Consider the following 72089-nt stretch of genomic DNA (forward strand, 5'->3'; position numbering starts at 1 on the left):
CTTGGTAAGTTTGAGCCCAGAGTAGATGAAGGTATTCTTCTTGGTTACTCTTCCCGAAGTAAAGGATATAAATGTTATAATAAAAGACTTGGGAAAATTGTTGAAAGTGTTGATGTTGTAGTTGATGAAGCATGAAAAAATCCAAAACAGATAAAAATAGAAGATTATAACAATGAAGAAGATGGGGATTATTTTCCCACATCAAATCATAATGATATTGAAGAAGAAACCAATGAAGCACCAAAAGAAGAGATAACGATAGAAGAAAAGACTCCATCAGGTATGTTTAGAAAAATCATCCAGAAACTCAAATTTTATGGGAAAAAGAGGCAGGTGTACAGACAAGAAGAACTATTACAGAAACCTCAAGCTATCTAGCATTACTATCCACCACTGAACCTCAAAATGTAAATGAAGCATGCAAAGATGAATGTTGGGTCAAGGCCATGAATGAAGAACTTGAGCAAATTGAAAAGAATAATACTTAGGAATTAGTTCCTAGACCTCATGAAAAAAATATTATAGGAACTAAATGGATATTCAAAAACAAGCTAAATGAAAATGGAGAAGTTACTAGAAACAAGGCCAGACTTGTTTGTAAAGGGTATGCTCAACAAGAAGGTATAGATTTTGAAGAAACCTTTGCACCTATTGCTAGACTTGAAGCCATAAGGATGTTTATTGCTCTTTCTAGCTTTCAGAAATTCAAAGTATCCCAAATGGATGTGAAATCTACTTTCCTTATTGTTGATTTAGAAGAAGAAGTTTATATTGAACAACCAGAAGGATTCATTCTTCGAAATGATGTAAAACTTGTATGCTGACTCAAAAAGGCTCTCTATGGTCTGAAACAGGCTCCAAGGGCCTGGTATTACCGCCTTGAGAAATATCTACACCAAAAAGGTTGTACAAAAGGTTCAACAGATAGCAACCTATATATAAAGATTGAAACTGATAAATTGCTAATTATTGTTGTTTATGTTGATGATATCATTTTTGGTAGCAATGAAGAATCCATGAGTCAGAATTTTTCTTCAGTAATGCAACAAGAATTTGAAATGTCATTGCTTGGTGAACTTACCTATTTTCTTGGTCTACAAGTTCAACAAAATAAAGATGGAATTTTTATTTCACAATCCAAATATCTCAAACAGATCTTGAAAAGGTACATCATGGAATATTCTAAACCTGTATATACCTCAATGGTAATAAGATGCAGTCTCATCTCAAATGATGAATCAGAAGCAGTAAATCGACCAAATTATAGATCCATAATTGGAAGTCTGCTTTATCTAACAGGTACCCAACCTGACATCATGCATGTAGTAGGAATAGTTGGAAGATTCCAAGAAAATCCAAAGGAATCACACCTTTAGGCAGTCAAAAGAATTTTAAAATATCTTCAAGGAACTCAAAACCTTGGTTTATGGTATCCTAGAGATACGTATCTTACTCTTCATGCATATACAAATGTAGATTGGGAAGGAAGTGTTGATGACAGAAAAACACTACTGGTGGTGCATTCTATATGGGTTCCAGGTTAATATCTTGGTTCAGCAAGAAACAAAGTTCAATTGCTTTATCTATAGCTGAAGCAGACTATGTGGCTGTTGTATCTTGCTACACACAACTACTTTGGATGATGCAAACCTTGCAAGACATTTAGATCACATGTACTCCACCCATCTCCATTCTATGTGATAATACAAGTGCCATCAGTATTTCAAAGAATCCAGTCATGCACTCCCAGACCAAGCACATACCCATAAATACCATTTTCTACATGAACAAGTGCTTGAACAAAAGTTCAAATTGGAGTATGTTCTCTCCAAAGAATAGGTTGCTGATATATTCACTAAACCACTGCCCAGAGAAACATTGAATATCTCAAACAAAAGCTGGGAGTAGTTGCTGCATCATCCTGCTGTTAAATCCAACTTTTCAAATAAAGGTTCTTATACACGTGTTTTATGGAGTATATTCGCATACACATTCAGGTTTCTATGGGTCAAGGAGCGTATATCTTTTTCAAATAAGAAAAGCAGTGGGGCAGGCTCTGATATGGGTACTCTCACTGATATTGATGATTAATGTCTATCTATTTGCTTTGTTCATTAATTTTTTATTTGACTGACAAAGATGCCTTGATCATTGACCTATTAACAATGCACAGGCAACACAGGTTTAGGGGGAGCATTAGCCTTCACGTACATTCAACATTGTTGGCATTATGGTTGCTGAGTACAGCTATGTCTTCAGATATTTATACCATTTGTTGCTTAAGTCGTGTAAAAGTCTAGGGTGTGAGTCCTCTTAGACAAATGATGTAATTTGTATCCCCACTTTACATGGGATGGATGATGTAATATTTATTGTTTCTATCATGTATACACAATTAGTATATCCCCACTTGGTTGGGTGGATGAGTCAAATTTGGTATATCCCCAGGTTGGGAGATGGATGTATGTATGAGTCATTGGTGATATGAAGGTCATCCTCACATAGCTGTGTTATATATTCATCTTATTCTTTTAGGAAAAAAAAATTACAAACTCTTCTTGTGCTTAGGGGGAGCATGGATGATTTCAGTGCATCTTAGCATGTACAAAAGAGGAGCTCAATCAGAGAATTTAGCATGTACTTAAGGGAAGATTGAACAACATAATGTATGGCAAAGGGAGAAAATATCTTGGTCCACCCTTTGCCCTTGATGTCAAAGGGGGAGAGTGACTTGGTGTTGTTTTTTCCATCAAGTCCAAAGGGGGAGATTGTTGGCATTATGATACAGGTGTTGTCCTTGATGGCAACTCACTCAGATGAATGATCACAATGCAACAAGTTAACAACAAAGAATTACAGATCAGACTCCAAAGAATGAAGAAAGAGAGGTATACGCAAGTTCACCTTGTCCAAGCTGCGTATACACGCAGGTTTACTAAACAAAAGGAGCGTATACATACACACGCACTTTCACAGAAGGAAAAGCACGTATATCTTGGAAAACCATAAGTTTTTGGTCCAAGGTATTTCTTGGTCCAAGGTATTTGATTGGTCCAAGGTATTTGGTCCAAGGTATTGGTCCTAAGTAGTTTTGATCCATGGTATTGAAAAAGGCCTAAAACTATATAAGGAGGAGAAGATCATTAGACCAAAAGGTGTGGAAGGATTTGAATATCTTATGAAGTGTTGAATCATATATGCAAGTTAATGAGCTTCAGATGGTTTGCTTGATCTGATCTAAGGATGCACCTATAAGGCTGATGAAGGTTAATGGACCGGGATCATAAAGGCTTAAGAGTATTATCATTATGTGGTTTGATCTTGAACAGTCTAGATTTAATACTGACGCATATTTTATTTTGTAAATGTGATGATCTGGGTATGACTGAAGTCTAGAATAGTTGTGATGTTTAATTTATCATTTACAGATCTGTACGTAGGTTCGTTTTAGTAAAAGAGCATATACACGCTAGTTCATCACATCAAAGTAGCGTATACATCATAAATTTTAATTTGTAGATTTGTACATTGGTTCCCTTTGGTAAAAGTGCGTATACACGCTGGTTCGACACATGGAAGTAGTGTACACCTTATGAAGTGTGATGTTTAAAGTTTCAGCTGTTTATGTTTTTTGTTACAGAGTTATGGGTTCTGATTTGTGTTCTGGTGACTGTATTCTGGTGACACTGTTCTGAATGATCAGATTGATTGATTGTGATTTGCTTGAGTGATGATGGGTTGTCAAGTGATTGATTGATTTAGTTGTGGTTGATTCAGAAAGTGATGATTGTGTTTCAGTGATTGGTTGATGTAGATGTATTTGATGGTTATATTGAGTTATGATTTTCTGAGTTTCAATGTTATTGATGGGTCCAGTATGAAAATTGGATGAAACGTGGCCTTCAGATTGTGGTGTTGTGTTCCAGAAGTATCCAGCCTGAAAATTCATGAAACATGGTCCCTGGTGGAAGAGTGGAGTTTTCTGTAGGCTGGCACCTATGTACTAGTAAACATATTGGCTAGTACAAGAGTTAGGGGGTTGTAGCTCCCTTCTAGTAGTAATTAGAGAACAAGAGAAGGTTGTAGGCTTCTGAAGGTGGGTGCCTGCGTACTGGTACGAGTCTGCACCAGTACAAGATTGTAAATAGATTTTCCTATTATTAAAAAGAAGACAAAGATGACAACAAAAGATGGTTTTTACCCACATTGGGTTTCCACCTTATATCTTGGTGTTCATGTGTGTTGCTTATGTGTGATGTTTTATTCTGCTTTTACTATATTTTCTAATAAATCTCTGATATACTGGTTTAAGCTCAATACATGATAAATTGTCTAAATAAAAAGTTCTCTACATATACGGTGGTTGCTTTAAGTACAGTCGTGTGTACACACTAGTTCACTTCACTGAAGTAGCATATATAAATCTGTTTGGGAAATAAAATTATAGATCTGATAATACTGATTCACCCCCCCTCTCAATATTATTTCCCACACTTAAGGAGACATACATTCCTCAAGAAGACTTGGGTTGTTGCGGTAATAGGGTGAGGGTATAAATATTTCTCCCTCTCTCGTGCCTCCCACAGTTGGAGCATATTGTATTGGTCCACCCTTTTCTCCTGCTAATATTGCTCCTCCTTCTGTTGATGCCTTTGTGTGATTGACATATAAAATACATCAGCCTCATACATAAAACATAATTTTTTTTATTAAATGAAAAATATGTTTATAAATATGGACATATAAGTTTCAATAAAAAACAAAATTCATCCTCGATGTGCCAAAAAAACAAGAATACCCCAGACAGTGCGCCACAAAAACAACAAAGCATTTCCCATGATGCATATATCGACTTGACTCACTGATTTATGTACTAATACATACAAACAAATTGGTTATTTTTATTTTTTAATGTAGTGCATTGACATAACATTTATTTACAAGCATTGCATTTGGTAAAAATAAATGCACTAAGAAGTAACTTTTACCAAATGCACCACCGTAAAAATTATAACTTTTCCTAGTGCATTTCAGTTTACCAAACGCACCGATAGAACTTCGATGTGTTAACCAAACCCACTGTTGTGATGCACCTTATAAATTTACAGGGTGCGTCGTAATTGATGTGAGCAGAACCTGTTGAATGTACCGCATAAGAAAAAAAAACAATGGATTTTTTTTATCTAATTTTCAAGTATATCCGCTAAAAAATTAAATTAGAGAGAAACATAAACATTACTTGGACATTTCCTCACCAGGGAGTCATGGTTGCCATGTAAATGAAAAAATTAACTTGACCACCATTTGAGAAAATTTGAAAGCCATGCAATGAGAAATGAACAGAGGGATGGCAAGCAAGGGAAGCACCAATGGCAGGGTGCTTCACAAAGGCAAGATTAGCATCAGTGCTTGAGAGCTCTACAACACTGCAAATGGTAAAAATGAATTTTATAGCAGGTAGGTTTTGTTTATTTAACCCTGTTCTGATGTGCTCGAGTAACCACGCTGGTGTGTACCATTTCATAAGTGAACTACTATTTTTTATATTAAAAACCCTATAGTCGTGTACCATGTTCTTCACGCAGCGGGGCATTTCAATACAGAAATAACATCGATGCTTCATGGGAGTATAGTACCTAACCAGTGAAAATAAATTTTACGATCAACATTTTTTAAACTTAACCTTTGTTTGTTGCTATCGAGTAGTATATCCACTTGTGCTCTGCTTTGACCTAACACGCCGCAATTTTTAAATTAAAAACCCAATAGTGGTGAAACGTTTTCTTTATGCACAAGGGAATTTCAATACAGGAATAACATTAGTGCTTCATGGGAGTATAGCACTGAAATGGTGAAAATGAATTTTATGATCGACTGTTATAGACATTTTTGTGCCTTACAGCATTGAGCATGAAATGTCCATAATCCAAGGGATCCAAAGTCCCTAAACATGTTGTTCCTACCCCTAGAGGAACAAGGCTAACAAACCACAACAATTCACAGAAGTTCTCCACCAGAAACTGCTCAAAAACAAGTCAATTCAGGATCAATTCAGAGGCTCCACTAGCTGTCTGCGCTGAAATGCAGAGATTACACTGGCTAGGTGCACTGCAACGCAGGTAGAAGCACTACCAGGGTGCGCTGAGCGGGAAATGACAAATGGCAAGTTCATTCAACGAGGTGGAAAGACCCTGGAAGCTTCCAGAATCTTCTCCAAAGACACTTGCCTCAATGAATTCGACTAGTGATGAGTAAGAGGCTCTTAGTCTCCAAGTGGAAGCAAGAACTGACAGAGGGAGAGGACACTAGTCAAATCTCAAGCTTACTCATCCTCTCTCCAAACATCTATATATGGATCTCTCCTCCATGAGATCCAGGAGGCTGGAATTTTGTTATTGTAAAGAATTGCTATTGGTTTGAGATTGGAATCATTGGGTGCTTAATGCTTTGAAGGAAGGTGAAGATAGGAATTTCATTTGCTGGGAAGGAGATGCTGGATTGGAACTCTCTTGGTTGTATCTCCTCCTGAACCTTGTTATTCATCAATAAAGCTATCTTGGTTTCTCCTATATGCTGATGTGTCTTTGATGTATGATTGCATTAGTGTATTTGGTTTATTTCTAATCCTGAACTAGTTATGAATATGAATCCATGTCTTTGTGTAGTGTTCCCTTCTTGTGATCTTGCAGGAACCTGTTGAAGCTGGGCGAGCGAGAAGGCAAGTAGCTAGGAACTCTCAAAGAGAAGAGAAACCGGATCGAGGGACAAACGGAAGACACCGGTTAGTCCATCCATCTCTCTTCATTCTTAATTCATAAAGGAAGAATACCAGAATAGCTGTTTCTGTTTGTTGCTAAGGCACTATCACACCTTAGGTGGATAGGATCGTCCTGCATAGGCATTTTTCCCCACAACAAATTGGCGACTCCACTGGGGAGATCTGTTTAGTCATTTTATTTGTGTCTCTATCATTGTTTGTTTCATAGACTCAAGAGCAGCAATCGAACTGCATCTGCTATTTTCAGATGCAAGGTAGACAGCTGCTGCTTTGATCCAATCACTGGATTTGTCTATGATCTGAACAATGGACTCACAAATGATTTGATGATCCTTTGTGATAGATCTTAGTGCTCCTTCAAAGCATCCCTTTGATTGTACCTTGCTTGTTGCTTTTATTTGGCCTGAAACCGTAGATTAATCAGCAAACCGTAACCCAGAACCCAGAAACAACTCTTGTTTCTGCTTCAGCGCAGACTCTGTGAAGAGGTTCTGCATTTCAACACAGGTCTCGTGAAGGCTACCTGCGCTGAATGTCAAAACCTCTATGTTAGGGGTGCGCTGATCCAGCTTAGGCCTTGTGCAGCTGGGGTTCTCTGCTCTGTTTTGCCTTGTTTTGATCTCTGATTTCTACAGCCTGTAACCAGCATAGGTACTTGTCCGATAACTCCTTTTCTCTGCTTTAATTCTGCCTCCTTTTGTACAAAAAGACTGTGAGTGTTTTTATGTGTTTGTGGCGTCATTTACAGTTTTCCTTTGCAATAGTGAAATAGTCATCCTGTAGCCCTTGATTTAGATCTGTTGATTGTGATCTTAGGAGAGAGTTCATTGGCTGTTTACAGTTGATTATACATTTACTTTTGCTTTTGGTTTGAGTTTGTCTCTTTTAAGTGTCGAAACAAGTGTTCATTTCGAAAGTCGTAAAGTGTTGTATTCTCTTCTACACTTTCTGATTTCGAAAAAGTAAACTTGTTTGTATTTGTCATTTAAAAGCAAATTCAAAGTTGTACAAAAAGCTTTTTCTTTAGGCATCAATATTAAGAGAGCAAAAAACAAACACCTGCATTGTGCATTTGCATCTTGATAGTTTGCATGCTTGATTTAGGAAAAGTGCATTTAGAGTGTGTTGATTGCTCTTTGAGAAAAGATGGTGTCTTTCTTTTCCCTTTGTAGCTAGGATTTTCATTGTTGAAAAGATATAAAAGCTTGCTTATCATCTTTAGACTGCATTTAGGAATTGTATCATACATCTCGTGGTGATCCAAAAAGGCAAACTTCTAAGAAAGATCAACCTAAAATAAATTGAATGAACTTAACAACGCTTTGTAACTTAACGCACAACATAGAGGTCTAGGCTAGAGACGTGTTCTGGCGTCGTAAAGCCTGGTGACTGTCGATCTCGCTGTTGGTGGGTGATTCCTCCTGAGGGACGATAGCGCCAGTACGGATTGTGCTCCCACGTATCGTCGAGTATATATTGGGAGACCCCTATAGGCATAAAACCTTTATCCTTAGGAAGCCGTGTTGGCCGCCCTACTGATCGCAATGCACTGAACACAGCATTCAGGAAGATTGACCGCCCGTACCCTAAAAAGTATTATGCGGTTTTGCGAAAAGTTTGGCACACCCTCTACCTAGAACTCCAGAGCAGTTCCTTTTGGCCTTTTTCAGACTCTATAACGAAAAAAGTCCATCCGAGCATTTGTCACTTCGGGTCATTAAAACATCGAAGGAGACTAGAGTCATCTTTAGCTTTTTCTCGACTCTTTAAAATTGAAAAAGCAAGTTGTGTCTAAAGCGTCGTTAAAATTTATTTTAAACGGAACAATCACCCCTTTTTCCTGTGTTGATCTTTAGGTTGAGAAAATGGAGCACACCAACCAAGGAATTCCCCTTGGTGGAAATCCTAGTCCCTTCTCCTCTTGGGGAGATGTTGGTGCGCCCCATATGGCCACATTGTCACTTCCAGGACTGACAATTGGTTTTCCGGTCTGGCTCTTCTCAACCAATGTCGTTCAGAACACTACTATTCCTGAACAGTCGAATCAACAGTTAGACCAGACCAGAGTTAGCCACCAGCCTTCTACTTCATCTAATTCTTCCTCTCCTCCTTCCTCTTCGCTTGACGGAACTGGTAAAACAAAAAACCAAGTTCCTAAGGAGAAGAAGGAAAAGAAGAAGAAAGAGAAGAAGAAGAAGGAGCCAAAAGCGACTGGGGGCAAACAAGTGTCATCTGACAAAAATCCACACACAACACTGACTAGGCCTAAATCGCCATGTGTCATATGCAAGGGAGACCACTTCCACAGATATTGTCCCTGCATCCCTCGGATACTAAGGGACTGGTCTCCCCGTTTGCACAATTCGGTGGCGTCAACCTCTGATAGCCATGTTGACAGCACACCGTCAACTAGTGAAAGTGAAGCCACAGGACAGAGAGGGAAAGCTAGATTTCCCTGCAAACTGTGTGAAGGCGACCATGCCATCCACCGTTGTCCCTTCTTAGACGAGGCTAAAAGAGTTTTGGAAGATCGCCCGGTTTTACCAGTGCGACTTCCTCCTGGATATCAAAAGTTCCTGCCAAGTCCTTCACCAGTTGAGAACCCGGCTGGCCCGCTCAGGTGGTCAGCCGAAGCACCTATCATTGAGGATGAACCGTCCGAATCCATACCTGACGAAAGTCAAAAGGTCGAGGTGGCAGTTGACCCGGTCTTGCCTTCAGAGGTTCTATCTTCGAATGATACCATCACAGAAGAGAATAAAGATGACACCATCCAAATTCTCTTCATCAACACAGACTCCGACGAACAAGGGGGCAATTTGCCCATTCCTTTATCGCAGGGAGGAACTTCGTCAGATTCATACCCGACCGTCTATTCGGTCCCACCACCAAGCAACCTAGTTGTATCCTTCGACTGGAACCAACTAGGCAGACCCTGGTTGCCAGCAAGCATACCATTCAGAATTATCGTTCAAATATACAGAATGGTAATGGCTGGCACCATCATTGATGAGGGGGCATCTGTGAGTATCCTTTCCTCTATTGCTTGGAAAGCGCTTGGTTCGCCAGCGCTTTTGCCTGAAATGAGAAATCTGACAGGCTTCGATAAAGGAACCAGTCGACCTTTAGGGATTCTTCCCAATGTGCCAAACACATTGAAAGGGAAGACCATTCAAATGAATGTGATGGTCGTTCAAGGACCCTTGGATTATAACCTACTCCTTGGACGAGACTATATATATTGCATGGGAGCCATCATCTCCTCACTCTTTAGAGTAATGTGTTTTCCGCACGAAGGAAGAGTGGTCAAGCTCGTGGACCAGCTTTCATTTCCTAGATCACGCATCGCAAATAGTCATATACCATCCCTAAATGGTCTCTTCACACAAGAAATGTCTCAACCCACGGTCCGTCCTCCCGATGAGCACGAGTAATTCGGAGGGATATGACTGGAACCCAGGGGGCATGCATCCTGGTCTGCTTTGGCAGGAAAACTTTGGGTATAGGGTAGGTTTCCGCGGGAGAATATGACTAGTCTGTACCCCGCCCATGCTGGAAGAGGGTTATTCTAGAATAAGATTCTTTTGTCAAAGTTATGTGAGTTGACAGACGGAGTCTCTCACCTTTGTCTATTTCGGGAGACATTGCCGAAGAAGTGTTTTGTTTGAAAGATTAATAGAACAATCTTTGGGTAACCTGAAAGAGGTAGGCCTTTCCTGATAGAACAAATGTTTTATCTGCAAATTGAGGGGTAACCTTGAAATCGTACTTTATGCCTGGGGGCATGCAAACCTTTTGGAGTGCAAGCAAGGGGCGGCTATTTATTTTTTAAATTTTTAGGTCCTCCCTTTAAACCTGTAGGTCTAACCCTTTAAACTCGTAGGATTAGTCGTTTCCAAACTTGCATAACGAAAGGATGCGGGGCATAGTTTTGGTAAGGCGCAAGCTCCATAAAAAATGGCATCTTACATGAGACATTCTTATCATATGACTGGATTATTGAGCAGTTTTAGCACACAGTTCATGCTCGTTAAAAAATAAACGCAAGATCCGAGCAAGTTTTAGCACATAGTTCATGCTCGTTAAAAAATAAACATAAGACTGAGCAGTGTTTTTCCACGTTTAAGCTCGTTAAAAAATGAACTATCTTCCGGTAAATAACCACCGTGAATGTAACATTATCAGCCATTAAAGCCTTGGTCGTGTCTGCACCGTCACCTCCACTTTTCCATTGGCCGATCGTTCACCTCCATATGATTGTTTACCCATTTTGAGGAACAACTGCGAAGAGTGATTTCACTAGCCATCCTTGTGACACTGCCGTGATTGGAAAATTCCAACCCGTACCTGGAATCAGCTGCTAACCCGTTTTATCACTCGTTCCTCAAAAGACGAGTCTTCTTTAAGCTCTTTTCATTTGACTCGTAAAATATGAAAAGATTGCCGAGTTTCGGCCTTCCAGCTCGTTAAAGCGACTGGAAGTGCTATCCCTCCTCTAGATTTTAATCTTTTTGGACTTGAGGGATTATTGCACAAAAAGATTGAGCGTTTGTTTTGTTCGGCTCGTTAAAACTATCGAAAATTCATCCCTTCTGTATTGTTTTATACTTTTTCGGACTTAAGGGATTAGATGATGAAAAAGGACTTCTGGAGTTGACTTTACGTACCTTTTCAGACTCTCTAAAAATGAAAAGGACCGAGTTATCTTTGTCGTTAGACTCGTTAAAAGCATTAAATAGCGACAAACTTGTCTTTAGACGAGAACGAGTTTCACTGTCGCTAGGCTCGTTAAAACATAGCGATGGGCTTGCCCGAAGGGCAAGTTATAGAACAAGCATATGTTATCCTCCTCAAGCTTGACAAAAATAAAGAGGTACTGGTCAGCAATGACTGGGGAAAAATTGGGAGAAACTCAAGAAAACTTTAATGGTAGCAAGTCGCTCTTGAACATGACACTTTTCCTCCGTACCACAGTCGGGTTGGGTTGTTTCATTCACCGGTCACATCACCATGGTCTCGCCATACCATCCATATTTGGGGTAATGCTACCGATCCATCGCATAAGTGTCACCATATGTTCAAGAGAAGTCGTTCAGAGAAGTCACCTGTGTCCCATCCACTACCATACATTATACTCTTTCATGACCGCCACCCTGAATCATATGTCATCAGATCGTTTTCACCTCCATCAAAATCATTAGCTCCGTTCCGTGTCATTGATGTGGGATTCATTAAGGCCCTCCTTTGACGGATCACTTCTTGTCGACATCAGCTCATTATCCAAGAAGTTGATCTAGGAACAACCCCTTCAATACTTTGAAGCTTGCATGCCTCAATGGCAAGTTTCTCACTTCCGGCGACAGGTATACATTAATGACCTTCGACCGAAAGATTTTGCGTGGTGTTCGACGCCAAGTCCTCTATTCACACCACGTGAAGTGTACTGCAGTACCTTGAGGGTCATCTTCATTATCGGTGATTCCTCTCGCGCTTGTTAACAGTTCACATCATTGACTGGTAATCAAGCGATGTCTTTCCATGTTCGACTTCAGAACAATTCTCACATGGATCGACTTGTACTTAGAGTGAAGATCGGACGAGATTGAAGACCCCGGATCTAGTTTCATCCATCCGGGCTGCGATATATATTCAGGAAATAAAGACATAGAAATGTACAGCTTTACAGCACAGATAATCATCCTACCAAAAGGATGATGGCTCTATCAGAATCATCAGTCTATCATCAGACGATTGTCTGTTATATGTACATGAAAATGAATTTATAAAGCTGAGCATGGGAATGCTCGCCTCAGCTAGATCGTGAAAAAAGTATGAAAATAATGTATTGTATTGTATTGTATTACAGGTCTCCTCCCAGCATTGAAAGAACTTCAGATCCTCCTAATAAAGCATTTCACCCGATAAACGGCCTCATACTTTAGGGGGCAACTGTTATAGACATTTTTGTGCCTTACAACATTGAGCATGAAATGTCCATAATCCAAGGGATCCAAAGTCCCTAAACATGTTGTTCCTACCCCTAAAGGAACAAGGCTAACAAACCACAGCAATTCACAGAAGTTCTCCACCAGAAACTGCTCAAAAACAAGTCAATTCAGGATCAATTCAGAGGCTCCACTAGCTGTCTGCGCTGAAATGCAGAGATTACACTGGCTAGGTGCACTGCAACGCATGTAGAAGCACTACCAGGGTGCGCTGAGCGGGAAATGACAAATGGAAAGTTCATTCAACGAGGTGGAAAGACCCTGGAAGCTTCCAGAATCTTCTCCAATGACACTTGCCTCAATGAATTCGACTAGTGATGAGTAAGAGGCTCTTAGTCTCCAAGTGGAAGCAAGAACTGACAGAGGGAGAGGACACTAGTCAGACCTCAAGCTGACTCATCCTCTCTCCAAACATCTATATATGGATCTCTCGTCCATGAGATCCAGGAGGCTGGAATTTTTTTATTGCAAAGAATTGATGTTGGTTTGAGATTGGAATCATTGGGTGCTTAATGCTTTGAAGGAAGGTGAAGATAGGAATTTCATTTGCTGGGAAGGAGATGCTGGATTGGAACTCTCTTGGTTGTATCTCCTCCTGAACCTTGTTATTCATCAATAAAGCTATCTTGTTTCTCCTATATGCTGATGTGTCTTTGATGTATGATTGCATTAGTGTATTTGGTTTATTTCTAATCCTGAACTAGTTATGAATATGAATCCATGTCTTTGTGTAGTGTTCCCTTCTTGTGATCTTGCAAGAACCTGTTGAAGCTGGGCGAGCGAGAAGGCAAGTAGCTGGGAACTCTCAAAGAGAAGAGGAACCGGATCGAGGGACAAATGGAAGACACCGGTTAGTCCATCCATCTCTCTTCATTCTTAATTCATAAAGGAAGAATACCAGAATAGCTGTTTCTGTTTGTTGCTAAGGCACTGTCACACCTTAGGTGGATAGGATCGTCCTGCATAGGCATTTTTCCCCACAACATCGAAATTTTTTAAATTTAACCTTTGTTCGATGCTATCGAGTAGTATATGCGTCGGTGCATCGGTTTAACCTAACACACAGTTATTTTTTTTTTAAAGTAAAATCTTATAGCGGTTCACCTTGTTATTTACGCACCAAGAACTTCAATATAGGAAATACATCGATGCTTTATGGGAGTATAACACTAAAATGGTGAAAATGAATTTTATGACCGAAATTTTTAAAATTTTACTTTTTTTGGTGTTATTGTGTAGTATACACACCAATGCGCCTGATATAGATAGTCCATTGTTGTTTTTATTTGTATAAAAAAACCTCGAAACATTTCACTACTTTCTATTAAGCATCAAGTCCTTCAGTTCAACGAATAGCACTAGTGTGTATAGTATTATAAGTGCACCACTATTTTTAAGTTAAAAACCCCACAATGGTACATCATATTGTTTATGCACTAGGGAATTCATATACGGTTTTGGCACCGGGGCTTCGAGAGAGTATAGCACCAGACTAGGAAAGCTAAATATTACAACTGGATTTTTTTTAAATTTAACACTTTTATGATGCTACCGAGTAGTATAAGCACCAGTGTGCATTTCGTACTTAGTACACCATTATGTTTTTTATTTTTATAAATAATTAGCTTTGTCATGGTGCGCCATATGATATTAATCACAAGTGCATATAATTGTATAACACACCAGTGCATTAGTGTATTACAGATGTGCCATTAAAAAAAGTCAGCCTGCACAAATTTGCTAGTGACCTCCACTACAAACAGATTTTTGGGCTATTTTTATAGAGACTTCCACAAAATCCTCGCTAGAGTCTTTTCCTTGTAGTGTATGCCAATTTGGATTATTAGACTTTAATGTAAATGTTATTTATGGAATTATTTTCTTTCCTTTTCTAATCAAATAGTATAATTGCAAAAAAGAGGGACTTGTTCACTCCTTTAGGTAAGGTACTAAAAGTTTCTTATTGCAATTCTCTAGAATCGACAAAACAAACACTTTCTTGAAACATACAGTAGAATAGACCAAAAACCTTACATCACTTATACTTTTGTCATCTTTATGGGACATAAATTGTCTAAATAAAAAATTAATTGTTTAGTACTTCTCTTTAGCCAAGCTAGGGAAATGTATATCAATATTTAAGGAAAACCAATTCTCCATTTATTTAGATTTCACATATTCAATAACTTAAAATTATACATTTTTGATATCCTGATGGTATTTACATGAGTGATATGATTAATTCAACATGTGCAATAACATGAGTGATCAATTTTAACTAAGTCAACATGTGCATACTTTTGCAAGCCAAATGTTGAACCAAAGGATTAATGGTTTTAATGAACTCTAGTAATGACAACCAACTAAATTTTAACACTATGAAAATTATGTTTCAAAATAACACTCATATTTCATAGACTACCTTTGCAAATATATATTTGTATTAGTATTCTACAGATGATGTCTTACACACCAAACAACGCTTAATAACTCTGTATAACTCTTTATTGGATCTCCATACAAAATAAAATGGATTCAACAAAATAATCATCTACAATGGAACAAATCTTAAGTCCATTCATTTTCCATCTTATTATATTTTTGTACTAAATATAATGGATTCAACTAAATACCCATGTTCAATGGATTCAAGTTAACGACATCATTTTCTCTTAGAGTTGATGTCTACGAATATAGTAATTTATGAGCCAAAGAACAAAAAATTTCCCAGACTTTCGATTAAAGGACAGAGTTATGTTATTCTCATCCAATAAAGCAGGGGATTGTTTATTAATTATTATACAAGACAAGTTATAATTTTAGTATGCGGAATAAAGGATGTATAGAAGAGGAGCATGTGTGGGAGAAAATTTATTTCACACACATCCCTAATTCATATACCTATTTTTCTGCACAACTACTTCATCAATTGGATATTTTATAAAAATAATCATCACTTAAAAAAAAATTGTATATAGGTTTAGTTAATTTTTTCAAGCACATAAGATTTTAAATTATTAGTGTGCGGAGTAAAGGATGTGTGGATGAGGGGTATGTGCGGGAGAAACTTCATTCCACACACATCCCTAACTTCATAAAATTGTTGTTCCAAACAACTACTTCTGCAATTGGATCTTTTCTAAAGAAAAAATCACTTTAAAAAATAATTTGTATATAGTTTTAGTTAAAGTTAAATTTTTACAACATAGGTCTTCTCCTACTTAAAATTAAATTTCCTTCACATATATGTCACGTAAAATTACAGAGATGGGAGGTGCTGACACATACGAAACTATGGTTTTGAATAAGGAAAAAATGTGGGCCCCACACTGCCTTAATCATGCTAGCATGACAATGACTACCAAAAGAGGCAGGGACTAGGCTAGTTAATCAATACCTTATTTTGCACTCAATATACATTGTCTAGTGTCATGTTGTTTCAGTTGAATCAATAACTATATATTTCCTCTCAGGTTGGCACATATCACTACCATTGATCCAGGTGGATATTGGTGGCCACCCTCCTATTCCACTTGGACCCCAACACTGTCTCTTTCAGTTTTTCAGTTTCCTTAATTGTAGCACAATTTACTATTTTTGGTAGTTTTTGGGTCCTAAACTTCTGGAACCATTGTGAGGCCCTAAACGAAATTCTTAGGGAAAATTTAGAATCTAGAATGATCTCAAATGGGTTTTGTTCGTTATTATTGGCCTCCTCGTTGAGATCTTCGAAACAAGGTATTATGATAACCAAACGGAGATCATATGCCAAAGTTATGACCCGAGGAAATTGATGTACCAATTTACCCAAACATGGCCCACAGTTTTGGCGCTTCATCTCCTAGGGTTAGGTTTTTGGATATTTATGGTTTTCCATTATTTCTCAATAATAAGTAGGCCTTGGAGTGTTGTGGAGGTAAATCCCCTCTGCGGACAGAGGCGATCCCTGCTAGCCTAGACCGGGTCTAGCAACAATCAAACAACGATATCACGCAGGTTCCTAATTGAAAATCAAAGACCGATGATGAGGGCCTACCTGGATTCCAACGCTAGTACTTGTATAAGAGTCGTCGCTCCCGTTCCTTTGCTCCGGCTGGTCACAATCCCCACGATCCTCGTGAACGGACACCTGCAAATGCAAAGAACGACACAAACACAAGCATAAAATCCAATAGATGCAAATATATATCAGTCAGAAAGGATATAACTCAACATCATCACAAATAATAACAAGAGTGGAACCATAATGATAGTCGTCTATTATTGATAAACAAAGAAGAATGCAACCATAGTTTTGAAGTCAAATCCTCCTTTGGCTGGGTGATCAGCAGCACATGCCTTGCAAAGCTTGTTGGGAATGGGGAACAAGCCTCTCTCTCCTTGCTTACTTGGACAAGAATCTCCTCACTTTAGATTTAGCTTCATGGGAATGAAGAAGGCTTCTTGTAGCATAAGCTTAGCAATTCTCAGACTTTGGGACTTAGAATTTGGAACTTGGGGACTAACTTGTCAAAGGCAAAAGGACAAGCTTTTATAGATAGAGGAGAAGGAGTTAGGGTCATCCACAAGATTTATGGGATTGGCTTTATCACTAAGAAGCTTCCATGAGAGGTGGAGAACCACTTCCTTTCTATGGAGATTCGAAGCCCAACTGAACTAACTCAAGATGGAATCAGTTCATGAATAGGTTAGGAAGAACCTTCGTAAGCTTGTTTGTTAAAAACTTTACCCAACTGGGCTGGCGCGAGTGCTGCTCTGAGACAGAGCGCCAGCTGGCGCGCCCTCTTTGGAGGATTTCCCCCATTGGCGTGAGTGATACACAGTGAACACGCGCCAATGGAAAAAGGGTTATTTTTATGGGTATTTTGCAAAAGGTGTCTTCAGGGCATATGAAGTACATACTTAGGGGAATACAATGCAAGTGTTTCCAGGCTATGTCACTTCTCATAGGTCCCGGGATAAGTCCTCCAAGGTGCGGGAGAAGGGGTAACAGGGACGGTGACAAATTACTGTGTAACAGATGCCCCCTAAAGCATGAGGCCCGAGAGAGAGAGAGAGGGGTGAAATGCTTTACAAGAACATGGCCAACTGAAAACACTACCGCCAGAGAACCTGCATGAAGAAGTACAACTAATATCTCAAGTAGATGATATATGTGGTATGGGTGCAGCCATCCATAGCAGAGTACATAGAAATCTGGATCCAAGGTATGGACGCAGCCATCCAGTGAGGATCGATAAACAAACTCAGGCATGGTCGCAACCATCCAGTGAATGAGTCATGTAATGATCATAATAATCCACAAAATTGCAACCTGGATCTCAACAGACAAAATCCAAGGTCTTGCACTCCATCTCGACCCGAACAAAGTACAAGTTCAAGCATGCGAATATGGGAATCGAAGTCGAACATGCAAGAACATCGTCTGATTACCAGTCAATGATGAAAACTGTTAATAGACGCGAGAGGTACCACCAATAATGACAATGGTCCTCAAGGTACTATAGGTACAATCTACGGCGTGCGAATCAGTGAGCCGGCGTCGAACACCCGTAGAATCATTCAATCAGAGGCCAATGATGAAAACCTCGCGTCGAACACGAAGAACCTACCATTGAGGCATGCAGGCTCCAAGGCACCTGAAGGGAGTCTCTAGGTCAACTTCCTGGATAATGAGCTGAATTCGACAGGAAATGACCTTGATCGAAGGTGGGACATAATGTTTCCCACATCATCAACATGAGACAGAGAAGGATAAGATTTTTTTTGTGAGGTATCAGAGGGAGGTTGAGTATTCTGCAGAGGTCAACTTCTCTTGAACATATTGGCGGCACGACAGCAGACTTGGCAATATTTGACATCAAATGATCAAGGGTCATGGTGCCGAGGTAATGAGCAGATGAGAGGTCAAATAGGATAACCCAAACCCATGAAGGAAAGTGTAAAAACAAGATGAGATGTCCCCACCCAGACACGAATGTAGAAAAGTGCCATGTTCAAGAGTGACATACTGCCGACACGACAATAATTTTGGTTCCATTTTCCCCACCATTTTTGGCGAGTACCCCAGTTATTTTTATCAACAAGCTTGATGGGGATAGCATATGCTTGTGAGTGTCATTTCGACAGAATCCAATGTGATCAAGTTTTAACGAGCCTGACAGAGGAAAAACTCGACGTCTTTTCATGTTTAGAGAGTTTAAAAAGACAGTAGAAAAGTAAACTCCAGGGGGGTCCTTTTTTGTAAAGTTGTGTCTCTCGAGTCCAAAAAAGTAGAAAACAATGCTCGAAAGAACCGCCCAATCATTACGATCGAGGAGTACTTTTCGTAAGCAGTAACTTTGACCCGAAAAAGTAAAAAAGTGGTCAAAAGCATGTCATTTCGTAACAAGTAACGAACCAGAAACGACAAGGGTCTGACGATCTTTTCGTCTTTACACGGTCGGAAAAGGGTTTAAAGACGACCGCCTCTCATTTACGTTTAATGATTCAAGAGGAAAAACTTGGCAATCTTTTCATATTTAGACGGTCAGAAAAGAGCTAAAAGCAGACCTCCATTTTTATTCTCTTTAACGAGTCAAAAAGTGAAAAATACCCGGTAATCTTTTCATATTTTACGATTCAGAAAAGAGCTTAAAGGTGACTCATCCTGGAGGAACGAGTGGTGTAAAGGGAGGCAACTGGTTCCGGCAATGGTGGAACTGCTCAAAACATGTAATGGTCAAGAGGCTGGCTAATAAAACCACTCATCACTGCAGTTCCTCAGGAAAGGAAAAACAACCAAGTGAGAGCATATGATCGGCCAAAGAGATGGTAGTAATGGAATGAAACAACCAAGGCTCATCTAGAAGAATTTAGCGGATAAAGTGGCAATCACAAGATGTGAATTAGGTATGGGTTCATTTTTACACAAGCTTGAACCATGGAGAACTCTGCTTGTATTCAGTTTCATGTTTACACAAGCTTGAAACAAAAAAGTATGCTCGTTATAAGTTCGCATGCCCCCAGCATAATGACGCAAATCGAGGTACATGCCCCCCAAGCTTTATTGCATTCGACGAGGTGGATGGAATGAAGGTTCACTTTCGAGATCTTTGAAAGACTCGACTTGGATTTTACGAGAGCTGAATCAAAGACTCAATTTGGAAAAGGAGGAGTTGTTTCATTTTTTAATGAGGTTGATATAGTGAAAGAACTATCCTCATAACCCTTGTTTCATTTGTTAAGGAGCTTGACATAGGAAAATGAACTATGCTCCGACCAGACCCAATTCATTTTTTAAGGAGCTTGACATAGGAAAGTGAACTATGCTCTGACCGAACTTCATCATAATGAACAGGAAGTCCTCACTTCCAAGAATGGCACTCCCGGAGGAAGGACAACATCTTGGAAGTCAGGACCCAATGACCCCAGGACATTATGCACGACGACATCATCATGGGATACAGGCACGAGGTAGGTAGCCACATAGTTGACCTACGGTGGGGCAGACACAACCGGTGGATAAAAACCAGGAGGTGGTGGCAGCTGCGCAGGAGGCACCGGGGGACTAAAGAATGATAATTGATCTATAGTCATGATTCTTCCTTCGTGTGGAAAGAAAACCACACGGAAAAGCGAAGAGACAAGGGCCCCCATGGCATAAACATAGTCACGGCCAAGGAGAAGACTGAAATCTAAAGCACCTTGGACAACCAGCATGTCCATATAGATAGTTTTGCCTCCCAAAGTAATAGGAAATTTTGGGAGGACCCCTAGAGGTTGACTGGTTCCTCCGTTAAATGCTAACAGATTCTGTGCGACTGGCCCAAGCTGCGGGGAACCTAAAGCTTGCCAAGTAGTGGACGACATAAGACTTACAGATGCACCTTCATCCAAAACAGTGCCAGGTATTGCCTTAGCACAGGCATGTACTGTAATCTGGAAAGGCACATTGGATGGAAGGCGGAAGGCGGTCAGGTAATTCCAATCGAAAGAAGCGACCAGACTACTTGGTGGGGGAATCGTATGATTGCCCCCATGCTCTAAAGGAACCGAAGGAGGACTCTTGGGAGCAGTTGGGATAGGAGAGTCATTTATGGACTCAGGAGAATCTGAGGAGACGAGAATAACATGGACATGATGCTCTTCCGAAACAGAGTGATCGACGGGTGGTGAGCTCGAGTCAACACTCTTTTCGACCAATGGTTGGTCTGGAACAAGCTTGGCACAACCTGGTTTGGGAAGAGGAGCCTGGATAATAGAGTCACCAAATTGTTGTGGAGGTAAATCCCCTCTGCGGATAGAGGCGATCCCTACTAGCCTAGACTGGGTCTAGCAACAATCAAACAATGCTATCACGTAGGTTCCTAATTGTAAATCAAAGACCGATGATGAGGGCTACCTGGATTCCAACGCTAATACTTGTAGAAGAGTCGTCGCTCCTGTTCCTTTGCTCCGGCTGGTCACAATCCCCACGATCCTCATCAACGGACACCTGCTCATGCAAAGAACAACAAAAACACAAGCATAAAATCCAATAGATGCAACTATATATCAGTCAGAAAGGATATAAATCAACATCATCACAAATAATAACAAGAGTGGAACCATAATGATAGTCGTCTATTATTGATAAACAAAGAAGAATACAACCATAGTTCTGACGTCAAATCCTCCTTTGGCTGGGTGATCAGCAGCACATGCCTTGCAAAGCTTGTTGGGAATGGGGAACAAGCCTCTCTCTCCTTGGTTACTTGGACAAGAATCTCCTCACTTTAGATTTAGCTTCATGGGAATGAAGAAGGCTTCTTGTAGCATAAGCTTAGCAATTCTCAGACTTTGGGACTTAGAATTTGGAACTTGGGGACTAACTTGTCAAAGGCAAAAGGACAAGCTTTTATAGATAGAGGAGGAGTTAGGGTCATCCACAAGATTCATGGGATTGGCTTTATCACTAAGAAGTTTCCATGAGAGGTGGAGAACTACTTCCTTTCTATGGAGATTCGAAGCCCAAATGAACTAACTCAAGATGGAATCAGTTCATGAATAGGCTAGGAAGAACCTTCGTAAGTTTGTTTGTTAAAAAATTTACCCAACTGGGCTGGCGCGAGTGCGACTCTGAGACAGAGCGCCAGCTGGCGTGCCCTCTTTGGAGGATTTCCCCCATTGGCATGAGTGATACACAGTGAACACATGCTAATGGAAAAAGGGCTATTTTTATGGGTATTTTGCAGAAGGTGTGTTGTTGGGAAAAGTATCTATTCAGAACGCCCCTATTCCACTCTAAGGTGTGATAGTGCCTTAGCAACAAACAAGGAAAACTACTTGAGTATTCTTCTTTATGAAATGTAAATGAAGAGGAAGGATGTAACTAACCTGTGTCTTGCGCTAGTTTGTTGATCCAATCGCTCCTCTCTTCAATAGCTCCCAGCTCCCTGCTCCCTTACTGGCCCAGCCTCACCAAATTCCTGCAAGATCACAAAAGAGAGAAACTACACGAAGATATAGATTTACATTCATAAAAAGCTCAGGATCAGATTAAGCTAAACATGCAAATATAACAAAACATCATTGATACACAACATGTAGGAGAAACTCAAATAATTTTATTGATATGATAAGAAAGTCCAAGAGGAGATACAACCAAGTGAGTCCCGATCCAGCATCTACCTCCCAGCAAAGGAATCCCTTCCTCTCCTCCAACAAAGCATAAATCACCCAATGTACTAATCTCAATCTCAAACCAACAACAATTCTCTGCAAAGTAAAAAATTCCAGCCTCTGGATCTCTGGGATGAGGGATCCATATATAGATGTAAGCAGAGAGGATGAGTCAGCTTATGTTTTGACTTGTCGCTTCTCTCTGTCAGTTCTTGCTTCCACTTGGAGACTCAGAGCCTCTTACTCATCACTTGGTCGAATTCAGTGAGGCAAGTGTCATTGGAGAAGATTCTGGAAGCTTCCATGGTCTTTCCACCTTGTTGAATGACTCTGCCACTTTTCATTTCCCGCTCAAAGCACCTGGGTAGTGCATTCAAGTGCATTGCAACGCACCTAGCCAGTGGATTTGGGTGCTTTGCAACGCAGGCAGCTAGTGGAGCTTCTGAATTGATCCTGATTTGACTAGTTCTGAGTGGTTTTTGGTGGAGAACTTCTGGGAGAAGCTGTCATTGGTTGACCTTGTTCCTTTAGGAGCTGTAACAACATCTTTAGGGACTTAGGATCCCTTGATTTATGGACATTTCATGCTTATAGCTATAAGGCACAAAAATGTCTATAACAGTTTCCCCCTAAAGTATGAGGCCGTTTATCGGGTGAAATGCTTTATTAGGAGGATCCGAAGTTCTTTCAATGCTGGGAGGAGACCTGTAATAAGATACAATACAATACATTATTTTTCATACTATTTTCATGATCTAGCTGAGGCGGGAATTCCCATGCTCATCTTTATAAATTCATTTTTATGTACATAGGACAGACAATCGTCTGATGGTAGACTGATGATTCTGATGAAATCATCATCCTTTTGGTAGGATGATTATCTGTTCTACAGTGCTGTACATGTCAATGTCTTTATTTTTCCTGAATATATATCGTAGCCCGGATGGATGAAACTAGATCCGGGGTCTTCAATCTCGTCCGATCTTCACTCTAAGTACAAGTCGATCCATGTGAGAAATGTTTTGAAGTCGAACATGGAAAGACATCGCTTGATTACCAGTCAATGATGTAAACTGTTAACAAGCGCGAGAGGAATCACCGATAATTATAATGACCCTCAAGGTACTGCAGTACAATTCACGTGGTGTGAATAAAGGACTTGGTGTCGAACACCACGCAAAATCTTTCGGTCGAAGGTCATTGATGTATACCTGTCGCCGGAAGTGAGAAACTTGCCATTGAGGCATGCAAGCTTCAAAGTACTGAAGGGGGTGTTCCTAGATCAACTTCTTGGATAATGAGCTGATGTCGACAAGAAGCGATCTGTCAAAGGAGGGCCTTAATGTATCCCACATCAGTGACACGGAACGGAGCAAATTATTTTGATGGAGGTGAAAACTATCTTATGATATATGGTTCAGGGTGGCAGTCATGAAAGAATGAAGTATAATGTATGGTAGTGGATGGGACACGGTTGACTTCTCTGGATGACTTCTCTTGAACATATCGACGACACTTATATGATGGATTGGTAGCATTTACCCCAAAGGTGGATGGTATGGCGAGACCATGGTGATGTGACCGGTGAATGAAACAACCCAACCCGACTCAGGCACGGAGTGGAAGTGTCATGTTCAAGAGCGACTTGCTACCAATAAAGGTTCTTTGAGTTTCTTCCCAATTTTTCCCCAGTCATTGCTAACCAGTACCTCTTTATTTTTGTCAAGCTTGAGGAGGATAACATATGCTTGTTCTATAATTTGCCCTTCGGGCAAACCCATCGCTATGTTTTAACGAGCCTAGCGATAGTGAAACTCGTTCTTGTCTAAAGACAAGTTTGTCGCTATTAATCTTTTTAACGAGTCTAACGACAAAGATAACTCGATCCTTTTCATTTTTAGAGTGTCTGAAAAGGTATGTAAAATTAAATCCAGAGTTCCTTTTTCATCATCTAATCCCTTAAGTCCGAAAAAGTATAAAACAATACAGAAGGGATGAATTTTCGGTAGTTTTAACGAGCCGAACAAAACAAGCGCTCGATCTTTTTGTGCAATAATCCCTCAGGTCCAAAAAGATTAAAATCTAGAGGAGGGATAGCTCTTCCTGTCGCTTTAACGAGTTGGATGGCCAAAACTCGGCAATCTTTTCATATTTTACGAGTCAAATGAAAAGAGCTTAAAGAAGACTCATCTTTTGAGGAACGAGTGATAAAATGGGTAGCAGCTGATTCCAGGTAAGGGTTGGAATTTTCCAAGCACGGCAGTGTCACAAGGATGGCTAGTGAAATAACTCTTCGCAGCTGTTCCTCAAAATGGGTAAACAATCAAATGGAGGTGAATGATCGGCCAATGGAAAAGTGGAGGTGACGGTGCAAACACGACCAAGGCTTTAATGGCTGATAATGTTACATTCACGGTTGTTATTTACCGGAGGATAGTTCATTTTTTAACGAGCTTAAACGCGGGTTGAAACACTTGCTCGATCTTATGTTTATTTTTTAACGAGCATGAACTATGTGCTAAAACTGCTCGATAAGTTTGCATGCCCCCAACATAATAACGCAAATCGAGGTGCATGCCCCCCAAGCTTCATTGCATTCAACTCAGTGGTTGGAATGAAGGTTTACCTTTGAGACTTGGAAAGGGGATTTGTTTCATTTTTTAATGAGGTTGACACAGTAAAAGAACTATCCTCATGACTCCTTGTTTCATTTTTTAATGAGGTCGACACGAGATAAGAACCATCCTCGGAGTCCAAATCCATTAGATATAGAAGGTTTCATATTCCACTGTGGCCACTTCCGCCAGATTACTCGGAGGCGGTAGGGCAAAAGTACCCATTAAGGCAGGGTCTTTTAGGAGACCTACTCCGATATTTTGGAGCGAATGATTGCTTCCATGGATCATTGGAATGCTTCCAGTAACTTGAGAACCATTGGGGAGGAAGTTTTGCTGATCGATGATTGTAATCCCTCCTTGAGAGGGAAATGCAATCTTTCTGAAATAGGTCGACACAACAGCTGCCATGGCATATATCCATGGTCTTCCTAGTAGGATGTTGTAATCAAGATTCCCATCTATGACTTCAACATCTATTCCTATTGTTTTCCCTCCTAGTTCAACTTTCAAGTTATTTAGGATACCATATGGGGTATATGTCCTTCTGTCGAATGCTTTTAATGTCGTCGAAGATCGCGACAAGGTTGGAGATCCTAAAATTTTCCAGCAACTCATCGACATAATACATGTAGATGCCCCCTCATCAATAATTGTTCGATGAACAGTTTTGTTGAGGGCTTTCTCTTGAATAAGGAAAGCTAGTTGGGCTGGTAACTGAGGATCGTATCCTTTGTGGTCGAAGGATACAAGATTGGAATCCTTAGGATCAACCCGACCAATGGCTAATAACAAGGCCTGCCTTTGGGATGGGCAATTTTGTAGCACCTCAAGAGTCGACATAGCGGATGGTGATTGGGCCAAATCTTCCACTATGTTATAATGCTGCGCCGCTCTAGCGCGGGGATTAAACGTCGACCTATGTACTACTCCCTTTGGCAGTTTTATTGTTAATTCAGGAATGATGGGTGGTACAACTTCGATCAAAGTTGTTGTCGAACTACTAGGTTGTTCATTAGCCTTGTTATTCGACACCTGTGGATTCCCGTAATCTTTGTTCCTTGCCAAAGCATCATTTTGCTGCTTTGAGATAGACAGCATAAGCACTTGGGATCGGGAAGCATTTTGATTAGCAACCAGTTTGGTTCTCGGGTTTGGAAACGGATCAATCAATACTGCTGAGGTTTTTGAACTCTTAAAGAGTTTCTTAACTTCAACTATATGTGGACAATCTCTCGTCCAATGATCCTCATCGCATATATGACACCCCGCAGGGGGTTTCATTTTTCTCCCTTTCTTTTTCTTCTTGCCCCCTGGTTGCTTTAGTTGTTTGCCCTTGTCGGTCGACACGGCATTTACTTCTGAGGCAAGAAGTTCCTCATTTGCATTTTGACTGGAAATCTTACGGGCCTTTTTAGATGTAGCCTTTGTCGATTTCGTGTCTGTCGCACCAATCACGCCATCGATGGCATGAGAATCATTGTTTGATTTAGGAGGAGGAGGAACTGAGAATTCAGGTCTAGGGGCGTCAGGTATTTTATCGTAGAGCGTGACGGACTGAGTGTAAATCAAGTCCAAATATTGCGCACGAGCGATAACTTGCTCTTCTATGACGACTCCCCCTTTTGCCACATCTTCCGTGATGGAAGGCAGTAATGACTTAATAAACCATTCAGCTAAAATCTGATCAGGAACATACGTTTTCACCATTCTACGACGACGTCGCCATTCATGTATATGATCAGATATGTGAGTGGCCGTCATTTGTTTGAAGTTGGTAAGAAGTTCGGTTCCCATTTCGTACCTTATCGGTAACTGAAAATGGGTTAAAAAGGTTGTGGCTAGGGTACTGAAGTTGTCGAATGAAGCTCTAAGCAATTCAATATACCATTTTGCTGCCGGACCAGTTAACGTCCTCTGAAAAAGGCGAATCCTAATCGAATCATCATTTAGGGTGTTTGATGAACACCACAGATGAAATGTCATCACATGATTCGACGGATCTTCACCCGGATTTCCATTAAATTTAGGAATATCTGACGGAAGTTTATGCGGAATTGCTGGCCACCAAGGGGCATAAGCAATTGGATCATTCGTCAGCCGGTTTAGATCCGGTAATTCTAGAGTTGCTACAAAGGGCAACTGTTGATTCAGGTTAGGCGAAGCATACCCAGGATAAGATGGAATCGCCTGAGCAATGGGTCTTTGCATGCCAACATAATGTATTTGATGTTGGCAACTTTGACAAGGTTGATGGGCATAACCATTATAATATGGTTGTTGATAACCGCTTTGGAAATGCGGTTGCCCATTACTTACAAAGACTTGTTGCTCAGGTCCTTGATATGATTACTGGAATTTCGGTTGTTGAGATTGAACCAGCCCTGGTTTTTGGATGATTTGCTGTTGTCCAATACTGGATGATTGACCAAGATTAGGATTCATAGTACTTGTTTGAGCCTGAGTCGCTCCAGATAAGGAGGCACTAACCTGAGGTTGTGATTGCGTCGTTGAGACAAGAGGCTGTTGTATTGCAACCTGAGAAACTTGGGGTCGACATACAACAGGTAGCGCTTGTACTTGCGACGTAGTCACCATAGCAGGTATAGTGGGAATATTCGACATAGGGTGGACTGGTTGCGTTGAATATGCAACCCTTGGTTGTTGAGGCAGTATTGGTACCCAACCGTTGGATGTAATTCCAGTTTGACCTGAACTTTGTTGTAAACTCTCATATGGTTGTTCTCTGGGAGGGAACAATGAAAAGGCATACTGCCCTCCATATGGTGGAAATCCAGTACTTAAAGGATAGATTGGCCTTTGAAGACACATTGGATCAACTTGTTGAGTTTCAACATAAGAAATACCAGATGATAATCCGGATGAAGAAATAGGAACTAACCATGTCGTCATCCCTGATTGGACTCCGGCTTGTTGTTGATAACTTTCCGGGACAGATGGTATACCGGGGAACATCGTTGGAGTAGCAGCAGGAGGTTCTGCTGCTGCTATGTTGGATGACACAATCCTAGATGTCGACGGTTGTTCAGACATATCTAGTCTATCCAAAAGATTTCTTAGCGATTGTACAAGAACTTGTGATGAAGGGAGACTAACTTCGAAGATCAACGAGGGAAAGTTGATGATTATTCCGTTTAAAATAAATTTTACGACGCTTGGACACAACTTGTTTTTTCAATTTTAAAGAGTCGAGAAAAAACAAAATATGACTCTAGTCTCCTTCGATTTTTAATGAGCCTGAAGTGACAAGTGCTCAGATGGACCTTTTCCGTTAAGGAGTTTGAAAAGGAATGAAAGGGACTGCTCTGGAGTTCTAGGTAGAGGGTGTGCCAAACAAATCGCAGAACCGCAGAATACTTTTTAGGGTACGGGCGGTCAATCTTCCCGAATGCTGTGTTCAGTGCATTGCGATCAGTAGGGCGGCCGACACGGCTTCCTATGGATAAAGGTTTTATGCCTATAGGGGTTTCCCAATATATACTCGATGGTACGTGGGAGCACAATCCGTACTGGCACTTCTCGTCTCTCAGGAGGAATCACCCAACCATCAGTGAGGCCGACAGTCACCAGGTTTTACGACGCCGGAACACGTCTCTAGCCTAGACCTCTATGTTGTGCGTTAAGTTCCAATGCATTGTTAAGTTCATTCAATTTATTTTAGGTTGATCTTTCTTAGAAGTTTGCCTTTTTGGATCACCACGAGATGTAGATACAATTCCTAAATGCAGTCTAAAGATGATAAGAAAGCTTTTATCTCTTTTCAACAATGAAAATCCTAGCTACAAGGGGAAAAGAAATACACAATCTTTTCTCAAAGAGCATCGAGCACACTGTAAATGCACTTTTCCTCAATCAAACTATACAAACTATCAATATGAAAATGCACATGTGCATGTATTTGTTTTCACTTTCTTAATATTGATGCCTAAAAGAAAGCTGTTGTACAAATTTGAATTCGATTTCAAGTGAAAACACAAACAATTTTCTTTTTGAAATCAAAAAAACGATTACGACACTTTATGATTTTGAAGTAAACACTTGTTTTGACACTAGAAATTCACAAATTCAAACCAAAAGACAAAAGTAAAAGCGCAATCAACTGTCAACATCAAACAAATTTACTCCTAAGATCAAAACGACACTTACGACAGGTCTAGATCTAAGGGCGACAGTATGACTAGTTTACTTTTGTAACGGGAAACTGCAAATGATGTAACAAATACACAAAAACAAATATAGTTTCTTTTATACAACTGAGGCGGAATTAAGGCAAAGAAAAGGGGTTTTCAGATAGGTACACACACTGATAACAGGCTGCAAAAATCAGAGATAAAACTGAACAAAATGAAGCATAGAACCACAGCTTCACAGGGCAAAGGCTGATCAGCGCACCTGTTGCACAGAGAAACTGAATTGCAGCGCAGGTAGCCCTCTCGGGACCTGCGTTGAAATACAGAACCTCTTCACAGAGCCTACGCTGAAGCAGAAACGAGAATTTTCTCTGGGTTCTGGGTCACGGTTTGCAGTTTAATCTATGGTTTTTGTCCGGATAAAAGCTATCAATAAGGTACAATTAGAAGGATGATTTAAAGGAGGACTAAGAGCTATCACAAAGGGAAGTTAGAACATTTGTGGATCAGCTGTTCAGATCATAAACAGGCCCAGTGAATGGACTAGAGTAGCAGATCTCTACTTTGCATTTGTAAATGGCAAATGCAGTTCGATTCGCTACTCCTAAATTTATGAGAAGAACAACAATAGAAACACAAATAAACTAACTAGATACGATCCCCAGCGGAGTCGTCAATTTGTTGTTGGGAAAAGTATCTATTCATAACGCCCCTATCCCACTCTAAGGTGTGATAGTGCCTTAGCAACAAACAAGGAAAAGTTGAAAACTACTTGAGTATTCTTCTTTATGAAATGTAAATGTAGAGGAAGGATGTAACTAACCTGTGTCTTGCGCTAGTTTGTTGATCCAATCACTCCTCTCTTCAATAGCTCCTAGCTCCCTGCTCCCTTACTGGCCCAGCTTCACCGAATTCCTGCAAGATCACAGAAGAGAGAAACTACACGAAGATATAGATTTACATTCATAAAAAGCTCAGGATCAGATTAAGTTAAACATGCAAATATAACAAAACATCATTGATACACAGCATGTAGGAGAAACTCAAATAATTTTATTGATATGATAAGAAAGTCCAAGAGGAGATACAACCAAGTGAGTCCCGATCCAGCATCCACCTCCCAACAAAGGAATCCCTTCCTCTCCTCCAACAAAGCATAAATCACCCAATGTACTAATCTCAATCTCAAACCAACAACAATTCTCTGCAAAGTACAAAATTCCAGCCTCTGGATCTCTGGGATGAGGGATCCATAGATAGATGTAAGAAGAGAGGATGAGTCAACTTATGTTTTGACTTGTGGCTTCTCTCTGTCAGTTCTTGCTTCCACTTGGAGACTCAGAGCCTCTTACTCATCACTTGGTCGAATTCAGTGAGGCAAGTGTCATTGGAGAAGATTCTGGAAGCTTCCATGGTCTTTCCACCTCGTTGAATGACTCTGCCACTTGTCATTTCCCGCTCAACGCACCTGGGTAGTGCATTCAAGTGCATTGCAATGCACCTAGCCAGTGGATTTGGGTTCTTTGCAACGCAGGCAGCTAGTGGAGCTTCTGAATTGATCCTGATTTGACTAGTTCTGAGTGGTTTTTGGTGGAGAACTTCTGGGAGAAGCTGTCATTGGTTGACCTTGTTCCTTTAGGAGCTGTAACAACATCTTTAGGGACTTAGTATCCCTTGATTTGTGGACATTTTATGCTTATAGCTGTAAGGCACAAAAATGTCTTTAACAAGGTGTCTTTAGGGCAAATGAAGTACATACTTAGGGGAATGCAATGCAAGTGTTTCCAGGATATGTCACTTCTCACAGGTCCTGGGATAAGTCCTCCAAGGTGCGGGAGAAGGGGTAACAGGGATGGTGACAAATTACTGTGTAACACCAAGCATTGAGTCAGTTGCAATCATTAAATGGACAACTAAGTAAATCGAAGGAAGAACAGATCGCTCAACTATCACTCTAGATCGAAGGCTCTACAAATTACCAGGGCATTGTCTAGTTAGTTGAGCCTATTATGTCATAATATCTCACTTGTTCTTCCTCTGTGTGAAATTTCATCACTCATGGTTGAAAAATTAGTTGATGCGAGACTGAACTTGGAAAAAGCAAATGAAAGATTAACAAAGTTTCTCTCTTGGCAAGAAACTAAAAAGGGAAACACTGCTAATCTACCACAAATTATGGAATCACATAAATAAATTCTATTTACTCAATGGCAATCTCAGCTAATGAAGGCAGAAAGAGCGACATCAAGATGCAGATCGACAATAGGCAACGTGGTTGAATTGATTAATAATACTCTTTATTTATCAAATTTAATAACAGAGTGTTCTCCAGGGAAACTTCCATCAATAAAAGCATTAGAACAGACATGGAAACAGGAGTTGGAACAGAGGGAAAGATTGATCGCAGAAATTCAAAGTTTAATATGGGAAACCTTTTGGTTTTTCCTTGTCAAGCCATATAGTCAGTGGATAGCAATGAAATGCCTCACCGATGCAATTATCCATATGATTCCCGAACTTAATGATGCCACATACACTGCTCAGTTACACTCACGCATGAGTCATCCACCAGAACTTCAGCCGATGTTCGCCATTTTTCAACTCCAATGACAAGATGATTAGCCAATATAGTGAACCATTTTGACCGACTGCAGCATGCCTATTTCAAGAATATTTTCACATTTTTGTGATTTGGTTATACCAGCGCATATCATATTTATTTCATAGTTTGTTAGTTTAAGTAGTATTTATAGAGCCTTTCATGTTTTTAGAAAGGGTCCTCAAATTTTTGTATTAAGACTTGGATCGGAAGTTGCACTACTATGCTTCCGATATAGTTCTTTTTATAAAAGCTAGACCTAAATTCTGAGTTTGATGAAGAATGCTTTTATGTGATATGCACTATTGCTTCCTGTAAAAGTATTTCCAAGTTAAAATGCGGGATCTGAATGTGATCCATATCGGAGGAGACTCAAATGCATATGATACTACTATTTATGTTTTTGATTCATGCTTTTATATGAATTAGCATTGATTTATTTTGCTATTATTGATATATGTATATGTTTTTACAGCAATTATTTGACTTATCACTATTGAATGTTTAAGAGTTGTTATTTTTCATACATATGTATGCCAGTAATATATAAAGATTAGTGTGATAAATTTTTAATTATTACTTTGTTCAACTACTTGAATAAAGTAATTATCATATGAATGAATATTTTTGTTTATGAGTAGAGTCATCTATATGCCTACTTGTTAATAAGAACCATCAAAAATTGCACTAAGAGAAAGACTTCCCGGGATAGATTAGTTACTTTTATATTGTTGCATTTTAGAATAGATCATCCATTATTCCCATTAGATATTAGAAAATCGATCACTTATCCATCCCACTTATAAATCATTGGGAAACTGGTCCCATTATATCCAGTCAGAGCCACCACACCAAACGGAAAAGGAGTTGCTTTTAAGGTTCGGACCGGGTGGTTTTCCTCAATGTTAATGCAGTGATTTTCAAGGCATGAAAATTTTTGGCGCTAGAAGGAGGGCATGAACTGTGAATGGTGAGAAAATCTAAATCTATAATCCATTTTGAGATTAAATCTCCCTCCATCTCACTCCGACTTCTCCCTCGCATTCTTAATCTCCAGTTTCTAAGCGAGAAATTGAGGAAACAACAACCACTGCTCAACCCCAAAACATCTTAGATAAATCAACTCTAGAATCTCCTGAAGTACAGTCTCTAATTCATAAACTTCAAGGATTCTCAATATCACCACAGAAATCTGAGTTATCTCAAGGCAGTGTGACTTCGCAATTCATTCCTTCTCATCCCCTCACCAGACTTCAGAGTGAAAATCTTGGTATTGAACCTACCGAATTACCTTTGCCTAAAAGGAAAAGAGCGAGGAGCAACTGAAGGGTCTAATAGTGAAACTTTCTCATCATCATCATCCATTTCATCTTCTCCATTGCAAAGTCAACCATCCACTCCCCCACTCCAGATTGTCATTCAACAGGGTACTGGAACTTCAACATCTGCTTCTCAACCATCTGGAACTTCAATATTCGCTCCTTTCCAACCATCTGGAACTTCATCTACGCTATCATCCATTAGTAGCTCAACAATGGCATAGAACCCATGGAATAATCCTGGTGCAATCACAATGCCTACACCTTTGAACCTATTTCCAGCTCATCCCGAGAAATGTTTACCAAAATTCAATCCAGATGCAGGCATACAGGTAGATGAACACATAAACAACTTTATGTTGTCAGTTAATTTAAAAGGAGTTACTGAAGAAGACGTGGTTGTCAAGTTTTTCCCGTATACCCTACAAGGATCAACTGAGTCTTGGTACTTTTTGTTACCATCAAGATCCATTACTAGTTGGAATAATTTCCAAGAGCAGTTCTTAACTAAATATGGTGATGACAGATCTGTAGCAACATTAACCAATGATCTCTCAAATCTTAAAACATAATCTAAAAAGCCTATAAAAGAGTTCAATTAATGATTTAATAAACTCTTAAATAAGATTCCTATTACCTCAAAACCTAGTGAACAGGGTAGAAGTGAATGGTATATATCAACTTTACCTTCAAACATAGTTATCTTTGTAGATAGAGCTACAAAACCTACTCTAGCAAAGAATATGAAAGAAGCAATTGTTGTGGAAAAACATATCATTGCCTTATAAAAGAAAGCTGCTCTTGAAGATAGAAAATCTAAAAAAAGTCACCTTCAAAGATGATTCAAAGAAGAAAATGGCTAAAGATCCATATGATATGGAAGGTATCCAAAAGGTTCTAAAAACTATGTCAAATGAAATGATAGAAATTAAGAAACAAGTAGCTGAGACCTCAACTAAGAAGCCATTTAGAAACTTTAAGAAACCAGAATCAAAACCCCCCAATGCTATATCCAACGCAGAGTCAGACCCCGAGAATGATGAAGAAGAAGATATAGTCTTATCATCTGAAGAAACAGAAGAAGAGGAAGCTGTAGAATGTCATGGAATGTGGGACTTCATTTTGCCCAATTTTGATACTGAAAATGAACGGGAAGCTTTCCCAGTAAGTACCAGGAGTAAAGGGACTCCTAAACCTGTTCAAGTAACTCAGAAAAAAAGAACATGGGTATTACTACTAAAGAAAGGGCTCCCACAAAGAAGTCTACAACAATGCCTACTCAAAATCAGCCATCAACTTCCAATCCCCCTTCATCATCTAAAACATTAGTAGTTGCAGACTCTATGGATTACAACATCATTGAAGACATAAAGAAAACAAAAGCGAATATCACTATGTTTGAGCTTAGTAAGCTTAAACATCAACAAAAATTGTTCCTCAATGAATTAAATGCAGTACCTTCTTCTCCTCTTTCAAATGCTGTATTGTCCAAAGCTGATAATGAGACAAGTAAGCCATCAACTGGTAGACTAGAAGCTACTAATGCTGTTCTAATCAGAGATAGATCAAATTCCCATACTCATCCTTTTCTCTTGACTTACGAGATTTATAATAGAACTATGCACAATTGCCTGATAGACTCAGGGGCTTCATCGAATATAATGCCGGCTTCAGTTTGTTCTAAATTGAATATTGAACCCCAAAAGTATGTAGTGCATATTGTCTAGTTGGATAGAACTAAGGTCCAAGTATTAGGAAAAATTAACTCAGTTACCATTAGGTTATCAACTGATCCAAGAGTGGTTCAGAGAATTGATATATTAATTGCTTATATTCCTGAGTTTTATGGTTTGATTTTAAGTAGAGACTGGTCTAAGAAACGTCATGGTTACATTTCTAATGATTGATCTCACATGTGGTTATAGGGAAGCCAAATCAAATTAAGATTGATCGGGAGAAGCATATGACTCATACTATAACAGAATTTGAACAAGAAAACCAACCTATAGCATTCAACAATAACATTCTTGGTAACTACTCATCGGAATCATTCTTTGGTAATTTTAGTGCTCAATCATCACCTTTCTCAGTTAATAATTTCACATCTCAAATTGAAAACTTTTCCCAAATAGATACATCAAGACGTGTTAAAATTGTTGAGGAAATTGTAAATAAAACTGTAGATAAACCTTTATTTTGATCATTATATTTTGATGGGTCTAAATCTAATGACGGTGTAGGAGCAGGATGTATTTTAATTAGTCCTGAGGGAGAAAAGACTATGCTATCATATAGATTAGAATTTGAGTGCACAAATAATAATGCTAAATACGAAGCCTTGATTCAAGGACTTTACAAGGCAATAGGTCTTAAGGTACAGTATTTGAAAGTGTTTGGTGACTCTGAAATTGTTATAAAGCAAGTCAGAAATACTATACATTGCCTTTCTAGTCACCTTAAACATTATCAATCCTTGGTACAAGACCTTGTATCTCATTTTCTAGCATTTAATATTTCTCCTATTCCTAGATCTCAGAATGCAATAACAGATTTACTAGCCAATGTTGCTTCTAAGCTCCTTCCATCTGAAGATTATAGTCCCGATAGATTTTTAGTAGAGTTAATTTTCAGATAATCGATTCTTGATAATGTCACTAACTGGCGAGTATTCAATCATGACGATGACATTTTAAATTTCTTAACTTCTGATAAGTCCTATGATGATCAAATTATTGATGAAAGTGAGCATGATCTTCAAATGAAGGAAAAACTTGAAGAAAATTCAATACCTAAACTAGTGGTCAAACTTGAAGACCTTTATGACATCAAAGATAGGTTTAAACAAGTTACTAATTCAAAGCTTCAAATTTCTACTTTGAGATTTGAATTAATAAATCTTGGCATAGAGGCCAAGCCACAAAATATCAATATGGGATTAGGACTTACTTCAGAAGAAAGATTTGCATTTATCAGATTATTGAATAGATATAAAAATTTCTTCGCTCGGAATTATGATAACTTGAAAACATATGATACTTCTATCATACAACATACAATTCCGATGATATCTGAAGAAAAACCAATACAACAGAAATTAAGGAAAATTCATCCGAACCTTGAAAGTAAGATAAAAGATGAATTGAACAAACTCTTGAAGGCTAAGATAATTTTTCCTGTTAGACATTTAAATTGGGTGTCCAACTTGGTGCTTGTGAGAAAAAGGAATGGTGACATTAGGATTTGTATTGCTTTCAGAAATCTTAATAAGGCAAGTCAAAAGGATAACTTCCCACTACCAAAAATGGAGGAAACTATGCATTTAGTAGCTAGTTCTAAATTAATGTATTTTTTAGATGGTTTTTCAGGGTATAACCAAATCTTGGTGCACCCCGATGACAGACTCAAGACTACTTTCAGAACTACATGGGGAACTTATGCCTATCAAAAAATGCCTTTCGATTTAATTAATGCTGGAGCTACCTTCTAAAGAGTGATGGATATAGCATTCAAAGGTCTGATCAATAAATCAGTAGTTGTCTATTTAGATGACATTACTGTCTTCTCTAAGAAAAGAGAAAATCATTTATATGATTTGAAACAAATCTTTGAACGCTATAAAAGGTATGGGATTTCACTGAATCCTAAGAAGACATTTTTTGCTCTTGACGGAGGTAAACTCTTGGGGTTCATTGTTTCAAGAGATGGTATTTATATTGATCCAGATAGAATCAAAGAGATTTATAATATTCCATTTCCACATAATAAAAAATCGATGCAATCATTTTTAGGTCAAATAAATTTTGTAAAAAGATTTGTTCCAGATTTTTTACAGATTGTTTTACCATTACAAATCATGATCAAGAAAAACTCAGTTTTTAAATGGGGGCATATAGAAAGTGAGCCTTTTGATTCAATCATAAATGCTCCCACATTGAACACTCCCGATTTTTCAAAACATTTTATTTTGTACACTCTAGTATTTGATTCATCTTATGCAGCAGTACTGACACAAATCAATGATCAAAACTTGGAAGCACCAATTTCATTTTATAGTTCAAATATTCAAGGTGCTGAGCTTAATTACACTGAAGTTGAAAAGCAAGCCTTTGCTATATTTAAAGCCATTAAACACTTTAGTCCCTTTCTCTTAAAAGCTCACACAAAAGTTATAGTTCATTTTTCAGCAGTAAGACAGTTACTAGTTTAAAGGGAATTGGGAGAAAAAAGGGCAAACTAGGTCACGCCATTACAAAAGTATGATTTGGACATTAGACCAGCAAAGATTGTCAAAGGCCAAGGCTTTTACAGGTTGTTAACAGGAGCTTCTAATATTCAGGAACATGAAGGTACAAACAATATTGAAGAAATCAATGAGATAAGTACCATCAATCCTAAATCCCAATATGTAGATTTGACATTCTATTTGAAAAATGGATATGCTCCTTCTAATCTTTCTTATAAAAATAAATATGCCAGAAGACTGAAAGTAAAAAACTTCATGATTGTTGATGATGTGTTGTTTAGACGGAATTATGATTCGATTTTGTTAAGATGCTTAGAAAAACCTGAAGCGCAAAAGGTCTTACAAGAATTACATGACTGTCCAGCAGGAGGATATTTTGGAGCTCATACAACAGCCCACAAAATTATTCATGCTGGGTATTATTAGCCTACCTTATTTAAAGATACTCATGAATATGTAAGGAAATGCAAAACGTGTCAAATTGCCAGTGGAAGACAAAGGAAGCTAGCTTTTCCTTTGCAACCAGTCAACATTGAGCAGCCCTTTGAATAATGGGGATTGGATATCATTGGAGAAATTATTCCACATTCATCCAAACAACACAGGTATATCCTTACAACTACAAATTACTTTACTAAGTGGGTAGAAGCAATTCCTTTGAAGACAACAAACTCTGAGGCAATCATTGAATTCATAGACCGGTTCATCATTACCAAGTTTGGTGTCCCAAACGCTCTTATTTTTTATAATGCATATTATTTCTTTGGTAATTCCATACTTGAATTTGCTATCAAAAGAGGATTCAAAATGAAATATTCTACAAACTACTACCCTCAGGGTAATGGTTTAGCAGAATCTACCAATAAAAATCTTATCAAATTCATTAAAAGAACTATTGATTAGAATCATAAGAATTGGCATAAGTCTTTGATATTTGCACTATGGGCAGACCGTATAACATAGAAAACCTCAATAGACACTTCTCCATTTAATCTAGTGTATGGAAAGGAGGATATCATACTAGCAAACTTAGTATTTCCATCACTAGCATTAGTGCAGTTTATTGAAGAAAATCCCTCATCTTCTATTCAATTGAGACATAATCAGATCCTGAAATTAGAAGAAGAAAGGGAGAAAGCCCAAACTACACATGCGAAGCATCAACAAATTATTAAGTCTTCTTTTGATACAACTTCCACTGGCCCAAAACTTTTACAAGTTGGTGATCTTGTTTTGAAATGGGACAAAGCCCACGAGGATAAAGGAAAACACACTAAATTTCAGAAAATGTGGCTCGGACCATTTCAAATCAGCGAGAAGATAGGCCCATCAACATTCATATTGCAAGATCTATCAGGAAAGAGAGATTCTCTTCCTGTCAATGGGCTTATTTTGAAAAAATTCTTCACTTGAGGAGGTAACCCCTTCTCACTTTGTAAATATTCAATTTTCAGCTATAATTGTGTGAATAATTAGTTTAGTTTCTTTCTTGGAAAATAAAGTTGTAAATAGCCCTTTATTGGTTTTTACTGTTTTGAAAAGGTTACTTAAAAGAAAAATAGTGTTAATATTTACTTTTGATAGATGGAAGCCTTGAAGGAAAAGAAGAAAGTTCTAGGAAATTAGGTATAATTAAAATCTGAAAACCTTATTTATTTTTGTAAAATCTTCTCAAAACTTGAAAATACTATAAATCATTCTAAGTTTTAAAAGTCTAAAAAAGGTTATCAATAGAAAGAAAAAACTGATCCAATCTTAGCATCTTCAACTCTTAAAATTGTCATCCATGTTCTCTTAAGGAGAAAATTATTCACCCCATCCATCAAAGTTTATGATTTTTCAGAGTGTAATTCTAAAATATATTTGATATAAGAGATAAGGGGTCTCATCACCAGCCTACTTACCATGATCATAGGGGACTAGTTAAACTGACGTTACCAACACTGCATACCAAAACAAGGTAATGGCTTATAATTATAAGACAAGGGGTCTCATCATGAGCCAGCTTGTTCAGTTAAATTACAACCGGTGAATGGCATTGTTAACAGCTAGCCACCAAACTAGGACAATGGCTTTTTATCTTACAAAATAAAGAAATAAAGAAAAAATAAAAATGCAATACAAGATATGTGGAAACATATCTTTTGGATTCATTATTTTAAATTATACTGTGAAATGGATGGAACAATGAATGATTAAATGGTTAAAAGGTAACCCTGTCGAGACTATAGACGTTTGTTGGTAGCAGTGGCTCTACCTGTGACAAGAGAGTCATTATATAAGCTAAGTTGGAGAAGTCTCTTATTTTATCATTATCAACCAATAAAGGTTTACTTAAACTTAGAACGTATGTAATTTTGAGATGAGAAAGAGATAAAAAAATAGTTTTCATTATATTCAGAGTTTATGATTACCTAGTTATATTAGATTTTCTCTATCCATTAAGGTTTTCAGATTAAGAAGCTTAAAATATTACATTACTTTCTCAAAGATAACTGTTTCTTCCAGTGAATCACCAATTGTTGTGTTGTACAACAACCCCCCATTTCTAAAAAACTTTTACACAAAATTTTTAATAAGAAATGGGTCCCTTTTTAAATAAACTTAGTGAGATTTGTAAGTTGATAAATAAAACTGGTATTGACCTCGTTATAAGAAAAACTTTTATCAAAAGGCCCGATGTAAATAATTCATTTTGTAAAGCCTTTTGAAAATTACAAAGTGTTCCTTTGAAAAACATTATAAATAATTCTACATTGCGATAAAGCGATCAGAGACCGCGTATACAATGAAAAAGGGACACACATAAAGAGGGCCTCATCAAATCCTCCAATCCGATAAAGGTAATCGCAATCGAAAATCGGGGATATCATATGACAAAGAACTAAAAGCGCAAGCCAAACCCCCGATTGCGATCAATAAATAAGGCGCGCATCTCAAGAAGAAAACATTCACGAAATGGTTTGCATGCATAAGTCTTTTAAAAAAATTAATAAATCAAACCAATTCAATAAAAACATACTCCACCTTATTTTAATATCACTTTATCGGCAATCGGAGATATTCGTTGCAAGAGCTAAAAGCCTTACCCTTTGAAACTCCTGATTGTGATTAGCGATTTATCGCTGATCGCCGATCGGGGAAATCCAAAGACATGCTTGAGATAATCATTCAATATATGATCGATGAGACGGGTATTTATGGTATTTATTCATCACGATTGGTGGCTCGAACGACTATTAAATTTCATAGTTAAGAGTAAATCCTTCAAAGATTTCACTCGTGGTGGTTCTTAATTGCATCCGACTTATCATATGTCAATCACCTTAATTCTGTTCATTTTCATATTGGCTTTCAACGGCAATATCCCTGTGTTATGATTTTTAATTGTCTGTGCAAAGTTTCTTTGAACTCATGAATCCAGAGAAGATGGGGAAGAAATCTAAGAAGGCCAAGGAAACTCCTGTAGCTAAAGAACCAGAACCGAGCAAGAAGGGACTAATATCAGATACAACATGTCTCGGTCTGGGAAATGCGAGCTAAGAAAGCATCTACAATTTGATAGAAGCAGAGGAGCTCGAAGAATTAGAAGAGGAAGCCACAGCCGATTCCACCAGCAAGTCAGAAGGAACTCTCAAAGAACTTTCTTGTTCATACCTTCACAGGATAGCAGCGCCGGCCAAAAGTTTGCCATACACTGATGTGGTTAGATGGGTCGTCCAAAAAATCCCAACTCCAGATAGAACATTTTCCATCGCTGATGGAAGGATGTTCGGGTCATTTAAACCTGAAGATCTCAGGCAAATGTACCATCTACCTCCGCCTAAGAAGCGATATAATAGGGCATTCTTGGAAGCATTTGCAAAATAAAATGACTTGGAATCAGACCTAATCAAACACTTGAGGCATTTCCCGGAAAAACATAAGCATGAGTCATCGGGTAATTATTTTGTTGACTCATTAGCTTCTCCTTATTGCTATGCTGGCGCTATGATGTATAGACTGTGGGGACAACATGATTCTACAAGATTTACTATAGATATGGTCCCATTAATGGAAGCTGCGATTAATGGTTATGTTATGGATTGGGAAAATATTCTCTCTGATAGACTAGCCACTGAGATATTAGAATACAGAAGAAAAGCATATACAACTTCATGGATCATTCCTCCTTTCTACTACAGTGCATATATTCTTGATATTATTTGTTTTAATTCTGAATACCCTGTACTTGGATGGAAGTGAACTTCCCAAGATCCTAATCCTATCCATATCTATCACAAACAGTTGTGGAAGGCCCACTATAAGAATCACCTATACAGAATTTGCAATGGTTTTGTCTTGCATGTATATTATTCTATATTCAATAAGTCTGCCCCTAGGATATCTCAGGAAGCAGCAATTGACCTAACAGTAGTGGGTAGCTAGTTCAGAGAGGAGAAATTCACTTATGTGAGGATTTTTGGCAGTCTTACCAAACCCCATGTTCTTCCTCTATATGTTCCTGATAAACTATTAGCCTGAGAGTTGGCATATCAGATAATAGTTGAAGGAACGTCAAGAACCCTAAAGGATTCCAAGAAACATATGTGGCCTACATTCTCCCTACGATGTGACATTTTTACCTTACATGATTATAAGCATGCAGAGAAAGAGGCAGAGAAGATTCAGATGTTGAATCTTTCCACCATTCCAAATAGGCAATATGACCCAAGGAAGGTTGCCCATAACGTTATCGCTCAAGCTAAACTTACCAAATTTGATCATGAAGTAGATGACTTTGATGATTTATTTGCTTTAGCCTAAATATTTTATCGGGTTAAAGGATTGGCTAGAATCAAATATGGAGATGAGGGGTTAGAAAAATTCAATAGGATCAGAGCCTAGAGGTTGCAAACTTTACCTTTGGACCTATTAGCTACAGCCCCAATAGTTCAGCCGCACAGTCAAAGTGAACAGAAAGCCGCCAATAATACTCCTATAGTGGAGAAGGTTCCTGAAAAGGAAAAGTTGATAGAGTAGGAGCAAGGACAAGAAAAAAGTATCAGACTCCTTGATTCAAGCATTTATGTTAATTCTAAACTGATCAAGGAATGGAAGCAATTTGATTCCATAATTAGTAATACTGAGAGCTTTCAAGGATTCAACACACCTGAGGTGACAACTGGTCAGAAATCAGTAATTAATACAGTTCTGACTGAAGGAACAAGCGGCCCACCCATGACTCATAAGGATGTAGAAATAATCCCTGAAAATCCCTCCGATGAAATTGTTTTACATGTAGAAGAGATACCACCATTAGATGTCTTCTACAGCCCTAAGCATAGGGCTGTAATCAAAAGACAAAGGAAAAAGAGGAAAGTTGATCAATCTCCTTTTTTGACTTCACAGGTGGAGATAACAAATGTGGTATGGAGAGAGGAAGTTAATTCTTCTAAAGATCTCACCAAACTTTCTCAGTTTGCTGGAACATACATAACGACCACAATGGATAGAGCATCGGAGGCCAGTAATTTGTTAAAAGAAAAAGACCAAGAAATCATTTTGCAGGAAGCACAGACACAAGAGAAACAACATAAGATAGAACAGATGGAACAACAGTTAGCAGTCCAGAGGCAGTTAAATGACCAATTGAATGAGAAATTGCTCAAAGAAAAGCAAAGGACTGATGAGCATGCAATTCATAAGCAACATGAACTATCCCAAGCATTGAGTAAGTTGCAATCATTAAATGAACAGCTGAGTAAATCGAAGGAAGAACAGATCGCTCAACTATCACTTCAGATAGAAAGATTCAAGGAATATCCCCAAGTGGGAGAATTCAGATCAGAGGCTCTACAAATTACCAGGGCATTGTCTAGTCAGTTGAGCCTATTATGTCATAATATCTCACTCGTTCTTCCTTTGTGTGAAATTTCATCACTCATGGTTGATAAATCAGTTGATGCGAGACTGAACTTGGAAAAAGTAGATGAAATATTAACAAATTTTCTCTCTTGGCAAGAAACTAAAGAGGGAAAAGCTACGAATCTACCACAAATTTTGGAATCGCATAAAGAAATTCTATTTACTGAATGACAATCTCAGCTAATGAAGGTAGAAAGAGCGACATCAAGAAGCAGATCAGCAACAGGCAATGTGGTTGAATTGATTAATAATACTCTTTATTTATCAAATTTAATAACAGAGTGTTCTCTAGGGAAACTTCCATCAATAAAAGCATTAGAACAGACATGAAAACAGGAGCTGGAGCAGAGGGAAAGATTGATCGCAGGAATTCAAAGTTTAACATGGGAAACCTTTTGGTTTTTCCTTGTCAAACCATATAGTCAGCAAACAACAATGAAATGCCTCACTGATGCAATCGACCATATGATTCCTGAACTTAATGCATACATTGCTAAGTTACACTCACACATGAGTCATCCACCAGAACTTCAGCCGATGCTCGCCATTTGTCAAATTCAATCACAAGATGATCAGCCAATACAGTGAACCATTTTGACCGATTGCAACATGCCTATTTCAAGAAGATTTTCAAATTTTTGTGATTTATTTATCCCAGCGCATAGCATATTTATTTCATAGTTTGTTAGTTTAAGTAGTATTTATAGACTCTTTCATGTTTTTATAAATGGTCCTCAAATTTTTGTGTTAAGACTTGGATTGAAAGTTGCACTACTGTGCTTCCGATATATTTATTTTTATAAAAACTGGACCTGAATTCTGAGTTTTGATGAAGAATTCTTTTATGTGATATGCACTATTGCTTCCTGTAAAACTATTTCCAAGTTAAAAAGCGGGATTTGAATGCGATTTATATCGAAGGAGACTCAAATGCATATGGTACTACTATCTATGTTTTTGCTTCATGCTTTTATGTGAATCAATATTTATTTATTTTTCTATTATTGATATATGTATATGTTTTTACAACAATTCTTTGACTTATCACTATTGAATGTTTAAGAGTTGTTATTTTTCATACATATGTATGTTAGTAATATATAAAGATTAGTGTGATAACGTTTTAATTATTACTTTGTTCAATTACTTGAACAAAGTAATTATCATATGAATGAATATTTTTGTTTATGAGTAGAGTCATCTATATTCCTACTTGTTAATAAGAACCTTAAAAAATTGCACTAAGAGAAAGACTTCCCGGGATAGATTTGTTCCTTTTATATTGTTGCATTTTAGAATAGATCATCCATCATTCCCATTAGGTATTAGAAAATCGATCACTTATCCATCCTACTTATAAATCATTGGGAAACTGGTCTCATTATATCCAGTCGGAGCCACCACACCAAACGGAAAAGGAGCTGCTTTTGAGGTCTAGACTGGGTGGTTTTCCCCAATGTTGATGCAGCGATTTTCGAGGCATCAACAAGTAGAAACAAAAGAAAAGGTGGCTAAATTATTAAGGGAAAATGTGTTTTATAATCTTGGGTACCCTAGAGAATCGGTCATTGATCAAGGCAGTCAATTTACATCTCACATGATTGATAATTTGTTAAGTCAGCACAAATTCAAGCACATAACATCCACTCCTTAACACCCACAGGCTAATGGGAAAGTGGAGGTAGCCAACAGAGCACTGGAAGGCATTCTAACCAAAGTGATTAGCAGTAGTAGAAAGGATTGGGCAGATAGATTAGTTGAGGCCACTTGGGCCTACAATACCACTTGGAAGACCACCACTGGGTTCACCCCTTATGATATGGTCTGTGGGAAGAAAGCCTTGTTGTCCATTGAATTTGAATACAACACCTTAAGAATGGCAGCACAACTGGATCTAGATCTCACCAGGGCACAACAAGAAATATTTCTCTAGCTTAATGGGTTAGATGAATTTAGGATGCAGGCCCTCCTGCACATAGAGGTGACTCAAGTTCAAAGGAAAATTTGGCATGACCAGAATATAAATGAAAAACAGTTTCAAGAAGGTGATTGGGCTTTGTTTTATGATTCCTGGTGTTAGTGCAAGGAGTTACTCCTAGACTGCAAAAGGAATAAGCCTTAAACATTATGATATCATTTCAAAATTAAAATTTTTTTTTTTGAGTGGTGGGATGGCTTTTGAAGGAGTTTTGAAATAATTTTGTTCCTCTTTTACTTTCATGCAATTGGCAAGCTGTGGCAAGCACAAATTTCGTGGTTAAGTGAGTAATATAGGGGGGCGGAGGAAAGAGAACATGTAGCTGATAAATATCCTAAGAAACTGAGTATCTTAAGACAGTCACTTCAACTACATAAACAACCTTGTAACAAACTCTGTTTCTTGGCAAGGAAAATAACAGTTAGAAAGTAAGAAAACGTATAAAGTATTTCACAAATGCTTTGTGAAACCTTCACTAACAATTTCTACTTGAACTGATATTATGATTTACAGAAAATTGGATGGTAGATAAGTCATCATTAGATCCTTTTAATGATTTCTCACTCATACTATACTAGGTGCTGTAATTTATCATTTAAAAAATTAAAACAGGTTTGACAGGGAAAACAACAACTAGAAAGTAAAAACATGTATAAATTATCCCACAAACCCTTTGTGAACCCTTCACTAACAAGTTCTACTTGAACATATATTATAATTTACAGAAAACTAGATAGTAGATAAATCATCATCAAATCCTCTTAATGATTCTCACTCATACTATACTAGCTACTGCAAATTTATAATTCAGAAAAATGAAACAAGGAAATGGACAAACCACACATTAAATATAACTTGAATCACAAAATCCTCCAGCATGAAGTGCAAAAAAATCTATTTTATTAAGCTGAGTCTTCAGGTGAACCAACATCCCCTGAAATGATATTTACAAAAGATATAAATAGAGAGAGAGGCACCAACTCCAACTCTCCTAAATTGGTGGTTCCACTATTTCCTTATTACATAGGTGCTTTTTAGATATTAAAAACATATCCCATCTAATTGAAATAGAAAGTACAGGTGTAGATGAGAAGAAGAGGAAAAATGACACTTTGCTGCTGATTTTTCTCTTTATGGACTTGACTATTAAATGACCATATGGTTTCATTAAATACAACCTTTAACAACCTCATAACTATCTCATATCCATCATATTCCTTATCCATATTGTTATGGGTTGTTGTCTTTCCAAAACTGGCCCAGAGGTTTTTGCTGACAACTGTATATTTTTGTTAAAACAGGTGCTACCAAAAATTCCGGTAATACTCGTAATAGCAAAAAAATTGGAAACGCTTCCGGAATTTCTACTAGGATAACGTTTTCACTTCAAAATTTTAACAGAAAATACTTCGAATAACCTATATATGCTTAGATATTCTGAGCTTTAATCTTCACATTCAAAACTTTGACTTAATATGCAAAAAGGTATTTTTTAAGGAAAATTACCCTTTCATTTCATGTGAGTTGCAGCCTCTGCAAGCTTATCCAAGTTTGTTTTATTTCTGGTAGCAAATTTTGACCTTGTGATTCTGGTTGTTTCTTCTTTGATGATGGTCTCTTTCTTTTCTGCTTCTTTTTGGACCTTTCTTCTTTTGGAAGGCTCTGATGGCTGGTCCATGGGAGCTTTACCTCTTTTCTTCCTCAAATATCTTCTGATTTCTGTAATTGAAAGATCCTTAGTCTGCAACTCTGCATGTTGTTCTTCTATGACTATTACTTTAGTCAGTAAACTAGGTTTATTTAGGGCTTTTGATTTCAATCTGTATTTGTTTCTTTCCCTAGTTCCTAGCTCCAGCAATTGGTTTTATTTCTTCTTTCTTGTTTTTATTGGTCACTTTATACTCTGCTTCTTTCAGCAATTCCTCATTAGAATTAATGGGTTGGTTTTCTTGTTGTTGTTTATGTGCTTCTAGAATTTCAGGAACCACCTGCACTTTAGATTTCTTTTCAGTTGCAAGTTTCCCTCTCCTAGTTCTTGTGTAAACCTTAGGAAAAGGTCGAACAGGAGGAACCATTTTCATGCTTTTTGTTTTCTGGGCAGAAGAGCTTTCACCTTGCTCCTTTTTCTTTTCAGATTCAGCAACTAAAGGCTTCTCTTTGCTGCTTTTGGTACCTATGCTTACACTTTCATTCTTTGCCTTTCTTTTGGAACTTTCCTCAGCTGATGTAGTTGATGTCCTTTCTGTCTGAACCTGTGTTGAAGAAGATTTAGTAGTTTCTTGGGGTTTTGGTGCAAGTTGGCCTACCCTGTAAAACAAGAAATGTTCCCAAGTTTGGTTTCTTTTTTTTAGTTCCTCTTCAACTAGAACCTTGATAATTGCTTGATGATACAAGCTGTATTCTGATGCTGAAATAGGGCAGATTAAGAGTCCTCATATCTGCAAAATGAAGAAGACACCTCATATGGTAAATAAATACTACTGTATACCTTTTCTCACAAGTGAGAAAATCTTAACTAGTTTGACTATTTCTTCCCATTCCTGCTTAAGATAATTGATGTGAATTCCTTTGGCCCAATTAGGATCTCTGTATTCATCTCTAATAAAATTATTGAGATCTCCTCCTATAATGAGTTGTCCCTTAAACTACTTTTCTCCTTCCCGGGGAAGGTTAAAAGCTTCTGCAATTGACTGTTCTGTAACCTGCAACTTGAAACTAAAGAGGGTAGTTTCCTGTCCATTGAAAGTTTGAGCAAAATTTTGGGCTACACCTTGATGTGAGCCTCCTAACCTAGTCCAGAGAGGATACTAGCCTACCTGAATAAACAATCTTCTAACACTTGGATTAGCATCAACTAGTTCAGCTCTTTGAGGTTCGATTCTCTTAAGCTTTCTAGCTTTCCTAGACTTTGATGCCATGGATATCTGCTTGCTTGTTATGAAGAATAGATGTCAAAGTATGGAAGCTTACCCAACATATATTGCAATTAGCTTGAATTAGGCTACCTGAAAAACTGGGATGTGTTCTTAACCACCTCAATTACTGTCTCCTTTGTTGCACTTCAGAAATTCGAAATGGTGAAATTTCCTCCATTTTTGAATATTTGAGATAAATTTTTTATTCAATCTCCTATGCATATGATCCTTCATGATTAAATGAGATTTCATGTCATAATAGACAACATGTAATAGTAATGATGAAGTCGAGTTGCTTTGGAGAGTCCAACTAATCTGCTACAGGTGGTTGTACGAGATTTTTTGCAAATCTGGCAATTTTTCTACTTTAATTCGGACTGGCCGGAAATTCCGGTAGTGCATTACGTGGAACAGAAAGAAAGGTCATCGGAATTTAAACATATAGCTAAGACTGATGCGACAGAGATGTTTTAACTTTGGAAACACGGGTTCATTTAAGATTAGTGGAGTAAGCAACGACTAGTTATGGCTGTGACTGACACCTAGCTAATTCGATCAACCAAATTGATTAACCACTACCACTTGACTTGACTTAAAGTTTGTGACCTATCTAATCATGAAATCTCATGATTTGGATTAAATATTTCGTCATTATGACACGTGAACAATCGAAAATGGTTCCGTTTGCGGCTTTATTTTTTTAAAACGGGAAACGCTACTAGAAATTCCAGTAGCATTGAAAAAAAATTGGAAATAAAACAGGAACGAAAAGACTGTTCAAAAAACAGGGGAGACTGTCTGAACAAGAAAATTGGGCACTACCGGAAATTCCGGTAGCGTTTTACTTTTATTTGAAATTTACAAAATTGACCCTAAAAAATAAAAATTTTAAAGCCTACTCATGACTTAGCTTAGAACTATGCAAACACCCCGTACAAGGATTTGAAAGGAAAATTAAGGACTATATGTTTAGGGCCTTATGTCATAGAAAAATGTCATGATAATGGTGCTGTACAGATAAGAACCATTGATGCAAAGGCTATCCCTTTACTTGTCAATGTGCATATATTAAAGATCTAAAAGAAGCCCTTATCAAAGCAAGAGTTCATCAATAGCATCAATAGAGAAAGTCTCAGCTTCCACCCCATCATGAATATATATATATATATATATATATATATATATATATATATATATATATATCAAGAGACCAGGTGAAAACCTCCATGAGACACCTGAGTCCCATTGTTGGGTTGAAAACCTCTTGAGTCAGCCCAAGGATGTTTTAAAAAAAAGAAGAAAATAAAAATATCTCTGAGTGAAAACCTCTTTTGAGGCACCCAAGGAAGGAAACTAAGATGAAAACCTCCTTGGAGGCAGACTAGTTGTTTTACAAAAGGAGAAAAAGAAAAAAACAAAAAACAAAAAAATATACAAAAAATTGGAAATTTTGTTTTGCAGGTCACCAAGAGGAGGATAAGCACAACATGAGAGGGATAGAAGGACCTACAAGAGCCATGTTTCAATCCACCCATCTCATATATTCCATTATTCACCTATTTTTCCACTTATAAACCCCTCTAGCTCATCTTACACAAGCTCTGTGTTTTCTACAGGATTCTTTGTTGTTGGGTGCTAATAGGTGTCTTTTAAAACTCCTAATTGCCTCACATTAATTATCAACCTAGGTAAGTCTTTTTGTTTCAAGAGTGTACACAATATGTGCAAGCTATAAATCTAGAGAGTAATGCTTTTTAAGTTGAACTATAAAACTTGATACAAGAGTAAATAGATGCATTTATAAAACTCAAGCTGCGACTGTTAACTGAAATATTACATTCAAGCATCAAGACATAATCTTCAACTAAAATCATAATCAAATCTTAAGGAAACAATTCAATTGAAAATAGCATCAACCGAGAGCATAGTAGCATTAACCAACCTCTTTCAGCTGATTCTATATGAATCACACTCTATCTCAATTAAACAATTCGAATGGAAATGATGTCAACCGAGAGCTTAGTAGTATTAACCAATATCTTTCAACTGATTCTATACTAACCACACTCTTATCGTAATCAACCAAAAATCAATGTCTTAATTGATAATTAATTCAACCTACAATGAGCATAAATGAAATCAAATGACAAAGTTGCGAAGTACATGAGATCAGAATAAAGGAAAGTAAACTAAGTGCAATGTAAACTCACAAGAAATCAGAATATATCAAACAGAATAAACTCACAAGAAATGCAAAGATATAAAATAGAATAACCTTACAGGAAATGGAAAAGTATCAAATAGGGAATAGCAGTAAGATCCGCCAGAGACCGGGCCCTAGCCACCAACGAATACTGTTGAGCTACTTCAGAATATCCGAATGACCAACAACGTAAATTATATATTAATCATTAAATTCACTCCTCATTACAATGTGATCTATCATTTAGAATAAAATTCTGTATATTGAAATTGCAATTGAGGTCCCAAGCGAAAAGCTAAATCTTTCCATTATCCCCTCTCCTCCTATCCTATCCTATCATATCTCTAATAATCCACTTCTTTGATCTCTGTTTTCATTTAAATACACAGAGAGAAGATAGAAGTTACAACAGAGATGATTACAAAATGATTCCCATAACAAAATTGGATTGTTTACAACAAATTGATCAACGAGATCATATTTGAAATATCTTTCCATCAGCATTCAATAGGAACAAGTCGAATTTGGTATTGCAATTGAGATAATTTGGAAACCGGCTGTAACAATGAATCTGAGAAAATTGTCTTCAGAGAACCTTCTGTTTCTCTTAATACAGACTGAATTTGGGAAACCTACTCATTAAAAAACTAATTCAGTCCATTCTGAACAAAACCCATGTTTCAAATTTTCCAGATTCTTCTCCATTTGCCCGAAACGTCCAATGCAAAACTGCCGCTTATTATTCCAGCGAATTTCTGAGTTGGAATATTTAATGATGAGCTAGAGATCAAATCTACAATCTGGAAAATATCTTGGAGGCTAAAATGGTGAGTGATGTTACAACAAATTTATTAATAAACCATCATTGGTAAAATCATGCATAATAATCATTAATTTATTAAAAATAAAGGAGAAGAAATAATATTTATTTGTAAGAGCATAAATAATTATAAAATGGAATTATATGATAAACCATGATAAATGATGTGATAAAAAATGGTAGAAATGAATGAAATAGGTGTTAAAGAGTGATAATAATAATAAAAAACTAGCAGCCCAACATACCCCCAAACTGAATATATTTCATGTCCTCATGCAACCTAAAGACTTCATATTAACCAAGCAATAATACAAAAATTGTTCATCCCAACTCATGAAATGGATGGAACAAATGAATTCTTCCTCAAATAATGAATATTCAATTTTAGCAATGTTGATGAATGCATAAATTTTTTTACATTGATGTTCAACTATATGTATATGAAGTTGCAACAAATTATGATATAAGTAACAACAAACTTCATTAACCATTTTCTAAAAAGACTGCAAAGCAGATTTTGCTGAAATTTTGCAAGTATATTTCTACTATATTAATACTTCTATGATCCAAAAATCAGATCATTGTGGTGCACGGATCATGAGATATAAAAAAAATGGCTGTAGGTGACAGTGCATGATTTCTGAAATTTGACAAACTAATTTAACTTGAAATTTTATGGGTTTGTGTATTTTAATGATACCTCTTTGCTTTCCAGAAATCACAAAAATTCAGTTCATAATTTTAAAGATATACACAAATTAATGTCTGCACTGTATAAAAATGAAATTGTATGCCTTAAATGAAAAAGAAAGTAGAAAACATCCATCATGTGTAGCAATTCCTCTCTCAAACTGGAGAATTAGGATGCCCTCATGCGATGCTAGAAAACAAATTGAGGTGGTTGCTACCATTTGTTGAAATCTATGCTTGGTGTAAAACAACATGGAATAAGGGAGGTGTTGAGAATGAATAAGAAGATCAATGGATGATAAAGAATATTAATGACATGGTCATAATAAATAAATAAATGAAAAAAACATTCCCCCAAACTAAAAGAATCTATGTCTTTGAAAAATGAGAAGTGGTAAAGATGTGGAATGAATGATGATAAATAATGCTCAATGGATTTTCATGAAATTCTCCTAAATTTGTAATAAATCAGAAAAGTATGCTATTTTATCTAAAGTTTTACCTCCGAAAAAAATGTGGAATGACATGTATGGACTGGCATTTGTTGAAGCTGATGTACGCTGAGTTGATGCTGAAAGTGATGCAAAAGGTGGAATCCAGGCAAGCACATCATGTCTGTACAATTGTTCGCGTTCACGAGTTTCTAGAGCCTCTTCTATTAGTTGCAATAGTGTGGCATTCCTGTGAATAGAGGTTCCCCCATACTTATTGTTCTCTTGTAAACAAAGCACTATGTTGCATGCAAATTTATTGAATCCACAGTTTTAGTTTTGAATAGCAATAGATAAGTCGCATGCAAAAATTTCAATCAGAAAAAACTTTTGAATAACCTTCTCCCTCCAATTGGAAAAGGGTGTCCATGACCGTAAAGCGTAAGAAAAGTGTGGTTCTGACGGCAAAGTACAAGGGTGAAAGATATGGTAGGAAATGAGACAAAGTACGTATATTAATGAAAGGACGGAAGGATGTATGGTTATAATGAGAGCGGAGTGTGTAAAGATAGTTATGAATAAGAGATAGGATGTTTTAGATTGATGATAAGTTATGTGAAAAAGAAAAAGGACAACAATATGCCAGAAAGATGCTTTGCTCATGGTATTCTAGCCGAGAATGATGCGATTGATCGGAAAACAATTTCTCATGCGTAAAGGTTCAAAATAGGGAAAAATTAAGGAAATAATTTCTGCAATAAAAAGAGAGAATAAGAAGAGAGTATTATAGTAATAATTGATGATAAGATATAACTTCAATACCATAAGTAGAGCCTCTACTACCAGCAGGCATCCATAGCCTTGGTAGGGTTGGTTTTCAACCCATATGAGCTAGGATCCTCAATTTATAAATGGAGAGTTCCAGTGTTGTTCTACAGAAGAGATCAGTGCGTTGGCGTGGTAACCAGATAACCACACTGCCATTCACTGGGATGTAGCAAAAGTGATCGGATCAACTTGTGATGGGACCTCCTATTCCAAGGATATTTTGGCTATCCAATGGATCATAACCCTGATGTGGTGGCCATAATGGGAATGTCACTTTGTTATAGCCTTATGAACATGGTAGGCTAGCTCTTAATGAGACCCCCTATCCTCCATCTGCAAACAAAATTTTGTTGTTATTACACATTTTTATAATAAATAAAGGGAGGCTCAGTACTCCTTAAGAGCAGAGATGGTGGAAGAAGTTGAAGATGTCAATAGAAAAAAAAAATATACCCATAATCTCATTTATGACAGACATAGAAGATTATAACCAGGAAGGGTGGAACCAGCATGGTATTAAGATGATCAATTAGTATCATGTACAACAGAAAACGATGCAGTAAAGCAGAATATAAATAACTGTCTGTTTTCTTAAAAAGAATCTCTCATCCATAAGTTGTCTGGTTAAAAATCATAACGTGAATGATATTAAATCACTTCAATAGAATCCATAATTCTTGTTCTCATAAAAGTAATGTACTTCATTCCATGAAAGGGAATCAGTAAAATGTGGTTGAGATGAACTAGAAATAATCCCACAAGAGGAAGGAGGTGTTATTAACAACACACAAAACTTCAGAAGAAGCAAAAATGTTGTTCCAAAGAGGGAACAACAAAAACACTCTAAAAGTGTTGTTTCTTGGAGGGAACAACAAAAACTCAAAAATTCTCAAAAAAGTGCTCTTTCCTAGAGGGAACAACAACAACTCTAAAAGCATTGTTCACTGCAGGGAACAATAAAAATTCAAAACACTAAAAAAAGAGTTGTTTCCTAGAGGGAACAACAAAAACTCTAAAAGTGATGTTCCCTAGAGGGAACAACAAAACTCTAAAATTGTTGTTCCCTGGAGGGAACAACAAAAAAACACTCAAAAAAAGTGTTGTTTCCTTGAGGGAACAACAAATTTTCCCTTGAGGGAACAACAAACTCTAAAATTGTTGTTCTCTTAAGGGAACAACAAAAAACACTCGAAAAAAGTGTTGTTCCTTTGAGGGAACAACAACTGTTCCCATGAGGGAACAACAAAAAACACTCCAAAAAAAGTGTTGTTCCTTCAAACTCCAAAAGTGTTGTTCCCTTGAGGGAACAACAAACTCTAAAAGTGTTGTTTCCTTAAGAGAACAACGAGAAAAACACTTGAAAAAAGTGTTGTTCCCTTGAGGGAACAACAAAAAACACTCCAAAAAAGTGTTGTTCCCTTGAGGGAACAACAAAACTCGAAAAGTGTTGTTCCCTTGAGGGAACAACAAAAACACTCCAAAAAAGTGTTGTTCCCTTGAGGGAACAACAAAACTCTAAAAGTGTTGTTCCCTTGAGGGAACAACAAAAAACACTCCAAAAAGGTGTTATTCACTTGAGGGAACAACAAAACTCTAAAAGTGTTGTTCCCTTGAGGGAACAACAAAAACACTCTAAAAAAGTGTTGTTCTCTTGAGGGAACAACAAAACTCTAAAAGCACTGTTCCCTTGAGGGAACAACAAAAAAAAATTCAAAAAAGTGTTGTTCCCTTCAGGGAACAAAAAAAACACTCTAAAAGTGTTGTTCCCTAAAGGGAACAAGCAAAAACTCAAAAACAGTCAAAAAGTGATGTTCCCTGGAGGGAACAACCAGCAAAAACACTTAAAAAAAACTCAAAAAGTATTGTTCCCTGGAGGGAACAACAAAAACATTCAAAAAAATCAAAAGTGCTATTCCTCAAAGGGAACAGCAAAAAGTGATGTTCCCTAGAGGGAACAACAAAAATGTGACAAAGTGTTGTTCCCTAGAGGAAACAACAAAAAACAGAGAAAAAACGCAGAACAAAATCATATTTATGGCTACAATCAAACAGAAAAACAGAGAAAAAAATCATATTTACAAAAAAGAAAGAAATAACTTTTTACAAAAATGAAGCTACCGAAGGATTGCCTTCTGCAGCTAGAACTTGCATGGTGGGGTCCTCATTGTTCAATCGTCAATGGAGCGGAAACTACAATTCAACACCTGAAACAAAAAAACATAAGAGAAATCAGAAAAGAAACAACACTTTATTTAAAAACAGTATATAAATAAATGAATTAAGTTACAATAGCTATAATGTTATTTCCTATGGGAATATCAATCCGTCAATGGAAAAAAATGATCTTTTGGAAAAATGTATTGGCAGCAGTGACATGAATCTTCAAATGGGAATCAATTCTTCATTTCTTCTGTTATGAATCCTTTAGGTAATGAATTGGATGAAATGTCCCCGTTTCATTAAAATTTCTTTCAATAATCACTTGTCCATAAATCGACCTTCTTTATTCTCCTAGGACTTGATAAAAAAAAAGGAGTGTCTACCTGCAATAAAACATTAAGTCATGGAGAAAGAGAGGTGATCGGGCTCCCCTAATCCAAGGATTATGCAAAAATCTAACAAGTAGTTACTTTGTAAAACAAATGCATAGAAAAATAACAAAGAAAATAATTTATTACCTGCGGGGGAGCAATGGCCAATCATGCTAACTTGCAGTGTTTTAATCATAACTTCTTTGTTTTTCATCCAATTTGAGTGATTCCAAAGCCAAATGAGAGCTACTTCAAATATATATCACCAATATAAACAGGTTTTAAAAATTCAATGATATGATATGTCAATTTTACTTAGCACAACCTGCATAACAGAGTCATTTTCGATTTCCCCACCTAGAACAATAGTGGATATCTTAAGCATAGTTTTTTCGTTTGATGACAGATTCGAATGATTCAAATTGGAAGTGAAAGTAGATTCATTTATTTATCTCCAATAGAAACAGGTTTTGAAAAAAAAAATAATTGATGGGTCAAATACTCTAGTGAATAGCCAGAAAAACAGAGTTTTAAGAGTGTTGATTTACGATAGACAGTCAGTATTTTGGTCATAACTTTCTCATACGATATCTAAAATGAATGATTCAAATTGATTTGTAAAATATATTCAAAGGGAATATACTGTAGAAATAGGTTTTCAAAATATAGTCATTTAGGCCTCCAAAAACTGACTGTCCCAACTCTGTTCCTGAGCTGCCTACTAGACACCTTGTCAATGTTTTGGTTATAACTTTTTCGTTTCAAATCCAAATTGAGTAATTCAAATTGGGTTGGAAAGTAGACATCAAGGAATACTTAAGATAAAAACCAGTTTTAAAAATATTCCCTTTTGGCCCCTCAAAACATGACTATCCCATCTGTGTTTTCAGAAATTTCATCAAGCCCACAAGCCAAAAAATATGATATTCAAGCATTTTCTCCAAATCGGTGATAAAAATGAATATGAGTGTTTGTAGAACTATTATTTTAATTATAATTCATTTACATATACAAATTAATTAAAACATTTATCACTGATGTTGATTTCCACGGTGTTTTGCAACAAAAACAACTATTTTACATAAAAACAAAATGTATTTATTTATGTCCTTATTTATTTTATTTTTTACACTAACCTATTCTGATTTTAAAAATGAATATGATTACGTATAAGAGTACTTCTAGTTGAACCATTTTTGAAATAAGGCTTCAAGTATGTACATACCCAAATTTGAAAAATGCATGTTAATAAATATTAGGGTATGAGAAGCTAACTTCCCCTTGAAAAGATGGCATCAAAAATTGTTGAAGTATGGGGTGATGCTACAAACAAATGATGGAGTGAAACCAATCTTCAATATATCCTTTACTTTCTTGATTTTCCATAGCCATCATATCATGAAGTTCTTGAGCTTTTAAAACAGCTTGTTGATGCAAACTAGAAGAAACCTCATTTTTTTCCATAACCTCTACAATTTTTGGATTTGAAACATTCTGAATCTCAGTATAAGTTTTCTCCAATGGTGCATGTGAGATAGAATGGGTGGGAAGGGTGGGTAAATTTTGCAGTTCAACACTATAAGCATGTTGTACTAGTTTATTATGGTGAGGGTGTGGAATGAGTTGAGCAGGAAATTGTGTAGGGAATGGAGCATTTTGATGATGCAGTTGATTGGGTTGAGTAGATGATTTTGATAGGCAAGCAAGATGTTGTGGAAGAGCTGGAAAAGAATATGGATGATGTGTTTGTGCTACAAGATGAGGGAGAGTAGTCATGCAATCATAAGATAAACCATGCCAAACTTGTAGACACGATTGTGTTCGGTGTGGAGCCTGATTATCTTCTATATTCAAAGGTTTTAGCCGGATGTATACCCCAGGAAGACTGTACACCCCTCAATGCGGGGGGGACTTGCCCCCCCCGCGGGGGTCTGTAGGGGCTAATCCCTCCCGGCTAGGCAGTCCGGGACCAGCAGTCCCTCGACGGGGGCTCGGGGGCAGCGCCCTCGAAGCCAAAAATAGATGTAAAATTGCCTTGTAAAGGTCTAATAATTTCTAGTCAATTTGGGCCGTTCATTAGGCGGATGATCTGACAGTAGAAGTTATGTTTAGTTTAGGGTTTTTTTCCCTAGAAGGCAACCCCTCACTATATATGAGGGAATTGTATTGCATCTATATATATCTGTATTCTGAGTGAGGAAGAGAGAGGAGATTGAGAGCGAAGAGAGTGTTACAGCGGATCTGCTGTAGGTTGTATCTCTTCAGTTTGCTTGATAATATAAAAGGAAGGACTGGTTGTTTCTCCGTGGATGTAGCCCAAATTGGGCGAACCACGTATATCTATGTCTCTCTCTTGTTTTATGAGTTTTCTGTGTTTATATTTCTACAATATTTTATGTGTTCCATTGCTCTGTAATATATAATTTTCTAACAACTGGTATTAGAGCCGAAGGTCTATTTGGCTGATAAACTCGCAGGAGAGAAGGGTTCCTGGTTTGAGTGGGAGCAATGGCGGAAGATGGTAGGTTTAGGGTCGAAAAATTCAATGGCCAAAACTACTAGCTGTGGAAGATGAAAATGGAAGATTATTTGTATCAGAGAGATCTGTATCTACCATTGAGTGGAAAGACAAAGAAGCCGACGAGTATGACAGACATAGAATAGGATATTCTGGACAAAATGGCACTTGGAACAATATGACTGTGCCTAGCAACGTCGGTAGCATTTAATATTTCAAAGGAAACGACAACACAGCCAAACTATATGAAGAACCCTCGGTGTCAAATAAGGTATTTCTTATGAAGCGTTTATTTAATATGAAGATGTCAGAGGGTGGATCTGTTGTTGATCATTTAAATGATTTTAATACAGTTACAAGTTAGTTAAGTTTTGTAGGGGTAAATTTTGATGATGAAGTTAGGGCTCTGTTATTTTTGTGCTCATTGCCAGAAAGTTGGAATGGTTTAGTTATGGCCGTTAGTAACTCTGTCTCTGGATCTAGTACTTTAAAGTTTGATGATGTTGTCGGTGCAATCCTTAGCAAGGAAATGCAATGGAAAAGCTCTGGTGAGACATCAGGTAATGCTTTGATTGCAAAGACTAGGGGAAGAAAAATGGAAAGAGAAAAGAGCCCAGGATATCGCAGTAAGTTAAGAAAAGGCAGATCCAAGTCCAGATCGGGGATAGTGTGCTGGAAATGTGGGAAGAAAGGACACCTGAAGAAAAACTGCAAGTCTCGGAAGGGAAAATAAGGAGATGCGCAGTAAGAAAACAATCATGAAGTGAATGTAACAGGTGATGTGTTGCAAGATGCTTTGATTCTTTCATTAGAAAATATTATTGATGCCTGGGTGATAGATTCAGGGGCCTCATTCCATGCCACACCTGATAAGAAACATTTTCATGATTATGTTCAAGGAGATTTTGGACATGTTCGATTGGGTGATGATAAACCCTGTAAAATCGTTGGAATAGGTACAGTTTTCATAAAACAACAAAATGGAAATCAGTGGCTATTGAAGAAGGTAAGGCATGTTCCAGATCTGAAGAAAAATCTGATTTCAACAAGGCAGTTGGGAGGTGAAGGTTGCGTAACTACTTTCACAGATAAAACTTGGAAGGTCACTAAAAGATCCCTGGTAATAGCAAAAGGAGAAAAGGTTGGTACATTGTATTTATGCAATGGTATTTCTAATTCTGTTAATGCTTTAACTTCTACAGGAGAAGATATGGCATTGTGGCATCATAGGCTTGGGCACATGAGTGAGAAGGGGATGTAGATTCTTCTCTCAAGAAATTTGTTACCAGGTTTGAAGCATGTTGATTTAAAATTCCGTGAGAATTGTGTTTATGGAAAATAGAAGAGAGTCAGATTCTTTAGATTTGGGAAAGAAAAGAAGAGTAAACAATTAGAGCTTGTGCATACAGATGTATGGGGACCTGCTCAGGTATCATCTCCTGGTGGCTCTCATTATTATGTTACTTTTATTGATGATGCAACCAGAAAAACCTGGATTTATTGTATTCGAAATAAATATGATGTATTTGGAAAGCTTTGGTTGAAAATGAGATAGGGAAAAGGTTGAAGTGTCTCAGATCAGATAATGTAGGTGAATATTGCAGTAAAGAGTTTGATAGGTAATGTTCAGAGAATGGAATTCGCATAGAGAAGATAGTTCCAGGAACACCACAAGAAAATGGTGTGTCAGAAAGGATGAACAGGACAATCATGGAGCGTGCAAGGTGCATGAGATTGCATGCAGGATTGCCTTTACAATTTTGGGCAGATGCTATGGATACTACTGTTTATCTAATAAACAGAGGGCCTTCAAATTCTTTGGATGGTGGTATTCCAGAGGAGGCATGGACAGGTAAAGAGGTGAACTAGTCTTTTTTAAAGACTTTTGGTTGTGAAACCTTTGTCCACATTAACAAAGAAAATAGAACAAAGATTGAGGCAAAATCAAAGGAATGTACCTTTATTGGATATGGTGTTAATGATTTTGGTTATCATTTATATGATTATGAAAATCACAAAATCATTAGGAGTAGAGATGTATTATTCAATGAAAAGGTCTTGTATAAGAATCAGTTGTAGGAAAAGAAACAAGAAAAATAAAACAGTGAATACACAGTGCTTGACGATATCACAGGAAAAGTGATGGTGCCTGAAAATCATAATGATCAACAACCAGAACAATAACCAAAACAACAACAAGCACTTAAAACACCTGAAAGTGGTGTTAGAATATCTACTAGGATAAGTAGACCCCCTGAACGATACTCTCCTTCATTATATTATGTATTGTTGACTGATTTTGGTGAACCAGAATGTTATGAAGAAGCAGTGCAGGTAGAAACCAGGAAGAAGTGGGAGCAAGCCATGAAAGAAGAGATGGACTCCTTAGCACATAACCAGACTTGGGACTTAGTTAGGTTGCCTGCAGGTAAAACAACTTTGCAGAATAAATGGGTTTACAGGCCGAAGGAAGAAGATGGACGAAAACAGAGGTATAAAGCTAGACTTGTAGTGAAGGGGTTTGCACAGAAGAAAGGTATTGATTTTAATGAAATATTTTATCCTGTTGTTAAAATGACTTCAATCAGAACTATTTTAAGTCTAGTAGCAGTTGCATATTTGCATCTTGAGCAGTTAGATGTAAAGATAGCCTTTCTCCATGGGGATTTGGAGTAAGAGATATATATGCAGCAGCCATAAGGATATGAGGTAAAAGGGAAGGAAAAATTAGTGTGCAGGTTGAAGAATAACTTGTATGGCTTAAAACAGGCTCCAAGGCAGTGGTATCTAAAATTTGACAAGTTTATGTCTGAACAAGGTTGTACTAGATGTCACTCTGATCATCATGTTTATCTCAGAAGGAAAAATGACGGAAGCTATATTATATTGTTATTGTATGTAGATGACATGCTTGTTGCAGGTTCTAACATACGGGAAATAAATGTGCTCAAAAGGAAATTGGCAAACTCATTTGCAATGAAGGATTTGGGTGCTGTAAAAAAAATCCCTGGTATGAGAATAACTAGAGACAGGAAGAATCGCAAATTAACATTGTCTCAAAGTGAGTACATAGAAAAGGTGTTGAAAAGGTTTAATATGCAGAATACAAAACCAATTAGTATACCTTTGGCTAGCTATTTCAAATTAAGTAAGGAGGTGTTTCCCAAGACTCAGGAAGAAATGGCTCATATGTCTAAAGTTCAATATGCATCAGCAGTTGGAAGCTTAATGTATGCAATGGTCTGCACAAGGCTTGATATTGCACATGCAGTGGGAGTTGTAAGCAGGTACATGAACAATCCAGGAAAAGAACATTGGATGGCAGTGAAGTGGATTCTTAGGTATTTGGGAGGTACCAAAAATCAAGCATTATGCTTTGGTGGTTCAAACATTGCTCTACAGGGATATGTTGATGCAGATATGGTAGGTGATAGAGATAACATGAGGAGCACAATAGCGTATGTGTTTACTATAGGTGGAACAACTGTCAGTTGGGTTTCAAAAATCCAAAGTGTTGTTGCACTTTCAACAATAGAAGCATAATATGTTGCTGCTACAGAGGCTAGTAAAGAAATGATTTGGTTACAAAGGTTTCTGGATGAATTGGGCAAGAAGCAGGAGTTGGGCAGGTTATACAGTGACAGCCAGAGTTCCATACATCTTGCAAATAACTCTACATTTCATTCTAAGACTAAACATATACATCTCAAATACCATTTCATACGGTTAGCATTGGAAGATGGACAGTTGAAGCTGGAAAAGATACACACTAGACAGAATCCTGCAGATATGTTAACAAAATTTGTAACTGGGGAGAAACTGAGAACCTGCTCGATTTCAATTGGTCTTCAACATGATGAAGAAGATGAGAAACAGCTAGGTCCAAAGTGGAGTTATTGTCTAGCAAATGAAATAGCGGTAGAGTTGCTATAATCAGTCTCCAAGTGGGAGATTGTTGGGTGTGGAGCCTGATTATCTTCTATATTCAAAGGTTTCAGCCGGATGTATACCCCAGGAAGACTGTACACCCCTCCACGCGGGGGATGCGGAGGGGACTTGTTCCCCCCAGGGGGGTCCGTGGGGGCTAATCCCCCCCCGGCTTGGGGGTATGAGGGCTAGCGGTCCCCTGGCGGGGGCTCGGGGGCAATGCCCCCAAAGCTAAAAATAGATGTAAAATTGCCTTGTAAAGGTCTAATAATTTTTAGTCAATCTGGGCCATTCATTAGGCGGATGATCTGACAGTAGAAGTTATGTTTAGTTTAGGGATTTTTTCCCTAGAAGGCAACCCCTCACTATATATGAGGGAATTGTATTGCATCTATATATATCTGTATTCTGAGTGAGGAAGAGAGAGGAGATTGAGAGCGAAGAGGGTGTTACAGCGAATCTGCTGTAGGTTGTATCTCTTCAGTTTGCTGGATAATATAAAAGGAAGGACTGGTTGTTTCTCCATGGACATAGCCCAAATTGGGTGAACCACCTATATCTGTGTCTCTCTCTTGTTTTATGCATTTTTTGTGTTTATATTTCTACAATATTTTATGTTTTCCATTGCTCTGTAATATATAATTTTCTAACAAATTGGTGGTGGTTATATTGAGATTGACATGGCTACCCTAAAACATAAGTCTTTCATAATGGATTATGCAAATAAGAGAATGGATAGGAATTGTTTTGAACCATACATGTAGGTCATGCTTCCCATGGTTTTGACCTTGTTGCAGCTTCCCCATCTCTTTTATATGCTACTTCCATCATAGATAAGGAAGAGTGACTATCTATGGGGTGTTCCTTTCAATAATGAGGGCAAAACACTTCATCAAATTCTTGATTTTTCTGAACTTGCAAATCATCCAATTGTGAATTTAGAGAGCTAATAAAATCAATTTTAAAATGTTCAAATAAATCGTTGATTTTAGTTCTTATGTCTCTTGTTCTTGTAGTAGATTTGGAAGAGAAAGAATAAAATTCTCTAAAATTCTTACCAGCCTTCGAGATTCCTCTTAAATACCTTATGCACAATTCACAAACATCATCATATGATAACTAAAAAAACATCACCTTTTCCTATCGGATTTAAGAGTTCTAAAAATTCATCTTTGATTCCTTTGAGTAGGAGTGTTTTTAAGATCCCTTTTTCCAAATACTTATGCATTGATTTTTGAAGGTTGTATCGAAATCGCTCCACATAGTCCTCCAAGCTTTCATCTTCCCCTTGTATCATATCGAAAATATCTTCATTGGATTTGCGGTAGTCTTGGTACTTCTTCAATAATATGTTCTTCATGTCCTCCCATGTTTGGATGCAGTTTCCACCTAGGCTCATGAACCAACAAAGAGCTGCTCCTTTTAGAGTAAGAGGAAACACTTTCAACCTTTGATCATTAGTACAATAATCATATCATCTACAAAGTATTTCGAACTCAAATAAGAATGTATCTGGATCTTCATTTGTCAAACCATGAAAATTTGGTAGAGAAGATGGGGGAATTATGTGCATTTGTGTCACTCCTCCTAGATCTTTGATAGGGAATTCAAAAGTTGCAATGTGAGCCATTTCTTACCATAATAGAAAATGTTTTTCATGTGTTTCTTCAAGGCTCCTCCTTCAAATGTTCCTGTCAATTGGTTAGTGAAATGGGTGGTGCTTACATCACCACTTGAGTGGAATTATGAGATTTTTTAAAAAATTCTACCTCTAAATTTCCTACTTCAATTCCTACAAAATTTTGCTGAAAAACGGGTGGAGGAGCAAGCACTTTACTTGCTCATTATGCAGGTTCTTACCTCCCGTTTTTAATACCAAATTCTTTCACAACAGACAAATATAAAACACCTACTTCAACTTCTATGCAATTGTGTTGAAAAGCGAATGGAGGAGCAAACACTTTACTTGCTCGTTATGTACATTCTTACCTTCCGTTTTTAATACCCAATTCTTTCCTAGCAGCAAATATCAAACATACATCACTCTTTGTGAAATGGAAACACTCTCCCCAGCAACGACGCCAAAATGTTGGGTGCTAATAGGTGTCTTTTAAAACTCCTAACTGCCTCACATTAATTATCAACCTAGGTAAGTCTTTTGTCTCAAGAGTGTGCACAATATGTGCAAGCTATAAATCCAGAGAGTAATGCTTTTTAAGTTTAACTATAAAACTTGATACAAGAGTAAACGGATGCATTTATAAAACTCAAGCTGCAACTATTAACTGAAATATTACATCTAAGCATCAAGACTTAATATTCAATTGAAATCATAATCAAATATGAAGCAAGAAATTCAATTGAAAATAGCATCAATCAAGAGCATAGTAGCATTAACCAATCTCTTTCAGCTGATTCTACGTGAATCACACTCTATCTCAATTAAGCAATTCAAATGGAAATGATGTCAACCTAGAGTTTAGTAGTATTAACCAATATCTTTCAGCTGATTCTATACTAACCACACTCTTATCGTAATCAACCAAAAATCAATGTCTTAACTAATAATTAATTCAACCTACAGTGAGCATAAATGAAATCAAATGAGAAAGTTGCAATGTACATGAGATCAAAATAAAGGAAAGTAAACTAACTGCAATGTAAACTCACACGAAATCATAAGATATCAAACAGAATAAACTTGTAGGAAATGCAAAGATATAAAACAGAATAACCTTACAGGAAATGGAAAAGTATCAAATAGGGAATAGCAGTAAGATCCGCCAGAGACCGGGCCCTAGCCACCAGCGAATACTGCCGAGCTACTTCAGAATATCTGAATGACCAACAATGCAAATTATATATTAATCATTAAATTCACTCCTCATTACAATGCGATCTATCCTTCAAAATAACATTCTATATATTGAAATTACAATTGAGGTCCCAAGCGAAAAGCTAAATCTCTCCATTATCCCCTCTCCTCCTATCCTATCCTATCCTATCTCTAATAATCCCCTTCTTTGATCTCTGTTTTCATTTAAATACACAGAGCAGAGAGAAGTTACAATAGAGATGATTACAAAATGATTCCCATAACAAAATTGGATTATTCACAACAAACTGATCAGCAAGATCATATCTAAAATATCTTTCCATCAGCATTCAACAGGAATAGGTCGAATTTGTTATTGCAACTGCGATAATTTGGAAACTGGCCGCAACAACAAATCTAAGAAAATCGTTTTCAGAGAACCTTCCATTTCTCTTAATACGGATTGAATTTGGGAAAACTTCTCATTATAACACTAACTCGTTCCGTTTTGAACAAAACCATGTTTCGGATTTTCCAGATTCTTCTCCATTTGCCCAAAACGTCCAATGAAAAACTGTCACTTCTTATTCCAACGAATTTCTGAGTTGGAATATTTAATGATGCGCTGGAGATCAAATCTGCAATCTGGAAAATATCCTGGAGGCTAAAATGGTGAGTGATGCTACAAAAATTTATTAATAAACCATCATTGGTAAAATCATGCATAATAATCATTAATTTATTAAAAAAAAAGGATAAGAAATGATATTTATGCATAATAGCATAAATAAGTTTAAAATGGAATTATATGATAAACCATGATAAATGACGTTATAAAGAATGGTATAAATGGATGAAATAGGCATTAAAAAGTGATAATAATAATGACAAACTAGCGGCCTAACACCTATAAACCTACAGGAGTTTCCTGTAGGAATTACAGTGACCTTCAAAATCCCAAGAAAGGTAGTATGAGAGAAAGGAGATGACAAGCCTGTGTCTCGATAAAAAAAAAACCAATCACTCCACCACATCATAGCCATTCCTTTCATCACCATGTCACCCCTGCATGCATCAAAGAAATCAATTAAAAAAAAAATACATATTACAAAAAGAAAAAAAAAACAAATAGAAGAGGGAGAGAAGAGGGAAGAGGAACAATACCTAGAGACAAAATCTCTGACCTACCATTCCCTTTCACCATTCTCCACAAATTTCCACATCCCGTATGTTTCAGATTTGAGAAAAAGTATGAAAGTTTAGGGGAGAGGCAACGATAGGACATCATGTAGGTATCCTGATGGAAATCCTATAGCAGTCTATCCCATAATGGAAACCACATAGTTTTCATCCATCATCATAACAAGGACTCTAAGGATGAAGAAGCTCCCACAGAGCTTAGTAGCAGCAAAAAAGAAAAGAAAAAAAAGATCACTAACATCACTTTCCAGCACTTCCACATCAAAAGAAACAAGCATAAAAATAGGACAGAAGAATATGCAGCAAAAACACAGTAAGGAGGCATCACTCTCCAGCATGCATCATCATCAAAGAATCTTACCCACGAGTATGTCATCTTACTCATGCTCTCTCGTTAGTACGGTATGATTAAAACTGTAGGATTATGTGAGAGTTGATTTTATAATTAAAGGTGGCCAGTTAACTTGGCCACCTTCAGCCAATCGACGAGAAGAAAATAGTTAGACCACTCCACATGTGGAAAAAGTCAAATCAAGAGAAAGAGGGAATAAAGCCAAAAAATGGTTAAGTTACAGAGGAAAGGAGTGGGAGATGATTACGAGGTAAGGTGGAATGATGGATTGATAGTGGGAGAAATGGTCTAAAAGGAGGTGCTTGTACATAGACAACCAGCACACCACCCCACACGATCATGCATATATGGAAATAAAACATTGATTCCCAGAGAGAGAGAGAAAAAGAAATTTCGAGAATTCATCAAACGAAGAGGTTGCTCTCGACCTTCCTAAAGCAGAACCTACAGGAGACAATCAACATCTACAGTGCAAGGAATTTAAAGGAAACCTACAAGAAGCCTAGAGGATATAAAGGAATCAACCTATAGGACTGTCAGTGGGCAGTAAGGGAAGAGAAATCAAAGGTTATCATCACCAGAAAGTAGAAAAGTGAGGTAGGAACTATACCTTCCATACTTTCGATTTGAAAGAAGAAAAATCCTCATTTTGGTTTAGAAAATTGCAGTACAGGAGAATTGTATTGAAAAGTTAACATTCAAACCTCCCTCACCTACTAGAATTCTTGAATTGTATCCTCACAATCCTCCACAATTACCATGGAAATATGATAGGAGGTTTCAACAAGAGAGAACCCACAAACGCATCAAGGATCCACCAACATCCTCCTATAGTAGAAATTTTCACAAGGCACCAATGGATGGGGTTCTTTGAGAGGATGAGAGGATACGATGATGATGTGGCTAGAGAATTTGCTCACTCACTCATACCTCTCACTAGGACCAATGCCACTGCTATGGTGAAAGGCTTATTAGTAGTAATCACCCCCGAAGTTATAAGTAGAATCATTACACTCCCCTTAGGGTTACCATGGAGAAAACAAGACAAAGGTACACTACCCTTGCAAAGAAAAGATTATTTTTGGAAGGAGAGGAGCCAATGGAGGATAAAAAGGGGGTTAGAAGGGAAAGCATTCCATACCTTTGGAATGAAGTCAGTTACCACCTCATTAAATACATATGATGTGAATGGAGATACAACGTGGTGTATGGATACCACTTCAGACTCCTCCAAGAACTGAGATTTGGAGAGAACACACCCCCTCAAAATAGATTGATTATACCCTATTTCTTTCTACAATCAATGATAGACATGAACATCAAGGTGCGGAGGGAAAACATAAATAACTAGCCCATCATGGGTTGATCAAACTCATCCTTGAAGATGCTCTATAAAACCTAAAACTCCTTATTACATGGACAACCTTCAAAGACATGCAGGAAGGAGGAGCAATTCAAGCTCTTGAATATGACAAAAGCCCCACTGTTGTGATAAGGGAGAATAAATAGAGGAGGAAAATGAAGAAGAAATAAAGGAGGAAAAATAAGAGGAAACAAAGAAGGATAATGAAGAAGAAACAGAGGAGGAAAAAGAAGAAGAAATAGAGGAGAAGAATGAAGAAGAGATAGATGGTGAGAGTGAATAAGAAGAGGAAGAATAATAAGAGGAAGGTGGAGACAAAGAAAATAATGAGAAGGAAAATGGAAGAGAGGAAATAGGAGAGAAGTGTTGGCCCTCAGTTTTGGTCTATTTTTGCTTAAGGAAACTTACTTAATCCTTATATTTTCCATCCATTTTCCATCAAATCCATCTCATTTTGATGTATTTTATGCATATTCAGGTATTTAATTTTAATTTCACAATTTCTAGAAGTTTTTATGAAAATTGAGTTTCAAGTGCAATTTTGGATAGAATCAGAAATTCCCGTAATAGCTATGTGGATGACATATTTATAGGACACTTGGGCTCGAGATGGGTGCATGAATGGAAAGCTTGGGAACTAGGACTGAACTAATTCCACTTGGTTCGGTCAAAACAAGCTTTATAGTCAAGGCTAGTCAAGGCTAGTCAAACATGACTAGTCATCTAGAAAATCCCTAGGAAATAGGGCAGTTTTATGATTTCATGGGATTGTCCATATTTCTAGTGATAGATTGGATGGATTCCACTTAGATATATGGATATGAATATATATGATTGTTAGAGAGACTTTAGATCATTTCGTTTCATAATCTTCTATTTAGGCCAAGACTTTGAATAATTATGATATGTAATTTTTGTATAACTTTATGTTGAGACATTTGGATTTTGGAGATTAATTTGAAGAACCTGTTCTACTTTCATTTTGCTGTTCATTCATGTGGATGAGTTACTGAAGTTTCAACATTTGATAGCAACCTCAAGTGTGCAAGGCAAGGGTGGAGGGTCCCCACTCCAAGCTAAGTACACTTCATTATTAGATTAGCTTAATTTTCATGAACTGGTTACTTTAGAATTTGTTTACTTGCTTTGTTTCAGATTTGCTTATGAATTAATGTGTGATGATTTATATTATTGGTGAATCTTAGTTTGTTTATCACTTTAATAAGAAGGGACAACAAAGTGTTTAAATTGAATTCTCCTTCTATTTAACTAATAGATTAAAACTAGCATTCATCTTTGTTACATGCAAGAAGTTTTTATGTACTTTCCGTTTTCCAATGATAGCATAATGATGAATGAATTGTGATGAAAAATACCCAAAGATCTCTTAATTTAAGAGTCTCCTTCATTGTTTATTTATGCATCTTAAGCTATTGTGAATTCATGATTTTTTATTTCTATTCATTAAGTGATAATTGAGAGAGAAGGACACAAATGGATATCTTAAGTTAAGAGCCACTTTATCTTTCATACATTGCAAAAGTGAGTTAGAAATTGTTAATATAGGCTTATATTTGTAATTTGTACTTCTTTAGTTCTTCAAAATTTATCTTCTAAGCTTGGCTATACCTGATATCCATACACTGTGGACTTGCCTCCAAGTTTTACAAACCTGGATTGATAATAAATACTTGTGTTAATAAATTAGCTCAACATTTTTGCGCCGTTGCTAGGGAGGCAGTTATCAGCATAGTCAAATAGAAAGATAAACAAAAACATTAAAAATTTGATAAAACAAAAATAAAATAAAAAATAGTTAATATATATGTCTTTTTGTTATGTTTCTTTATGCCTAGAAATAAAGATCCTCAAGGTAGATTTATTAAACAAAACCCCCCATCAATAGAAGTAGGACCATCAAAGCTAACAACACCAGTTGCTAGTAAACCAACAATTGAGGAATTGGAAGAAAAGAAAAGAACGAGACAAAGATTAACTTTAATTGGAAGACAAACTTTGTTAGCCTGGGAGGTGAAAATAAAACAAACTCCAACAACAACGCCTACTTTAGGAAAACAAAAGGAAATTGTTAAAGAAAAGCAGTCCATTTTTGAATCCATAGATCAACCCATTTTTGAACAACTTAAGCTTCAAGTTGACATTGAGACAATTAAAGCTATGGCAGAAGAGGGACACGGATTTGTTATTCTTACTCCTGAATAAAGACTTGAATATGAAAGACAAAAAAGAGAGTGGAGAAGGCATAGAGAGGAAGAGGAAAAACGAGAAAATGATAGGAAAGGAGAAGAGGATAGGAAAACACAAGAAGATGGTGGTGATCAGGAAGCTACTTTTGGCTTTCCAATATTGGATACAAGTGTAGTATTAGGAGAAGATGTAAAAATGAAAAATATTCCACCTTCTGTATTGCCTAATTTTTATGGAATGTCAATGGAATATCCTGATTCCTTTATGTTTGAATTTGATATCTTGTGTAGAACTTATGGATACATCGATGACACCACAAACTTCGTCTCTTTCCTGCTACATTGAAAGCAGCAGCCTTAAAATGGTTCATGGGTTTAGGAGAGCAAATAATAGCTTCTTGGGATGAAATTAAATCAATATTTCTTAAAAAATATCAAGCCTATTGTAGGCCTAGGGACTCGAAGGAGGATGTTTTCAGAATGACACAACAAGAAGACGAGAGTCTAGAAGAATACTTAGAAAGATTTGCATATAATCTACAAAAATCTAAACAACACTCTCTAAACCAAGACACCATTCAAACAATATTTCTCAAAGGTATAAGAGATGAATACCTTGACATTCTGAATGTAATGGGCAAGGGTGATATTTCAAACTTGCCATTTAACGAAATTGCAGAATTATGTCAAAAATATTCTAGAGGAAGATCAAAAACGGGAAGGAGAGATGTTAGTTCAAAAGCAGCAAAATCAACAGCAGGAGGAGTAACAAGAGCAGAGATAGGAAGCTTGCTAGAAAACTTCAAAACTGATCTCCTAAGTACATTAGGGACACAAGTAGATGTTCTAAAAGCAAACAAAAAGAAAGAAGAACAAGAACAAATTTTAGCAATCTTTTGTCCCAAATGTAGAAAGAAACATGCATTAAGAGTGTTGGGTAGCGGAGGCCCCGCATAACGGTTATGGGGCTCAAAGACCACAATTTTGGGTAAAAGTATGGTAAAGGCTCCGCGAGGTGCACAGAGTGTGAATTATAAATGGGTCAAGTCAAAGGATGGTCCCCAAAAAATAATGTAAGAAAATAGGAAGTAAGTCGGCCTGCCCATGGTAATGTATAAATAGAGCAAGGCTCTAAGGGTAGAGGTAGCTTTTTGGGGAAAGATCTGATGTGTTATGAGTTTTTGAAAGTAGTAGTTGTTCTGTGTCTGTAAGTTCGAGTCAAGGGTGTTAGTGGCTAGATAGAGGCTCCGCAGCTGTGTGCGCAGACCCCTGCAGCTGTGTGCGCAGGGTAGAAAGAAGATTATACTGAAATGAAGATATTAATAAAGATAAGTTTGTTATGAAACATTGTGTTGATTCTGAGTTATTTCGGATCTGGTTATATTCTGGTTTATGTGTCTGTTATATGAATTAATCCTATCTTTATGAATGATAATTATGTGCACTAGTTGTTATTGTTAGATGCTTGTTTAAAAACTAGATCATATCTATAATAAATTCATTAATAAGAAAACACCCCTATGCAGATCTACGTGGAAGCTCGACAGTAGTATAGAGTGGCGCAAGGCCGCAGAATGGTTACGACCCCTCTAGACCACATCAAGACATCCCAAGGGTGCGGAAACCTGGTTCCAGCACCCTCCCCTGCTAGCTTGGGTGAGACCTCAGTCCGTGCTCCGCGGGCTGTTGCCGAAAGGGCCGGTAGCCATGGGATTTGTTTGGCTAATAACTCTTCCGAACCTGGGTCAGGGCCCAATAATCCAATAAATGGTTCCATTGCTAGGATCGATATCTGCCTAAGGGATGTCTGATGTCAAAACACTGGAACTCAATGAAGAAAGAACTTGAAGCTTGGTTGGATCAGAAGCTTCATGAGTTCGTGGTACAAGAAAACAGAAACCCACGGATATTTGAGGAAAGGTGGCTGGAATGCTACATATACAAAGAGATCCACAAGATCTTCTTCTTATCCTTCTCAACAGAGCTGTATGAGTGGATCGTGAGGCTAGCTGACAGTCAGGGAAGGTGCCGACTGGATCAGCCCATCGTGTG

The sequence above is a fragment of the Pinus tabuliformis genome, chromosome 5_2, assembly GCF_031772625.1.
Source record: "Pinus tabuliformis cultivar Carrire ecotype Pingquan chromosome 5_2, CPIR1, whole genome shotgun sequence".
Classification (NCBI taxonomy): domain Eukaryota; kingdom Viridiplantae; phylum Streptophyta; class Pinopsida; order Pinales; family Pinaceae; genus Pinus; species Pinus tabuliformis.